Below are 72,089 nucleotides of genomic sequence, written 5' to 3' on the forward strand. Positions count from 1 at the left end.
GTTTGACCAATTGACCATTTCCTTCAAAGATCACATATTTTTTAAGTAAGATAAAATAACTTCAATTCATCCATTTGTTTCGTACTTTCACATTCAGATGCTTTACATACAAGTCGAGCATATGATTATCAGGTGTTGTTTTGTCGACCAAGTTTTGATCAATCACAAATAGGTGTCCATTAAAGATCAATGTCTCTGCATTTATGTTCAATTTAATCAATTATTACTAGTTCAATATTGATACAAACTAAAAACTCATTTATGTGGTGGAAAATATAGAGTAGAATACTAATGACATTATAAAACCAATAATTGAATCACATTGGACTGATCAATGCCTTAATTGAGGGATATTTACTGGTGCATGAGTCCAGCCTTTGAACACATCCATGCCATTGGCCAATTTAAAATATTTTGTATGTTATCGTACACAATGTACAACAATTTCAGCCTAATTGGTTCATTGTATTATTTTCATTACAGTGAAAAAATATTTCATGAACTAATTGGTTCATTGTATTATTTCTACATTTTTGCTGCAATTTTACATGATTTAGAAACTAAATATCGTATAAAGAAGCTACATTATATCATATTTATTTTGGCATTAAGTCATTTATGATCCCTACCTCTATATGTATCCACATGATGACTGCAATGTTGTACCTCTTCTTCTTCTTCTTCTCCAATTCTATTTAAAACTTTATAGATCCCCTCATCATCAAGGCACTCTAGTGAGATAAGCAAATTGAGTTGAACAGAAGACGGGGGTAGGAGGTGGAGGTATGCCTGGCACGGGCACCTAGAATGGATGTCCCTCACTTTTATACTTATTTAAGACGCGGTTAAGTATATCCACCAAATTCTTTTAATCTTATGTGTGTGACCCCTTAAGCCCATGTATCATTATATTTAATAACTTTTCGTGGGCCGATATCAGTTATTGAGTAACCTCATTTATTAACTATATTGATTATAAAATAATTAATCAGTAATATATTTAACCCAATAAATAAGTTAAAGTTATCAGCCTGTGGAGTGCCAAGTTAAATCATGAAATCTAGAAGATAGATAATAGTGATAGAACTATTTTATGAAACATTTCCCTTTTTTGGTTACACCCTACTTTGTGTCGGGTCCCCAATATATAATAGTGATACATCTTTATCACCTTATAACCATACATGCTCAAACTGTCGTTGTGTCTCAGGTTAACAAATCACTTGTATGACTGTGGAATGAATCAAAATGATTGAAATTGAGGTATAATACCATTTAAGGATTCATACTACACAATTGATTTAACTCTTTCTCTAAAGCACACCCATGTCTAATTTTATTCATAATTATATTTCCATAAATACTCTTACAGTTTATTCCTCTATCTCTCTCTGTGAGACTTTATGAATCTCTCTCGGATTCTCTTTTTCTATCCTGGTTTATTTTAGTCTCTCTCTTTCTCATTCTGTCTATCACTTTTTGCCGCTGTCTCTCGTAACATTTACATTATTGCAGAACACTTCCATTCTACTTTTTTATAAATATTCTCCAAGTGTTTGATAACTTGAGACATGCTCGCCTGATATTAATAGTCACAATATAATAATTTTGTCGTATTTGATAGAATTATTGACCTGTAAGTACATAAATAAATTTTCACTCTTGTGTAGCAAAAAATACAGTTTATATTTATAGTTTCCTTTTATGTGAGCAAGAAACTTATTAATATGTCCTTGCTGAGGAACCAGAACAACTCAAAGTTGCCAATGTCTTTTCACAACTAGTCTAAAGTACATATCCTTCCACATCAATTATCGTGAGGAGAGAGACAGTACCTTCCACTAGCTTAAGTATTTTTGTGGGTATGGGGCATTAAGCCCACTATGTAGAAATTTCAACCCATTGGTCATACATGTTATGGATAACCATCAATCCAAGCACTAAGATTGGCCAGTAGAAAGTAATCACGTGCTCACATTGATGCCTTGATGTTGGATTTCGTCTGTTTTTCATAATAGTAGAAAGTAAGCATCACGGGTAACACGGCCCGAGCATTGGCAACACCAAGGGCTCATAATCCCAGATGACATGCAATGTGGGTGATGACGACCATAAGAGATTTGGACTCCAGAATGTGGCGATGTGACATCTAGGGGAGCATTATTAACAACTTATCACCTTATCATGCCCCATCTAATAAATTATTGATGGCACAGCCTGGTCTAATCATAATGCTTTAAACTTTTATGGGCACGATGATCCAAAGTGACTCTAATAAAAGACATAACCATATTGTTCGATCTAGTCATATGTGTTGATTTCCATAGTCGTTAACTGAAATAGTTGAGTTGTAGAGTCCTGATTAATCTGAAACTAAGACTGGTTTTGCAAAAAAATAACTAAAATGTAATTGCAATGATATTTTAAAAATGAAATTATAATGACCGATTTAAGACTTCCTCAAGAGATATATGTTGAGTTGTTCAAGCGTCCAATCTCTATACATATTTGTGTGATCCCATATCCCGACATGTCTAATCTCCTCCGCCATTTTGATGATGCCCATTGTCAATCTGTCATCATCGTTACACCATTACAATTGCATCAGGAATTGAGGGGAGCGCCTAAAGAATGGAGAAGAGGGATGGACGCCTAAAGAATTATTTCCTTGGCGATTTTAATCCAGGCCTTCTCTTATTTATACTGTGATGGGAGACCATCCGCAACCGGAAGCGTCAAGTCAACCCGCGCCAGCATGTCAGCAACCACGTCGCGAAGCTCGAGCCGACGAGAAGAACCCAGAGTTCAAGTACACGGCGTGACGAGAAGGTGTCCCCATTTCTATTTTCCTTGCGTTTTCTGAACTTTTTCGTTGTGTTTTTGTTTGGGGAGGGCCTCTGTGTTTTGGCCCTTCCGTCGTACTCCGAACTGCCCTGTACGGCCCGATTAGGGGGTTTTACCTAATTACGGGCCTCCCCTAGGGTCCCCTCTCTCCCACTATAAAAGGAGAAGAGAAGCCCTAGAATGAGGAGAATTTTCTGAAGTTGATTGAGTGTTTTAGTTGCTAGAATGGAGTCCCCTTGAAGGAGAAGAGAAGAGGACGCCCGCCGCCATCGCTTGCAGGTCACCATCGTTGCCCTCGTCTGCCATCACCGTCGCCCGTTCAGACCCCTCCTACCGTATCCTGCTGTGTTCGTTGCCACGACACCGTCGCTGTCCACGTCCGCCCACCACCGTCGCCCGTTCAGACCGCCCGTTGCCGCTCACCGTCGCCAATAACTGTTGCCGGTCGTCTGACACCGGCCGCCCGCTGCTGACCGACGCCTGAACCGGGTTCCCCGGCCAACCAATCGCCAGTCATCTGCCCGGCCAGCCGGTTCATCCTGACGCCCGAGCGAGGCCTCCGCCAGGCTGCCAGCCCCGCCCGCTCGACCTCCGCCCGCGGGCTGCCGGAGCGCCGGCCCCTCGTGCACTCCCACCTGCCCTGTGCTCCCTCTTCAGCACCGTCGGACGCCTCGGCCGCCGCCGCCCGATAGCGCTGCTGCCCAGTGCGCCCGCCCACCTCCGGCCGCTGGTCGCACCCGCTCGATGCCCACTTCGGCGCCGCCGCGCGCCTCGGTTGCTGATGTCGCTACCAGCGCGCCCGCCCTTCGTGCACGCTCGGGGGCCCTCCTGCCGCCGACGGTCCTGCTCGGGGGGCGCCTCGCCAATCACTTTCCCGGACGCCCACTGCCGGATCCTCCGTCCCAGCCCTCCCGACGATCGTCCCAGCTCGTCCCCAGTCTCTCCGTGCCGGCCTGCTCCGTCCAACAAGACGACTTCGACCACCGCGACTACCGGACTCTCATCCGCAGGTCACGCTGCTAACCCATCTCGCGCGTCATTAGTTCTTGCAATAATTTACTCGCGAGCTCTACCTTCGGACCTTGCCCTCATCTTTTCCGTATACCGGGTTCCCGGATAGAAGCTCCTCTTGTTTTCCCTGCCCACCTCCTCGTTTCTGGGATAGGTAGTTGGATCGAGGATGCCCTCCACCACGGCGTCCATCGATCGATCTATCGGGTTATTGGGAGTCGGATCGTACGTGACGCGTACGGGAATCCTTCCAAGGCGCCGCTCTATTTGACTATCGCTGTACTTCTCGTTGTTTTCTGCATAAACGTGCAACCACATTCCTCGTCAAACTGTGTGTTGTTCTTCTCCGCCCTGTGTTGCAACGCGCGCCGTCGATCCCGGCCGTACGTGTTGCATCATACTGAATGGTAAATTTTCATAAAATCCCATAACTTTAAGTATAACACTATCAATGTCTAAAATACAAATTGTGCACGAGCCTCTAGGCCAGTGGATTAGTCTATTCAATGCCCCTAATTTTCCAATAACCTTTTCCAGTAAACATAATTAATTATCTGTATTTTCATACATATTAATTATTGTGGTTCAATTTATCTAATTTGTATGTTAAACTGTCCACCAGTGGGGTGCCAATATTATACTTTAGAATATGCAAAGGAGTATAAGAGAAAGATACTCAAATAAAAATAAAGAAAGCGAGAATAATGAGAGAATGTTAAAATGAGAGATTGAGATGTAAGTGAACAGTGAGATAGTGGAATAAGGACAAAGTGAGAGAGTCGACGAGTGGCAGAGGAACAGGAGAGTTCCTAAATCACCACCTTATTTTTTTCTTACCTCTCTCTCTTCCTCCCCCCCCCCCTCCCCCCAACAAAAGACTTATAGCACAGGAAAGATAGTGAGAGGGAAGAATGGGATACTAAGAGTTATAGAGGGAAGAAGAGGTATATTTTCCTCAATTTATCAAACATAATAATAATAATAAAGAATTTTCATTATTCAGTGGTTTTGGCGAGTATCAAGAGCAGATTGAACGTTCAGCTGACCCTAAAATGTTGATCGTCAGTCTGGTTTGATCTGATGTAACTGAACCACTGTTAGATCATGGCCTTCTCTACTTCCAAGTGTGGTTGTAATGCTGAGGAGATGACTTGATAGAGAAAGCCCTATGAGGGCCAATTTGACTCCACTTATAGTGAGTACAATTAGTACTGATCAACAATTCGTAGACAATCCGCACATTGGAAAAAAAAGTCATGATGGTCCCTTAAAATAAAATAGAAATGGTGATAAAATCACATATCATGGAATTGAGTCCAATATCTATTTGGCTAATTGAGTAAGTTGTCGTGAAGTGCAATAGTATCCAACCTCTAAAAACATCCATGTAGTCTCACCGCAGTATATACTATTGATCTTCGACTTTTTATCCACCATAATTGATTCAAGAAGGATCACATGTCATTCTTGTCACACCAAGAAAGTAGGGCATCAACTTAGAGAAGGGAGAAGAATGAGGGGCAGCCGCGGAAGTTTTTCATCTCTAATTTTATTTGGAGATTTATCTTATTTATAATTAATATAAATTTTCATGAAACCCCTATACTCCAAGTATATCTCACGACATTTGCTAAATATTTTGCGTGTCTCCCTTCAGACTCATATGCTAAAATAGTTAAGAACTCCAATGCCTGATTAACCCATATTTTCTAACACGATTAATTAATTACATCAACACGTATAATATTTAATCATATCTCAATTTAATCAATCGATAGGCTGCGTTACCAGAATCTTGGATGTCAGGCTACACATTGTGCTCTAAAAAGTACGAATGAGTTTATCTGTCTTACGAGTGGCCCTCCTAAGACGACTAAAGGTATGATCAACTATTAAAACCTACTTGATCGTCCAATTTAGTATCAAGTAATTGGGAATTATTAGAGTATTACTTTGTTGATATTTATACTTCCTTGGCCAGGACTTCAGTGTATCATCTTCCTTTAGCTATCTCCAATTATCTAGAGGGCAGGCAATCCCAAGATCACTGCATGAATTTTCTGTGTTTTCTTCATCCAAGAAAAGACTGCTTGATATCTGCTAGTTAGGAACTCGTAGATCATAGTTAGAACCCAACCATCTGTTCACAATATGTCATTGATGTCTCAGGACTAAGGGCAACTCGCACAAGTGTGACATGGATAGATATATTGACAAACATACATGATTTTGTTGATGATTTCATATGTAAAAATTGAATGAACTATTTCCATTAAGAGGAACCACTATTCATCCTTTATGTATTCACACTAATGGCTATGTGGGTGACTAAATAATGATGTTCTTTTTGAATATGTTGATATCCTTCTCAAATACCATACGAACATGAATATTTAAAATGCAATATTAAATTTAAGTAATCTCCATTTTATGACCTCACCATAATTTTTATAAGCATCACCCAAATATTTATCAATAAATATTAAACATGATACAACACATGAAATTATATTTCATGACATAAGTATCCCACCTAGAGGACAACATTCATTTTTAGAGAACAAGCTTATCACTTTATTGCGATTCTAGAAATATATAGAGCTAGTGGATTTGCCTAAGGATCTGCAATATAGTTAGTTGGTGAAACTTTTTCTGTCGTAACATATGCTTCAACATAAATCTATCTAACCAGGTGCAAGTGGAGACGAAGAATAAGCCGAAGAAGACGATGAAGGAGGAGAAAAAATAGGACAAATGAGATGGAGAAGAAGCTGAATAATGAGGAGATGGAGATGAAGACCACGAAGAAGTCGAATGAGGGAACACGAAGGAGGAAGGAAACAAACATGAAAGAGACGAAAATGAAGGCGGAAATAGAGGAGGAGACAAAGATGGAGGAGGGGGAGACGAAGATGAAGGAGGGGGATACAAAGGGGAGGAGGAGGAGACGAAGGTGAAGGAGGAGATGTAGAAGGAGGGGATGGAGAAGAAGAAGAGGGAAGAGGAGGAGAAAGAGAGGAAGAAGCTAGATAAGAAATAAGATACACATAAGGAAGAGGAGACGAGGAGGAAAAGAATGAAGACACCTCTTTTGCCACTCCCACGTGTTGCATGTTGCTTGCCACTCACATCTGCCTCACATCAACACTTGCATGCCACACAGCTCCACTCTCATGCAGATTTTCCGCCAATACGAGTTGACATACCACATACTGAATTCGTATCATCATGCATATGAATTAAATAACTTAACAACGCTTAATAGTATTATCACAAATAATAAAATAAATTATTCAATATTTAATATGAAAAATCAAGCATTACCAAAAAATCCAATATACAATACCAATATTTTCGTCCAACCTCGTAATCAAGACAAAAAATTATATCATATATTAGTACTGCATCGACAATATCATACATTATCGTTCAATATCCCATACTAATATATTTAGACATCAGTTACATGTTTACATATTAATATATTAGTAACAATATGATAAATTACTTGCATTAGAAAATACAATAACCAAAACTGATATTTCAATTGGATGTCATATATTAGAAAATCCAATAACCAAACCTGATATTGTAATCCAACCCCATAATCAAGATGGGTACCTGATAACACCCTAAATTTGGTCTTTATTTCATGCTATTAGCACAATTTTATGCATTTAAAGAGCTTAAAATGGGGTTGTTATCATATATTTACATAAATTTAATGTTTCCAAGTGATTTCTGATTTTTCCCTAACTTTCTGTTAATTTTATGAATTTCTGAGATTTATTTGAGCTTGAAATAATTATTTTTAAATGAAAATGGCAGGTTTAAATTTTAATTTCGAGCTTAATTATTATGGGGATGAAATAATGAATTTTCTAGAATTTTACGGAATTTTCTAGGATTTTTTAGGATTTTTCTGAGATTTATTTGAAGAAGAAATACATTTTTTAAGAAAAAAGATATATTTATAAGAAAAAAAGAGTATTAACATTATTTTCGAACTTTGAGGGCCTTTTTGTAAAGTTTTGTTGCAATGATACCCTCAAAACAGCTCTCAGTCGTGGTTGCAGGTGTAAAGATATGATTCAAAATGTTATGGGATTTTATTGCAATTATTTAATATATTTTTAATATTTTTAGTAGAAACCAAAGGAGAGAGAGTGCGTCAGGGGCATATACACAATTACTTTTGGGCTGCTTCCAGCAGCAATTCCAAGATTTTTAAGGACTTTTCTGCAAAAAGGAGAATTCAAACTGTGCTAGCCAATGAGAGAGCGACACATCATGGCGTGTTAAAAAACAAAATGAATAAACAGATCAATTTAAATCCAATGGATTAAATTGGTTTAAAATTGATTTACTAATAACTTTTGATCCTGAAGTCCGATTGAGATGATTTTTTATGGATCTGTTCGTCTTGATCCTCTCTTTCTATCTGTATGGTTGATCATTGAGATCCAGCCTACACTGATAGATAAATATTAATTACTAAACGGGGGTAAAATGGTGATTTTTACCATGTAACCTAAGTATAAAAGCTAAATTTTGAGAGGGGGAGCTCATTCTTGATGGTGCTCTATCACTGCTGCAAGACAGAGAGGAGCTCCAGCTTGGATCAACCTATTTGGTACTTTTTCCTTCATTGTATTTGAATTTTTTGGTGTATTTTGGATGTTGTTAGTTTAATCTCGTAATCGCTCTTCTTAATTTCGGTCTGAACTTCTAAATCGCTTGGCTTGAGCGGCATGTACAAGCCGTGACTAGGATTGAGAGGAGAAATTGAGAGATTTACCTGGCTATTCAAGTGCATTTCAAGAAAACTATAAAAAAACATAAAAGGGTTAACTTTCTAGGAGATTGAATTTCCCATTCCATTATTCAATAGAGTAGTTGTTCCTGAATTATCAAATCTACAGAATCAACCAAAACACATCTAAATATTCTTCTTAATCTCTCTAATTGACTTCTTTGATCCTTTCAATTGGATCAATTAATTCAATTTAGAGCCCCTTATTTCTTCTACTTCTCTCATCTATTCTACCCCCCCTTTCCAAATTTCTCATCTAATTAGGGTGATTTAATCTGTGTTGAAGATTAAACTAACCCCAATTAGGTTCAAATTATTCAAGGAAAATATCAATTGGATTCCTTACTAGATTCCCTTGGACGATACTCGTACTTATCACTACACATCTTAAGTAGAGTTTTTATAAATTTTATTGTATAAGCTAAAATTGACAACGACAAGGGTTTAAAATTGCATAAATTTACCCCTATTTTTGGCTTATCAGTACCGTATTAACAATATCAGACAATATCAGACATTGGTAAATTCAGATTTCGCAGTTCCCATATCCGTTATCCAGTACTAGATACATCGCGACATCGCCATATAGTTTAGGAATAATCAGCAGATATCAACAGGGAAAACTGAATATTACTATTTACTCTACCAACAAAATTTGAAGATTATTTATTAGCCACGATATCGGGGCTAAAAACTAGATTCCCAACATCTTAGCTTAAAAAATCTATATTTACACCCACAGAGTAAGTATCTTATGGTGCACTCAACTTTGATCAATCCCCTTCTCGATGATAATTAATATAACAAACATGAGGCTGATTTGCCATGATTTGGACCCAACTATTTGGGCCGCTGAGCCAGTAACACCAGAAAGCTAAATAACCGCCTTGTTTCAATCTTATAGTTCCGGATCGTCCGGGAGTGGATGGACGGGACGGGACGAAGATCATCCAGGGATTCGTCCGTTGAAAAAAAAATTATACACATCTCGACTTTGCCAGTTTCGTCCAGTCCAGAGAAAAACCGTCCCGTCAATCGTCCCAGACAAAAAAAAATCACTTTTAAAATTTTAATGTACTTAGCCAAGTTTTTAGGGAAATATGGAGGAGACAGGAGGCAGAGGGACATAAGTATAATTACTTTTGGGCGGCTTCAGTTTGCGCACGCAAAAAAAAGCAGGGACTTTGATGGAAGAACGTCAAGGAATTGATTAAGAGATGCCATGTGGCAAGATCTCAACTGTGGGAAGCAAATCCGACAGATTTTCGTCTATCCCTTACGGTCCATCGGCAGAAACCTCCGGACGGGATGGTTTTTTTGTCATACGACAGGAAAACTATCCCGTCCGTGCGTCCAGGGACAAATTTCCGTCCTGGCTTTCATCCGATCTCGTGGGCGGAATGGTTTTTCGTCCGACGATAGGAAAACCGTCCCACCCGTTTGTCCCGGGATGAATTTCCGTCCTGGTTTTCGTCCTAGGAAAACCATCCCGTCTGTTCGTCCCGCGACGAATTTCCGTCCCCGGTTTTCCTCCAATCTATCGGACGCGAGTGATAGGGATTGCCCAACGTCATCCGTCACGTCACGCGTCACCGTGAGGGACTTGTGACGGATGACGTGACGGTGACGGTGACGAATCAGATGAGCCGTGACGGTGACGTATTGCCCGTGACGGTGACGCAGATGGGGACGGGACGGTTTTTTTCGTCCGGGACGAATTTCCGTCCTGTGACGTCCCGGTTATTTCGTACCGTCCCGTCCCTTCACTATAATTTTATTCACTCTATCAAGCTCTTTGCCTTAAACCCTCGTCGCCGCCATGGCCGCCGAAGAGCTCAACGCGACGCCATAGCCGAGCTGCGAAGGTCCGTCGGAGCTGCCATTGCCGCCATGGCCGCAGCTTCAAGAGGTCTTATGACCCGTCTCCGATCCATAGTCGCGCCGCTGCCGAGCTCTTCGATCCAGAGAAGTTTCTACGGCGCCGAAGCCCTCCTTCAGCCCGAGAACGCTCGAGAAGAGGGCGGAACGGTGCTACGAACTAGGGTTATGCCCGCCACTTCGAAGAGGACCGGCGCCATCGCCATCAAGTGCGGGATGACCGCGCTGTGGAACAAGTGGGGCGAGAGGGTGCCGATCACTGTGCTCTGGTTGGACGATAACATCGTTTCTCAGGTCAAGACTTTGGAGAATGAAGGGATCACCGCTCTGCAGGTGATCTTGAGCTCTCTCCGGTGCCTTTCGTGATTAGGGTGTTCTTAGAGTTAAATCTGATTTAGTTTTAAATTGGTTTTTTTGGTTTAATTTATTGGCTTATGCGCGGATGATGTTCTGTAGAATTAGTTTTGGGGTATTTTATTTTAGTTTCTGGTGTTTCTGAAACAGCATTATAGATTTGTTGATTGCAATTTTTATAATCAGTTTTGAGTAAGTCTAATCTAGTTTCTGGCTGTGGAAGTTGCGTTGTAGATTTCACTGCATATGCGTGGTTTCGTATTTCATGATATCAGGTCGAGATTAATTCAGTTTGGTTTCTGGAAGTTATGCAATTACGCTGTTTACTGCGTTATAAATTGCGTCACAGATGCGCGGATCGTATTTTTTGATATCAGTTTGAGTTTAGTTTGGCTTAGCTTCTGCAAGTTATGAAATCACACTGTAAATTTCATTGTAAATTGCGTGGATCGTACCGTATAAGTTTGGTTGAACTTTGTTTTAGTTTAGTCTCGGGAATTTTAAAATTACATTGTAAATTTTACCATAAATTGATTTCGGCTGCATGGATCTTACTTTATGGGCATTTTGATGTGATGTTTATAGTTTCTAGATACCCATCTGTCATTGAAAAATGGAATATTATCAGCGATCTTCATTTAATAATACTATTTGGCGTAGTCTTTTGTATTTCATGTTGATGTAGCGCGTAGCAGTCTGAACTTGGTGCGGTAATCTGAATAAAAAACTCTTACTGAGGTAATTTTTGATGGACTATTGCATTGTGGACTAATGATTCGTGGTCTATGAGCTTTTCATGAGATGTCACGAGTTCTTAGGCGCCGATTAAACATTGAAATACAGAAGATAGTATGTGATCTTCATCTCGTGATTCCATCGGGCCTAGTAACTCATAGATCGTATGAATCCATGTAATTCAAACTTGTTACAGTATTCTGAAATGAATAAATATTTTGAGATGATTTTGAGCGATTTTTTATCGTCATGGGACTAGTCAGATCGGAGCTGGGCAGAAGAAGCCGAAGCATTTGACAAAACCAGAGATGGGTCACTTCAGAGCACAGGGTGTTCCTCTGAAGAGAAAGCTGAAGGAATTTCCTGTCACAGAGGATGCTCTTCTCCCTGTAGGAACCCCCATCACAGTTCGGCATTTTGTTCCTGGCCAATACGTTGACGTCATTGGAATTACGAAAGGAAAGGGTTTTCAGGTATCCTAGTCTCTTGGTTTATTTAATTTTTTCTGACAGTTTAGCTGCTTTAACTGAAATTTTTAGAAATAATGATGAGAGTATTCTAGAAGCTGCGTTTTCTCATGTCAGCTCCTTCTGCAAGGCGTATTGTTGAGTACTCATCAACGTTATCTGGCTTTGTTGACGATGGAGATGACGTTGACGAATGTTGATGGGGTATCTCAGATTGTTGATGCTGTCTGCAAATGTCAGCATCAACTTAGTGATAATCTAGTCATAAATATGTCTTCCGGTGGCTTTATCATTAAATGTCTGCACCGCAAGTTAACAATGACATCTACGTTAAGAAAATTTTAAACTATCGACGGTTGACATTGCTGTAATGTTGACGGTGGTTAACGATGGCAGCAGCAACTATCGACTTTCCGTAAACATCGTCAATGTCACTTGTCAATTTCCTCTGGTTTGACGCTAATCGGTTGCAAACCATTAAACTGAACTGTAAATCACCAGAAACACTGGAATTTAAACCCGCAATTCAAACACCTATTGTAGATTGCTACCACCCTGAACCCTAATCTCAAAACACTCAATTATGGAGCAGAGTGAAAATATCTCTGAGACAACTTTTCACCAGCTCTTAATCTATGATTCGAAACCCTTAATCTGGAAGCTTATATACCTTTTGAAACACACTTAAGATTTATCTCGACGCAGTAATGTTTCCTTTAAAAATATTCGTCGTTCATTGTGTGATAGGGTGGTATGAAAAGATGGGGCTTCTCCGGAATGCCAGCCTCTCATGGAGCATCTCTGTCCCACAGAAGTATTGGGTCTACTGGTCAGAGAGATGCCCCGGGCAGGGTAAGTCAATTTCTTTTTGCTCATTCCTCGTATCTTTCTCATCATTTTAGGCTGTCCTTTATATGCAGTTTTTCTCATGATGTTTTTTAGCTATTTATTTCGGTGATATTTAATAGGAATTAACGAACTCTGCTCTAACTTGTATTCTTAATTTTATCAAAGGAGAACAACAGAGAGGATAGATTGGTGAGGAAAGTAATACAGGGGATAATGTTTCCAAAATGGCCAATAGTGGGCCTACGTGGACCCATATCCCTCTTTTATTATCAGGTTTCTCGGAATTAAGAATCTTCCATCTTTTTATTCCCCCAACATCCTTAACCATAGACCTTGATCCCTAATCCTAATCCAAAATCTAGTTCCTGTAAATCCGAAAAACCTGAACCATCTTTAAACGACAAATTCTAAACCCTAAAGCCTAAAACCCCTTAAATCCTAAAATTTAAATCCTAATCCACTGACCACTAAACTATATTTAATGTGTAAATGACCAGATATTAGATAAGCTATGCGTCCATGCTACCCTGATTTCACATGCTCAAAATTTGAGCAAAAATTGGGAGTTTGGCGGTTTGGTTGTTGACTTCATTACTTTGCCATGAAAATCGTCTTCTCAATATCGATTTGAGAATTTTGAGTCATTAATCGGCGCTGGGGTTTATCTTTCATAAGAAATAAATCACCTGCGATATTCGCGCCTTTCACAGGTTTTCAAGGGGAAGAAGATGCCTGGCAGGATGGGTGGAAAGCAAAGAACGGTGAAGAATGTGTGGGTTTACAGAATAGATCCAGCTAGGAATCTGATGTGGGTCAAAGGCCAGGTGTGTTTTCTCTCTCTCTCACTCAACTTAGTTTTATAAATATCTAATTAGGGTTGGGAGATTGGGATGATTTCGTCCACATGTCATCGTGATCTTTGATGCCCAACTGAGATCGGCAGACAATGATGAACTCATCATCATCATAATTATCTCATCCCCAAATCTCAGCGTTATCATCCAATTATTGGTTTGGACGAGTGATGATGATAAATCATCTTCATCCTCTGAATGAGAATACACTATCTTATTTTAATTTTTTTACTTATTCATTTTTAATTTGTTCTATTTAATTACCTAATATGTATTATATTAGGTTCCTGGGGCAGAAGGCAACTTCGTTTTCATAAAGGATGCGGTATACAAGAAGCCAGACAACACCCTGCTTCCATTTCCAACGTTCTTTTCTCCAGAAGGAGAAGAATCATCTGAATTGGAGCCTTTGGTTGCCGATCTCGGAGATATCGACCCTTTCTTGGCGGCGGATTGATCATATATGACTTAGAAGTATGTCTCTCTCAAACCATACCCATTCTTCTTTATGTTGCATTCAAAAGTATGCCTCAGAAACTTATGTCTGGGAGCTGCTTGTTTATTTGAGAGAGGTGGGAGAAGGGATATGATTGTGCTATTAAAATGAGTCAAGGGTTGGAAACATCTTGGGTGCTTAAATAAAATAAGAAACAATTTTGATGATGCTGCAGGCCTGTACTGCCACTGTATCAACTATGTTTTTCAACTCATTCTCAATCTATCCATGGGCAGTTCTTCCCTTTCTTTTAAGTTTTTCTGAATTTGAGAAAGACCTACACCAGGATCTCTATCATGGATATTGTTACTTGATAGATACTATATGGAGCTTTGGAATGATACTGGTATGGATTACACAGATGATAATAGTAGTATAATTACTTAATATTTACAGATTATGATTCATTACACTTCAGCTTCGCAACTTCTCGGAGTGAAGCTATCGTCATAGGTTGAAATTAGTGACTCATCTGGTGTCATCTGTCTGACTAATCAATAGGATTTATTACTATTAGCAATTTTCAAGAAGATTGACTCATTAAGTGGCTTATTAAAGTTACTACCTCATCCAGTAATATATTATTAGTTCAGTGCAGTTCTGCTGTGATTTCTCATGACAAAGCTGAAGTGCATTATTAATGTTAATGTCAGCTTTTGAGTTTAACTTGTAGCATAATGCATTAAAATTAGTAGATTTCAAAATATTGACTTGTAAAGTGGTACATTATAACACTGAATTTATTAGCTCATTATACTTCAACATTGTGATTTCTCATAATACAGCTCATGAAATATATCAAAGTTATTTAAGTATAGTATAAGAATTAGTAAGGTATAAAACATACTGAATCACCTTTGTTAAGTTGTAAATCACATAATAAAACATACTTAATAAAACATATTCAAAGCTTCTGATGAAATGAGGTGAAGAGCTTAAATGATTGAACTCCTCAAGGCAAAAAATATGAAAAAAGTTTGGATTCTGGGGAGACCAGACGAGTGTACTTATGCATAACATGGATTTTATTTATGGAATTCAAAAATGTTAGATAATAAGGGAAATAGTTAAGTTGTTAGATGCACTCATTATCCATTTAATCTTGGCAGGGCAGGTGGTCTCATTTTTGTAAGAGATGGGAAAAAAGGGAATACCTAAGAATTACAAGAATTACAAGCTGTAAGCAAGATCATGTCAGTATAATGGGATGGGAATAAAGTTAAATAGTAATAAATAGCTTTACAATATCTGACTAACCCTTATTGCTGAGTTCACCCTCTATCCATCATATCTTCAATTCCTTGTGCCATGCTCAAGAGATCAGTTCTCTCTACATCATTATGTCTACATACAAGGTTATGCATCGCAAATATGAAAATCATATTTTTATACATATCAAAGTTGCAATGAATTATCAAATATATAATATAAAAACAAAGATAAAATTACAATCAGGTACAAGATAAATAAATCAGATGAAAAACATCAAAAACATGCCCATGCATTTAGTAGAAATAATCAAGCATAAAATAGAATAAAATCAAAAATAGCTTTGCTATCTCAACAATTATCGCATAAATACCGTATGGACATGTAGCAAAAGAATTATCATGCATTAGCACAATGATCTTGACAGAAAAATCAAAATCAAAATTTTTTGCAAATCAGAATCGCTTTGAACAGCAACTTAGGAAGAAGGGAGATCATTAAATTAAAATATAAAAGCCTAGCACATAATTAAGTAGATCTGAGAATTAGAACAGCAAGGGAGAAGAGGGCGTTAGAAATTTGGGAGAGCCAGGGAAGAGGCAGTGCAAGAGAAGGGCAGCAAGAAATACACTTGTTGATGAACTCTTCTCCTGCTCTGCCTCATCCCTGACTACATTTTCTTCCTTGCCTTTGGAAAAGATACCCATCTTTAATTCATCATCTTTGCAAAAAAAAACCCAAAAAAACCAAAAAAACAAACTAAAGTCATCCTCTTAGCTGGCTGAATTGTTCTTCCACGCTTGGAAGAGCTTTTGCACCTCTCTTAATTTATACTATCTTGAAGGTGTCTTCCAACTGGGAAAAAACCAACATTGCATAAAAGCCCAGAAACTATTTCTTCTTACAATACTTGGTTGGTAATGGCCTTACCTGAACATGGCGGAATCTCCTCGTATGATAGATTATTGTGAAAAGGTGCTTGTTTTGTAAGGAGTTGATAGCCAAGTTGGTGCAAATACGTTTATATTATATGTTGGGTAGAAATGTAGGTAATTATTTTGCTTGTATTTGCGTTGTACTCAGTGCGCAGAACAAGTACAAGTACAATTTGGTCAACATTCTTTAGAACAGTAGAACGAGTACTACAACAAGTACATATTTATCCTCCAGATCACTTTGTAGTAGTTATTATGAAGCGATAGTTAAATGTCAAATTGATGATGTTGGCTCAGGAAAGTGACACGTGTCTTATTCTCATTGGGCAAGGTGCTTTTCCAGATTGATAAATTTGCTTCAAATAGGAGATGTGTGTAAGAGGGGATGAGAAAAAGAGAAACAGTAAAAGGGAACTTGTGGATCGTTGAAAATAAAGGCAAGAGAACTGATGGAGAGAGAGAGATATATAGATAGAATAATATATAGATAGATAGGTAGAGATAGACATATAGAGATAGATAGAGAGAGATATAGACAGATAGAGATAGATAGAAAGAGAGAGATAGACAGACAGACAGATAGATAGATAGATAGATAGATAGAGATAGACAGACAGACAGATAGATAGATAGATAGATCGAGAGATAGATAGAAATAGATAGATAGATATATGCAGATAGACAGATAGATAGATAGATAGATAGAGACATAGCTAGATAGATAGAGAGATAGATAGATAAAGAGAGAGATAAATAGATAGAGATAGAGATATATAGATAGAGATAGATAAATATAGTTAAATTAGATAGAGAGAGATGGATAGAGAGATTTAGATATATCGATAGATAGATAGAGATATAGATAGATAGAGATAGATATATAGAGATAGCTATATAGAGATAGAGATATATAGAGATAGAGATAGAGATATATTGATAGAGAGCTATAGACACAGATAGAGAGAGATAGATATAGATAGATAGAGAGATATAGATAGAGAGAGATATATAGATACAGAGAGAGATAGAGGGAGAGATATATAGATACAGAGAGAGATAGATAGAGATAGATAGATAGAGAGAGATAGATATATGGAGAGTGATAGATAGAGATATATATAAATAGATAGAGAGATATATAGAGAGAATGATAGATAGAGCGAGATAGAGATAGAGAGATATACTCACAAGTAGATAGATAGAGATAGATAGAGATATATAGATATAGAGAGAGATAGATAAATAGAGATAGAGATATATTGATACAGAGAGAGAGAGAGATTGAGAGATAGATAGATAGAGAGAGAGGGAGAGAGATAGAAAGAAATGAATTAAGATTTATAAATAGAAAGCTAAATAAATTTAACTGTGCTTGAATTTTACTCCATGTGAGTATGTTTCAATGTATGCCAGTATTTTTCTACATGGAAATATACTCACGCGAAGCAAAATTCAATGTACTTACATGCACAACCAATTTTATTTAGCTTTCTATCCGTACCCCTTAATTCATTTCTTTCTATCTGTCACACACACACACTCTCTCTCTCTCTTCATCACTATACATGTTTACGTATTTCAGGTCAAAATATATTGATGCAAAAAATCGTCAGCCAAATTGTGGATTTATGATTGTATTCCTAGTTTGACCAAGTCTTGGTGTTTCTTGGTTGCAACATCACCAAGTTATTGACTTAGTATTATGAGTCTAGTATAAAATCTCAATCCCCATTATCCCAACGTAACAAACTATTTTCATAGTTGTCTGAATATCATTTTAGTACAACTCTTTAAATTTCTGGCTCATTAATTGGAACTACATTTTGTGGAAGCATAAAATAGTCATGAATCATGGGTTGGTAACATCTTGACATAGTTACCCATTTGATTAAATAACTTTGCCATCTAAGCATGAAAAATTCAACGTGAAAATTGTCTTTGGCCTCCTATCAATTAGGAATTCATCTACAATTCGACCAGATGACATGGAAATCATTAGTTTACACCAGAAAGATATCTGGGGTGACTAATCAACAATTCAGTACCATGTTAACCATAAATGGGTGAGATAACTATTGAAGATATTTATTAATTAAATACAATGATTCGTGTATTACAGTGCAATACTTTATGCCTTAGTTTGACTGAAACCAATATCATCTCTTCCTTCATTTTCCTTGGATGAAATATGTTGAATATATGAGGAGATAATATTAGATCATCATAATTACGTAGAAAACCTTATCCAGAAACATAAAGGAAAATTAATCACCAGTAGAAGTTTATGGTGGAAAACTAACAACCATTAGAAGTTTATTTTTTAGAAGTAAGAAGTAATTGCATTATGAAAAAAATAAAAAAAGGTGAAATGGCTCTTTGGGTATACCCAAAAGGCTAAATTTTAGCACTTTGGGCTAGATTAATATAATCAAGAACTATATCCAAGAAATTTCCAACGTTAATTAAGATATGCCCCTCAAGAAGTAAAACAATGATATCGAATGACTCTATTAACAATTTAGAACTTCATTTTTTATGTTTGATATTCAAAGTTTAATTGTAAGAGTCTAATATTCATTTGAAAATCAAGAACTTTTATGCATATTCATGTGTAAATTAAAATATATTTAGACCTGAAATATTTATGTGACTCATTTTGTAAATCTCAATTGTCACAGTCTGATATATGGTAGAAATAAAGCTAAAAAATATGTGAGATTTGATAGGATAAAAACTCTGGGCCTTAGAGGTTTGTGTTGTATCCTATGGGGTCTGAGATAGTTAGAAGAGGAAGACTTTCTTTAAAAAATCCAGATCATATTTTACCATTGAGTGGTTTAAAGACTACCGAAATAAGTATAAAATAACCTAAGAAAGTTGATAATAAGATTAAGCTCCTAATTCATCTATCACCTCCTATTCTTAGATGCATATAAAAAATTAGGTTAACGAATTGAAAATACCCCTGTTAGTGGCTTGGTCACCCCCACGGATACCAATAAACCATTGAAGCCATCCAAACATAAAAGGGTGTGCATTGGAAGAAAATATTTAAGGATTTTGTGTTGGTTCTTGGCAAAGGGGATGACACATATTACATGATTGAATTGGTTTCTTAAAATAAAATTTGATATAATTTTTTAAACCCACCTAGTCCTGAACATATATGTGGTCAATGATCTAATTGCACATCCCATATCTCGTTCAATATTGATCGATATAATATAATTGATTATATTTCTCAATGATTACTTAGCTTTATGAATGTGATTCTTATAAATGAAGTCCATGAATACATGCAATGAAAAGTGAATTATGATGACATCATAATACGATGATTACTTATCTTTATGAATTTTCTTGTGTTCTAAATATTATAAATATTTATATTCTAAGGATACTCAAGAGGGACATCAAAATAGTAAGAAAGAATTGCATTGTATAGTCTCACTCATTGGACGAGTATGGTAGATCCCATATCAACAAGTGTAGAGTTAGAAAGGATATATAGTCAGTACCCTTTAGGGAAATAATTCATTAAATTAATCCATATGAATCCCTGAATGATATTATAGTAACATCAATCAAGTTGATTCATATCATGGTAGTGTAAATGGTCGTTACACGTGATACACTAAAGATACCTTGTTAATGGATGGTTTTATTTTGTCTATGACATACAAGTTTCTAATGAAGGGATTCCAAGGTATTTAAGCTCATATCCAAAAATAATAATAAAAAGGTGATAGTGTGGTCACTTGTACATTCTTCTTAAATCATATTGTACACTCTTAGTATAAGAATAGGAAAAATATAATTAATTAATTGGTTCTAAATATAATAAATTTATAAGGTTACCCAATAAATGTTATTGGACCATTTGAGTCATTAACTAGACTAATACATGGGCATAGAGGGCCACTCACATAGATTTTTAGATGTTGGTGGATATAGTCTGTTTGGGGACTTCTACAAATTTTTCCAAAGGAGGACTATTATAAAATTTTCCTCTGGACTGTTATTAATTTTCCCGAAGAGTATAAATAGATGGTGGCACAAGATTTTCAAAGCCCATGTGAGTCATTCTTAAGTTCCCTCCCCTCTCTTCTCTTGCTCTTTCCAAGTGTTACTTTTGATGATACTGAATGGTAAGAAAATCATATTTTAAATTCATAGTTTGAGAGACGACAATAAGATCCAAGATTTCTAAAGAACGACCAATTTAGAAGTTGGATAATGAAATGGCTCTAATAAACTCATCTGACGAAACAAGTAGTCACAGATTCTATTAGTGGAAAGATTATGTGATAACTTACGTTTGCAGTTTTAAGATATGTTTCTTCATTTAGTAAATTGAGTTCTGATTTAGATGGCCAAAGCCATGTTTCCTAGTAAATCAATACGGTAGTCTTATTTCTCCGAGGTTGCCTCTAAATTATCCATTTTAAATTTTAAGCCACCTAAAATATTAATCCACAATGAATGATCCTACACGAGATTCAAGAAGAAAAACCACCAAATCGAATTTGACCTTTAAAGTAGTACCAAAACACACTGATGATCAAATCACTTTTCAAGAAGTCATGTTTGGTACTCTTTGGTTCCATGAATGGTTGTCTAGATGAATCCATACTGTCGTTGACATGTAGAATTTCATCATCTTCTTCTCTATGAGTGTTTTCATGAATCTTGTAATATATTCATGCCATAATGGGCAAGCCGAACGGGAAGGGCACTAAATAAGGAAGAGAAAAAATGAGGGCTACCCAGGGAGATGCTTTCACGAGTATTTCTCACTTAGGGCCTTCTTACCTTATACAATTAATACATATTTTTAGAAAAATGCTTACACTTCAAGTATTACCTTGGATGTCTAATAAACCTTATGCATTTGACCCTTAAGGCACATGTACCAATCAGCTTAATGGCTTCATAAACCCCTAACTCTTTAACACTTCTCATGTTTATTGATTGTGTTAACTATATCCAATAAATAGATTGATTAACTAAAAATTTATTTTACCCAATTCATAGGTTTAGTTGCAAATATGTGAGGTGACAAGTAGTATTATGTATTCCAAAAGGCAAAAGGGGTTTAATAATTCCTTTCACCGAATATATCAGTAATCACTTACCTTGTGCTTATTATTCGTCATCTGCAAAATAGTTGTAGAATAACTTAGGAAATGGTTGACTATGAAACCCTTATCCATCATCATACATAGGATCAATGTATTGAAAATAATCAGAAAACTAATTTTCTGATATTTCAACTTCAATAGCTGAGGAATTCTGATAACTTGCAAATTATCATGTTAAATTGATGAATATTACATATATGTGTTTTACTAGCCATATTTGCATCTTACCATACTTAATGGACATAAATGGCTTGCACTATAGTTTTATGATTGTTTTTGATTTTTATTATTTTTTACATGACATTTAACCTCAGTGCATTGAAGATTTATTTTTGTAGGGCATAAAATACTTGGATAGAGGTTGTGAAGGGTTTTACTAATTTTTCTGGAGTTTTCCATATTTTTTATATCTTTTTTACCATTATATATCCAAGAAATAATTATTAGAATTAAAAGAATATATTTAGAATTTATTTGACATTTAAAAAGTTTTTTTACTTAAAATTACGAAGCATCCATATCATTCGTCCGAAATTCAGTTGAATGATTGGATGTGTCTAATGAGCACTGTATTGGCTCGTTAAGGCATAGCAATGCACAATGCCATAATGAGCAAATCATTATTTTGATAACCTGGTGCGGCGGCGTGGAGAAAAGGTAAAAATTTATCTTTTATACTTTTGGAATATTCTGCATAATAAATACACATGGAATCGATTAGCCGCGTGCATTGATGGTACGTCCCAATCAATTCTGCATGCATTTATTCTAAGAAAATGAAAAAATGTGTTTATTTTCTATAACTTTTTTTATATGAATGTGGATTCGGTGACGTGGCACCATCCTAGCCACTCAAGAGGAATTGAGATCAGCTAATGATTGCGCCCTTAGGAAGCATGCAAAAAAATGGCGACACACGATCCGAGGCGGAGAAGACAAGGCAATGAATCAGAAAAATGACATTTCTACCTGTATGGAGGAGACATTTCTACCTGATATCTTGAGATCCAACCGTCTGTATGTGCCCCAATTTTGAAGGTAGTTTTGTCTTTTAACCCTCTACGATTGATATGTTTGGATCTTTAAATAGAGGTCAGGAAGAAGGGGAAAATCACCATGGAAGCTCTCAAGCAAGAATTTAGCCAGGAAGGACACATGTGCTGCTTCTGAAGTCGACAGATCTTGGTTCAAGCATTAAAGTTGTAAGTTTCTTTTTCACTATTTGAACTTCTTGAACGATTTCAAAACGCCAAGGTATGTGCAAAATGTACATGCCCTTGGAGTTGATTTGAATGGTGATTAGCATTACAATTTGAATCTGATTCAAGATCTGATCTTCTATTTTTAGTTCTACATTGATTTTCATCTCAATTTTCATCATACATCCCTAGATTAGAGTCGAATTTCATATTTAATTCATTTCCCCCCAATTTTTTCTACTTTCTCTCTGTAGGTTAATTTGTCTTCTCTCTCTCTAGATCTAGAAAATTGATTGTTTAAAATTCAATTCAACATTTAAAATACATAATTCCAAAATTTCATTGAAAATTCGTCCATCTTCACGCCCAATTTCAAAACCCCTTTCTTGCTTATAAATTCCCAATTATAATGTAAAAAAATTGTGATGATAAATACGATTGATTTAAATCTTGGTAATTCAAATTAATTTGATATAAGAATCAAAATTATCCTATCTAGAGTGTCTTGACCAAAAATAATAAGATCACTATTAAGCTTTTGCTTAATTGTGATTAATTACAAAAAAAACTAAACACAATAAAGGCTCATTAAATCCAAAAATTAATCCATTCTTGAATTAATCCATTGGAATTAGGATAAAAATTCTTGCAAAGTGCCTCCCTGTGGTTCGATCCCTTTTTCATCCTAAAATCATATATTTTGAAAAAGGGAAGTAAATTTATTGTATAAGCTTAAATCAAAACGACACTTCTAAACTTGCATTTAACAACATCAAATTTAGGATTATCATATTCATCCCATTGTCTTCCGTGTGTTGGAGTCCTCTTATATAAAGGGTAAATGATAATGTTCATAGACCACACAATCACCTAAGTAGAATTGCTGCTATATTTGAGCAGAGATTGTTTGGAATTCCATAATTAATAACTCTTAGGTCATAGTCAGAACACAAACATCTTTATCTAAAGAGCACCCACTATCCATCATTTTATCCACACAAATGCTTACGGGGTCAACCTACTAATTTATAATCACCAAATTAGAAAAAAGCTTGGATGCAAGAATAAGCCCACGAATTTAACTGTGCTATTAAAGTGGGGGGCATCTACACTAGATATAAGTGAAGACAAACTCAAGGAAATACTTTCCAACAGAGTGGAAGTGTCACTAATGGAGTTTTTTTTATGATTTTCCAATGTGTTGGTCCTTAATAGGATGACCAATTACCGTTTGTCAACTAATCATAGCGTAGGTCATTAGTGGAGTGACACATGAATGAAGGATTAAACATATACATGAACTAATGATAGAAAAGTTTAACTAAAGGGTTGATTGAGACCTATGTACCTTGGTACCTCGTGTGATGGCGGCTCAACCTATTGATTATGCTAAATGATGTATGATTTATTAATCTATATGTAGAATATATTTGAGAAATTGGTGATGAATATAATCTTGATATCAAGCTAATCATACTTTCATATTATTCAGATATCATTGAAATGAATATTTTTTCATTATTATTATTGTGTGATGTTTATAATGAAGTCCCCATATATGTGTCCTGACTTTGTGAATTATGATAATATTAAATAACATGAAAAATGCATGTATATTTTCATACCTTTTAGATTTTTTTTGGTATTATTAATTTAAATTTATCATGCTATCATTCGAATTAACTAAATATTTACGCACTAGCTATAAATTCTAATTTTTGCATAGTATGGTTACTTTTGACTAAACTCTTTGACTTATTTGAAGTCAAGCAATTGTAGTACTGATGAGCATTCTATAATTTCACGTGTATAAATTTACAGGAATGAGAAGATGGTAACTCTTAAGAGTTGGAGAATTTTTGTGAGCTTAGTGATTCTACAAAGAGGCTTGAAAGGATCAAGTGGAGTTGTGGACCTTCAAAAGAGATCTGAGGAGGATGGGCCACTACCTGACCTGCCCATTAGGCTCTCAAAATTCTTATAAAGAAAGAAGTTAATGATTACAAGGGAAAGTTCTCAACCAACGGAGAAAAAGAGGCAAAATGGCAAGAAAATAGAATAGAAAATGCCCAAAATGGTATTTTATTAATTCTCTCAATATATAAAGAGACATTTTTTCCCACATTTCCCCTTATTCTGGACGTGCTCTAGCAAGTGGCTGGCCAGTAGGACAATGAATTTTTCAGAATCCAGGTTGTTCAACCTTGATGGAGGACCATCGAGAAGACAGAGGTCAGACTAGCCAGTAGTCACGTTGCAGAGCTCGAGCTAGCGCGAAGGACCTGACCTTCAAGTACACAGCATGACGATCGGCTCCGGCTACTCTTTTCCTGCCTTTTGTCTTTATGAACTGTTATGGACCCTTGTGTTTGGGCTCCATTTTCTTCTTGTTTTTTATGTTTATGTTATGTTTGTTTATTAAGGCCATCAAGGGAATGGTCATCTTTGGACAATTCCCCTAATGGGCCCATTGGGGCAACCATCCCTACTTAAAGGGGGTGGCATACCCCAATGGGACTTGGATTCCTAGTTTTGATATCAGAAAAAAGTGTCTCTTGTTTTACGTGGGAATCCCTCATTCTTTTCTTGGATTTCGTCGCTGAGTGACTCACGATTGCCGTCATCTTTGAAGTTTTGTCATCCAGATGTAGAAGCAAGTTCATTGTTTTTGCATTCCGTCATTGTGGGGCAACACCGGCTCTTCTTTGGCTGCCAACGATATCTCTCTGATCGGACGTGGCCGACCCTTGCCCCGCCATGTGAACATTCTGCACCCAGTGACAGTTCGCACCATGTTCCCGATCTAGTCATCGTTCGGCGTCGACTCTCTCCCGACCAAGATACTATGATCATGGACGCGCCGAGTTGACTTCCATTGTATCTCATAACCACGAGGTCCGTCATTGAATCTTTGACTATCACCAGCCTTAACGTCCTCGTCTGCCGAGAACATAACGTCCAGAGTCTGTAGCCATATTGAACCATTGTAGCCTTCAACAATTACGCCGTCGCCGCCTAGATCTCTACCTGTCGAGCACATCCAGGCCGTCGCTTGCAGGTCTTGATTTCTCTACCTCTATTCTACACCTTAATTATCTTTTCTAGTGCCAATTCTCATCGACCTACAGGAGAGTTCTTTTTATAGGACTAGCCATTTTCATCTGTGAAAGTAAGACCCTTCATTGTTGGTGTCGAATTAGATTCATCATCGGCAAAGATTGGAACAATTTTGGGCAGTGATTGCCTTTCCCTCCTCGTCGGTGTTCGTGCAGATCTATCGGGTCATCGGGAGCCTGCCTAGGCCGTAAAACTCTCGTGTCACCCCTCTATCCATCGAACTAGTCAGCAAAAATTTAACTATCTTTCGTTCTTTTAAACATTGCATCATTCATTCACAGTATCACGTACATCTATTCTCTGTGGTGCAATCTAATCCGACAATTCCGTCGAATTGTTTTACATCAAACCTGCTTAATGTAAGTTTATTGGGGTTTTCTCTTAATCCCATCTCTTGTTTGCATTGAAAAATGCCTGATCTTGGAAAAATATAAGGATACAGACTTGAGAGGAAGCATTGAGGGTTCAGTGAACTTGCATTGAGGTTTTTAGGATCTTAGATTTCTAATTTCTCCATCATTATCCATCCATTTACCCTTAAAATCCATCATTTACCCACTCTAAACACTCATTTTCTACACTTTATTTATTTATAATAGGTTTTTTCTCTATCTAAACCTTCATCCATATCCCTAGTTACTCCCCTTAAAATTTCATAAAAAATCTTCTTCATTTGCATCTTCAAATTCTATCTCAAACTCCTTCTACACTCTCTCTTCATTTTCTCTCTCTATCTCCTCATTTTGACCTTTTCTCTCTCTGGAATTGGTTATTTCTATCTCTAGACCTTCATCCATATCCCATTTCATCCCCTCAAAATTTTATAAAAAATCTCCTTCATTTACACCATCAAATTCCCACTCAAACTCTCACTACACCATCTTCCTTTTCTCTCTTGATCTCATTTTGACATTTTCTCTCTCTAGAAATGTTTATTTCTCTCTCTAAAATATCTATCTCTAGATCCTCAAGCATTCCCACTTTGAATCCCAAAAAATTGCATTTAAATATCACTTTTTATCCTTTCAAAACTCAAATTTTCCCTCTCCTTTCAAAACCCACCGTGCGTCGCTATGCGGTGTTGTGTGACGCTTGTGTGGCAGGAACAGCCCTATGCCCACCAGTCCACGCGCGGGCAGCAGACACGAATGCAGGGCACAGGGTAGCCAAATCGGCTAAGTCCTGACCATATTAGGTCAAGCCCAACAGGGCTTAGCCCATTTGGCTAAGTCTTGACTTAGCCAAATTGGGCTGAATGTTAGTGGGCAGCGACCAAGGCCAGCCCCATACAGGCCATACCAGGGCCGCCGGCTGATCTGGTCCTCCGCGGCCACCACCACCGCCACCGCTCCGCAGCTGCCGTCGCTCCGTCGCTGCCGTCACTCCGCCGCTGCCGTCGCACCGCCGCTGCCGTTGCTCCGCCGCCGCTGCTTTGCCGCTGCCTCTGCTCTGCCACTGCTCTGCCATTGCCGCTACTGCTCCATCGCCACCGTTGCCAATCACCAGAGCAGGTAAATTATATATTTTTCATATTTTTTTTATTTTTACTGATTTTTAAAAATTCTAACATCTAAAAAATTCTAAAAAGTCTCTAATTCTCGTTTTGTAATATTTCTAGTGGTTTTTGGTGTAAATAAAATTCCATAAAATTCTAAAAATATTTATTTTTTGATTTCTTTTGTTAATAATTTTTTTTTGATTTATTTTGTCAATTCAATGATCTCTTTTTGTGTTCTTCTTTGTATTTTGGCTTTAATTTAAATCACAGGAAATTATATATACTACCTGAAAATTTATAAAAATCCCAGAAATTTTATTTTTTACTTTTAAAATCATTTTCTTCATCCCAAGCTTGAGAAAAAATTCTGAAATTGAATTTATGCCTCTCTGGGGATCGACCCCTTACTTTTCCTATGTTAATACTGGTGGAAACTTTTCATAACTATTGCTGTTAAGTCTGAATAAAAAATGACATAAAAACCGTAAATTTGGAGTTATCAATATCATACTATGATGATTGCTAATGTATCAAAACATGTACCCCAAATATTCATATTCGATGGATGTTTGAGATGAACATCAAACTATAAGGAAATGATTATGGTATATGATCATACATATATGATAACTATGGCTGATCTTGTGGCCATTAGTGCAGATACACTAAGGATAGATGGTGGGTGATATTTAAGAAAATAGTTCACTGAATTGATCCATGTGAACCCATGAAGGGTATTCTACCGAAAATCAGTTAGGCTGATTCATTTCATGATTATATGAGTGATTCATCGACTTATGACACCATAGACGTCTTGTGAATGGATGACCATGTTTTGACTAAGAGATATGGGTCTCTTGTTCCAAGACGAAAAAATGTCTTAGCTTAAATATACTACGAAGTGTAACAAGGTGATTAATTTTTCAAGATGGTTTCATCTCAATGCAGTATAAGAGGAGATTGGAATGACAGATAAGGTTTTGACTGTTAAAAAACCTTACGTGAGAGAATTCAATGAGAGAATTCTATAAATATGTGACGCAAAGGTTCCTTGAGAGAATTCAATCTCTACACTATATCTTCTTGAATACGATATTTAGTTGAAACTCCATGAGCTGGAAATTGAACACAATGATTTGGGTTAAATTGATCCTTAAATTAAATAATATATGTCAATACAATTAATTATTAAAGTATGCCAATAAATATTATTGGACCTTTTATAAAGTTATTTACTATGCTGATAGATGGCCTAGAGGGTCACACAAATAATATTTATGAATAATAATGGATACACTCAAGTTATCATGATGTTTATGAAAATTTCTTAAATAAGTGTTAAATAGGGGCACACGTTTTAGGTACCCATGAAACCCAGAACTGCCCCACCACGTTATTATGCTATTCTAATTCCAATAACTCCACAAATTAAGAATTGATGTTAAGGAGATCTATTAGATCTACAAGAAGGGTTGGAGAATAACGGAAGGAAATCTATCATAGCAGAGATCACATGAGTATGTCAAGAGGCCAGAGGAAGTGAAGGGTGGAGCTAGTTCCCCACTTGGTGATGTGATAATACATAATTTTATAGAATAATTTAATGTTTGTTTTAACATCTTCCATCTCATGAAATTTGATTTCAGACACTTAGTTAAAGAGAATAGAAGTCACTTATCCGGTTAGCCAATTAAGATTTATTTGGCCTCAAGAGACATTAGGCAGACTATTATATGTACTTGAAAGGTCAAACACATGAGATTTATTGGACATTGGAATATATAGTTTTAATTTTTGTTATGAAAAATTCATTAATAATAAAATAAAATTTTCCCATAGGGAGAAACATCCAAGAATGCCTCTCTTCGTATCCCTCTCCTTCTCCCGTACTTCTTGAGTGCCCTCCTTGGTGTAAATTTAATGGCAAGAATATCTTTTTGAATGTTTGGAAACACAGTTTGAGAAGGTGAGGAGATCCATAATGACAAGGATTGTCTATAGGTCGGACACAAACGAATTGATATAACTCATTGAAGGAACCAAATTGTAGCAAATTTGACTCCACTTAATTTGGTTTTTTCATCTACTTGTTTTGGTTTTGTTTTAATGGTCATATTTATTTGTATTCATTCAGCTGCATGAATTTCATATCAAAATTTTAATCATCAAAAAACCCAAAATTCCTCTAGATGAGGATATCAGAAGAATCTGTGACTGATAGGGAAGATGATATGTTTCATTAACACTCAACTTGAGATTGTCTATACCATTGAGTTAATCACTTTATGCGTGAGCCATTGTAGGAATCATGAATCGGTCCCTCATGGGTTACGACATATCTGAAAAGATTTGGAACCCTATTGCAGTTCCGAATATGGTTCTTACAACCTCATACTCGGCATTCAGACCCATAAGGAATTTATATAGTATGTCCTTTAATACATATGCCCACTCTTTATAATTCGGATTCCTTACAGGGCGATAATGGTCAATTTCTCTCCATATAGTTTGCAATTCACTCACATATAACGTCACATTCCTCTCGCCTTGGACCAGGTTAGCTGCCCTCTCACCAAGTGATAAATTCTTCAGTCTATGCCCTTGGAGCTTCCCTTTTGTGCATGATCCCATATATCTTTAGTTGTCTTCAGAAGTAGAAAATTCTTGTACTCGTGTCCAGCCATACTTCGCAGGAGCCATGCACGGATTAAGGCATCTTCTCTTTTCCAAACTCTGTATCCTGTATCTATAGGATTTAGGGAAACAAATAGATGTTCTGAGAGATCCAAATCTTCTCGAATAAGCTCAATATATGGACCCCAATGCAATGTGTTGAGGCCATCATATATGAGTTGCTCTGGAACTCCAGGAAATATGATCTGAGTAGAACGGTCATACTCTTGAACCAGTTCTAGGTTTCGTGTGACTCCTTGTGTCATCCCAGAACTAGCTCAATCTTCATGGTCAGCCATAGATAGGCCTGTTCCTTCCTTCTTGTAAAATCTACTCTGTCACGCCTCAAACAAAGGTGGGAGAAGAGAAGAGAACGGTGATCTGGATCACGGTTAGACTACACGAGGCTTCTAGTGTTCCTCCGCATGAAGATGCTTTGATACCATGTCAGCTTTCAGCTGATCTTGGAGAGAAGCAATGGAGAAGCTTCTTCTCCACTTTTCCAAACCCTAGCCGCCAGTGGAAAAATGAGATTTGACCAACAACAATGAGTCATTAGTTTACACCATAACCCAATACTTATACTGGGTTTTACACATATCGGGTCTCGTGGACTTGATATGAGGGATCTGAATTATACGTGTAGATATCTAATAACAGAAATACATGGATTTAAGGACATAAATAAAAGAGAAAGATGGAGTCTGCTGACACCATCTAACACCAAAATATGTTGGACGAATTTTAGAAATGTCTCCAAAATATGTTGGTGCTCCTGTCGGCCTGCCGCCTGATCGCTTTTCTCTTACTGTGCAGGTTATTCTCACCGCACATTAAGCATGCATAGTACTCATCACCAATGTGTTCGAAGTAGTCAATGATGACTGAACGGTTAGAACAAGGATGACTCTGTACGGCACGAGATGTTCCCGCGTACGTGCCTTCAGGACAGTTGGCTCATGCCCCAGAGAAGTCTTGTGGTGGGGCACTACTTCTAGGTGGGTTCACGGTTCTGATAAGCATAATTTGGTTAGAAACAATTGGTTCATACATCAACGCATGTTGATGCACTAAGCTTAAAACTCTAAAGAAGGCATAGCAATTTGCAACTACGTATGCAGATAATATGAGATACAATGAAGATAACACAATAATGAAAATGAACACAGTAAAGAAATTGAACACTAAAAAAAAACAGCAACAGAGCAAATTTTTTGAAAGAAAAGTTATGAAATCATGAGAAGAGAATAGAAGAGCAGAGAGGATGATGAAAGAAGAAGAGAATTGAAAAAAAGAAATAGGGAAAGAAGTTAGAATTAAAAAAACAAGCAACAGAAGTAGATCAAATTTTTGAAAAAACTTGCAATAAGAAAAGTTATGAAATCATGAGAAGAGAATAGAACAGCAAAGAATAGAAGAGCAGAGAGGACGAGGAAAGAAGAAGAGAATTGAAAAAAAATAGGGGAATAAGTTAGAATTAAAAAACAAACAGCAGCAGTAGAGCAAATTTTTGGAAAAGCGTAGAAGGAAATTTAAGAAAACATGAGAAGATAAAAGGAGAAGAAGGGAAGACATTTGAGAAAAGAGAGAGACATGGAGGAGAGAGCAGAAGAGTAGAAGAGGGGAAAAAGATGCACTTAAAGAGAATTGAAGAGCAGAGAGGAAGACGATAATAGAGAAGGGAAAAATTAAGAAGGGAAGATAAGAAGCAAATTTGAGAAGACAATAGAAGATGAAAAATTAAAAAGACGATAGAAGATGAAAAAATTAAGAAGAATTAAAAAGACAAGAGAAGATGAAAAATTAAAAGGATAACAGAAGATGAAAAAATTAAGAAGACAAGAGAAGAAGATGAAAAATTAAAAAGGGAAAAGAAGAAGAAAAAATAAGAAGAAAATAAAAAAAACAAAATTCCCAATTGCATTGAAGAACATTAAAAGAAATCAACACAAAAACATATACAATGGGTGAAAAGGTTCAAACTAAAAATTAATTTAAAATTAAAATACTAGAACACAAACTTGCAAAGGTTAAATGCATTGAGGAAGATTAAAAAAAATTATAGCTATAGATACTTTAATTTGAAATCAAATTCGTAAAATACATGCAATCAGACTGGATATTTGCAACATTTTAATTAACAAGAAGAAGAGAATTGGCCGAAGAAGAAGAAGATGAGAAACAGCGGAAGAAGAAGAAGTGAATTCCAGGGTGAAGGGGAAGAATGAGAAGAAGAACTTACCACTGTCTGCGGTTCGCCGATGCCGCCTTCGCTGCCTTCCGCCGTCTGCTGTCCCCAGTCCGCCGACCGCCACACTGTCCGCCGTCCGCAAAGGCGCCAAACTCTTTCGAATAAAAAATACATGAAATTATGTTTTAGATGTTGGATATCGAAATTAGATATCCAACATCGAAAACTGGTGTTGTCATCCTATACCTGAGTGTCACACGGTCAAATCTCGAGCTAGGTCTCTTGCTTGAATCTGACATGTGCCGGCCTTAGTGCTCGGAGCAAAACACTGAGCAACCTTGATCTCTTGCAGCGGAAGTCTTTGCAATTGCTTAAGATCGCATAGAGGGGCTAGAGGAGATGGTGGGGACGCAGTCCCATCGAGAAATAGGGTCATTGCATTAATATCATAGAAAGGTTACATCATAGTTGGGACAATTACATGAGGGAAGACGAGGGGTGATACAACGAACGAGACGAGGTGCCTCAGGCCAAGGTAGTGTCGCCTCTCCACCTCGAGGCCTGCGCTCCGCGTTCGCGCGCCCGCTCTGTCGCTACACATGTGCCCTCGGGCCGGACGCCGCGCGCGCGCGCTTGGCGATCACACACGCCACCCCTGCCTTGACGATCACACACGCCACCAGCACCTGCGCTGACACCTTCACGCGCAGTCCGCGCGATGCCGCCGCATTCTGCGCCTCAAGCTGGGCGCTGTGCGCCCAACACTACCCACGGGGACGCCGCGCGCCCCCATGCTGCCTCGGCATTCTTAGTGCGCCACTTGCCTTAGTCTCTTGGCGGGATGTCTCCCAACTGTGCTCCACACACGCAATGCGTGTGCTGCCCGCGCGGACATTGCGCGGCAACCCGCACAACTTCACGCGCTGCACGTCTGCGCCCGCGCGCAACGCTTCCTGCTCCCGCGTAGCGCTTGGCGCTCGCGCGTAGCGTTGGCGCCTGTGCGTGGCGCTTGGCACTAGCACACAGCGCTTGGTGCGCACGCGCTCACGCCTGTCAACCTGTGCGCCCAGCACGCGCAGACTTCACCTGATCCATTTCGCCTTAGGCGCGAATGGGCATGCGCACTGTCTGTAGTGTATCACCACATACGGGGGCGATGGCCTGAAAGATCAGGTTTGGGCATCGCTACCCATAGATGACTCAGTCATTAAATATCATGAGTCTCCTTGCAGACACGCCCTCCCAATAAGCATGCAGGCCTCTGGGCAGGGAATGCCGCCTAGTTAGGGGCCTAACACTGAGACGGTGGAGGATGACTACATCTAGATGGATATCGATATAGGATATCATCACTGTAGCAACCGATATCCGATATCCGGATATCAAAAAAAAGGATACAAGAAATTACCTTTCTGGTATCCGATACAGCATCCATCCCAATACCGTCATCCGATACTGGTGTCGGGACGGGCGAGCACTACTAGCAACATCTCTTTCTGTCTCTCTCTCTTTCTTTCTCTTCCTTCATCCCTTGTCTGTCATTGGTCGGTTCTTAATCAGGGACAAGTAAAAGGACGGGACCGATGACGAATGCTGATGATGACGAATGGGGACGATAATGAATGGTGACGATGACAAATGAGGACAATGACGAATGGTGACAATGAGGAATGGTGATGATGACTAACGGTGATGATGATGAATGGTGACGATGAGCAATGGTGACGATGAGGAATGGTGATGATGACTAACGGTGATGATGATGAACGGTGAAGATGACGAATGGTGATGGTGACGAATGGTGACGATGACGAATGGTGATGATGACAAATGGGGATGATGGCGAATGGTGATGATGACAAATGGGGATGATGGCGAATGGTGATGATGACGAATGATGACGATGACGAATGGTGATGATGACGAATGGGGATGATGGCGAATGGTGATGATGACGAATGGTGACGATGACGAATGGTGACGATGATGAACGGTGACGATGACGAATGGGGACGATGACGAATGGGGACAATGACGAATGGTGACAATGACGAATGGTAATAGTGACGAACGGTGGCGATGACAAACGGGGACAATGACGAAGGGTCATGATGATGAACGGTGAGGACGACGAATGGGGACGATGACGAACCAAGACGATGAAGAATGGTGACGATGACGAACGGGGACGATGATGAATGGTGATGATGATGAACCAAGACGATGAAGAATGGTGACGATGACGAACGGGCACAGATGACGATTGTGACAAAATCAAATGCCTTGGACGGATGACTGGACGGACATCAGTCCACCAAGCCCAATCCCAAGGGGGGGGGGAATAGTACTTCATATAATTCACTTTCAAAGACGGGAAGAGAATTTGGGGTTTTCAAAGGGTTTTTGCCGCCTCGACAGCAGTCCAAGCTTCGTGTGGGGGTGCGATGGCGCAGCAGCCGCCGCGATCCCTCCGAGAAGAGTACGGGTTGAAGTCCATCGACGCTGTTCTTCCGCCTCCCACGCCTCCGCCTTCGCCCAGGTTGCCAATTTCTCCTCTTTTGTTCTCCGATGATTGTTCCATTCCAACTTTCGTTCCCAGATCTCTAGGTTTTTCTCCGATGAAATTCGTCGTCTTTTGGTGTTTCCGGAGGTCCTTTTCTTCTTTTTGATCCCTGGAAATCAAATCTCGTTTGAATCCAATCGGATTCGGCAGTCATTGGGCAGAGTTCTTCCGTAATTCTCGATTACGCTGGATATGATGTTCTTCCTACCAACAAGAACTCAAGAATTTTCATATTTCATAGCCCCAAACAAGTCTTCGATGAGGAATTGATCATTGGCATTTTAGTTTGTCCTTCTCAAGATTACTGAGATAAAATCATCATATTTCGTCAAACTCTTTTTTGTGAAAGAAAGATAGGGGACTTCACTCAAAAGACTTTTTTTTTGAGATAAAAATATATGATATTTAACTACACAGAGGGCCTGAAAGGCCGGCTGGGAAATTGGACTTGGGCTTTTACACGTAAAACCCACAGCTGTTTGTACCACAGGAGCTTAAACTTTGTTAAACACTAGGATGAATTTTCTGATGTAATCCATCTTCTTCAGGACAAGGCATCAGCATGAATCTGGGACGAAATCCTCACTGGATCGTCTTTCATCCTCGTCAGATCATGATGATGATGATGACAGAATTATCATTGTTATTACATTATGTCCTCGCCAGGATGACGATGAAGACTAGGATGAAAGGCAATAACGATGATAATTCTGTCATCATCATCGTCATCATTATCATCATCATTCTGACGACAACGAAAGACGACCCCGGTGAGGGTTTCGTTATTGCCTTTCGTCCTCGTCCGGATGACAGATTGAAATGACGAAGACGAGGTGGATATTCATTATCCTCAACCAAGACCCACAATTGTCATTGCCTCCCATCATTGTCCCTTTGTTGATCTCTCAGATAGCGAGATAAGATATCAAAAATGTCATCACCATCGTTATTCGTCCGCAGGAGGATGACAGTGATAAAAGTTTCGCCGTCACTTAAGCTGCGTATGATGATGAATACAATGATGGATTTAGGGATGGGCATGTGGTATGGTGCAGAATTTGCATCAAGTGAGCGGATTTCTGACCATCCTAAACACATGGGCCGGTGTGTGGAGCGGATGTGGGGCAGAAATCCAAACCGCTGATGACCTTAATTTACTGAATTTATTGCCAAAATACTGAATTTCAGCTACTCATCTACTTGAATCATATCTTTAATTTTTATTTTATGTTTATTACATAACTGCTTAAACTGCCCATTCGCTCTGCCCAGACCCTGAGGGGTGGGGGGGGGTGGTAATGCTCTCTGAGTTGGGTGGAGATGGTTTGAAAGTCCAAATCACACTGCACAATGACGATGGAACCGTCCAATGTCTCTGATTGGACCATTCGTAAACGAGTTTCGGAAGATGATGACGAGTTTCGCCATCTTCATCTCTAATCCAAATCACACTGCTCAATGACGATGGAACCGCCAATGTCTGTGATCGGACCATTCCTAAACGAGTTTCGGAGGATGATGATGAGTTTCGCCATCTTCGTCTCTAATCCAAATCACACTGCTCAATGACGATGGAACCGCTCAATGTCTGTGATCAGACCATTCCTAAACGGGTTTCGGAGGATGATGACGAGTTTCGCCATCTTCGTCAGTAATCCAAACTTTGAAATGTAACCCATCTTGGTGAAGACTCTTGAACTGGGATAAATTCTCTAGTGTGCAGATATCCGAGGAAAATCAGATCGAGGCAGAGAGACGAGACCCCGAGCAAGACGGATCGGAGGAACAAGAAGAGTGTGGTTTCTGTCTGTTCATGAAGGGAGGGGGCTGCAAGGAGAGCTTTGTTGCTTGGGAGCTCTGCATGCAAGAAGCCGAGAGCAAAAACGAAGATCTCGTCGAGAAGTGCCATCAGGTGACTGGCCGCCTCATGGAATGCATGCAGGAACATGCCGATTACTACGAGCCCATCTTGAGAGCCGAGAAAGCCATGAAAGAAGAGGTTGCTCATGCTCTAGAGAGAGAGAGCAATGTTGAACCATCGGATGGAGGAACATCGGCTGTGATCAATTCTTCAACGGATTAGTATACTACTGCTTTTTTCTCCACAATCTTCATGCTATAATTGAAGATGAAAGACCAAGCTCTAGAATTGATGGCTAAAGGAAGGTAGAGAGAGAAAATGGTGGCTAACCAGAGGCGTCTACAGACTTTTTCTTGGTATTAGATAAGTACCCGAATAAACCCTGATCCCATCTCTTTAAACTTCTTCGTTTAGAGTTTCAGAGATTTTGCAGACTAGATTATTTAATTTGCTCACTTGGGCTTCAATTTTTTATTTTTTCTCTTTTTCAAGGATTAATTCATATATTTGCTGATAGAAAAATTCTTTTATCATGTTTTGACCTGATTGTTTTTTTTCTAACACTGTTAGCTGTCTGGATTCTTTAGATATTCACCTCAATTCGCGTGATATTATAATCTATTAAGTAAGAGTTATCATAAGTTCTTGTACTGATTAGGAAAAAAAATACAACAAAATATGAAAGCTTTCTCCATTTTTCCATGATTCCAGTGAATCAGAACATGATACTTATTTCTGGAGGGCGATTCATGTTTATCTTTTTTGTAGATTAGCTCGTAATGTTCCTGCTAGGAACTATCATATTTATCATGGCGATTCAGGAGCTCATAACTTACTCAGTTTGACTGTTTCTTTAAAACATTGCTTAGTTGTACGGCGTATAAAAATATTTATTTGAAATCTCAAGATACTATAATTGACTAAGAGTCATCATATTCAATCGTTAAATTAGAATCATCAATTAGAGTCATGATTAGATGTTCGTCCCAGTTCGAATCATAATTAATTTAAGTTTTGGGTTTCCCTCAAATTCTTATGTGGATATTTTTTCAATGGTTTGAACAAAAAAAATTCCAATCCAAATTCGAATTCTCATGTTGATATTTTTAGGGTTCCATGTCCTTTGGATTGATCAAATTGAGATTGGATTGAAGGACTCAATCGATCAAATGACCTTTATTGGGATGGTCGAGTCGTTGATTCAGTTATAATTACTAATGAATCATTCTTAAGTGTACATACCAACGAAATCCAAAAAAGGCGAACAGAAAAATGGACTTTTAACATGAACATGTTCAAAGTTTTGTTAAGGACGGGATATTTTTTCCTCCCTGGATGAAAAAACTGACCCAAAGACTGGTGTTAGATGGCAGATGGAAGAAAAAGTTTTACCGAGTTTTTTCTAGAATTTTCTGTCCTAAAATTTCAAAGAAAATCGTCTTTTCTTGAGAGCTTGGCTACTGACTAGACAAAACTAGACCAACAAAGTTACCGAGATGCGAGGGATGGGATGATTTTTAAAGAAAAAATTAAACCTGGTGTTTTTTGATTTTTAATTTGCGTTTCTGACCCAATGAAATAATATTTGAGAAGAGATATTTTCGCCTATAATTATTTAATTAGAACGCTCATCAAACCAATTCTAATGCCAGATAAACCATAAAAATTTACTCAACGGTAGTATTACTTCACATAATTATTTATTAAAACCGTAACGCTTTCTGATTTCTAAAAAATCCGACTATCCGACGTGTCTCATCCACATCCGCAAGGAACCGCCACGTGGCGGTCCATCCGCCACTCGCCAACTCCAACCGTCTGGTTGAAATTGCTCGCCCTTAAATGACCAAAAAGCCCAGACAAACCCAGAATAAATCTCCGAAACCGTCAAGGGCATAATCGTCATTTAGGCGTGTTCTTCCTCTTCTTCAATCTTTAGCTGGTTTTCGAACGATCGATCGACGAAGACGGGGGCAATGCAGATTTACTCTTCTCCGCAGCAGCTCGGTCGTCTCTTCACGCCTTGTTCTAGCCCTAGCGGCGTCAGATCTTTGTCAAGATGTGTTCTTCGCGGAGGAATCGCTGTTCATGGCCAGATTCTTCACCCTCGATCGGCCAGGGACGTGTCGATTGCGTTTTCCAGCGGTTCGACGCTCGCTCAGGAGGAGATTGGACGTAAAAATGCTTCGGATCCAGAGGAGGAGGCTGAGGAGAATTTGCTTCTTGTTCGTCGGCCTGCGAAGGATCTTGTTCGGGAGAAGGCCGACGAAGAGGAGGAAGAGGAGTCGGTTGCTTCGTCGTCGGCGTCCGGCATTGAGACGGGGCTTAATGAGTTTGCTAAGAAGATGCCGATTTTTGAGCCGCTGGAGCGCGTTGTGGGGGGACCGGAGGAGAGGCCGTTGCCTGTGAATCTCGAGCTCTGGCTGTACCGGGCGAAAGTCTTGACTAGGAATTTTCAGTTTGATGATGCGGAGAGAGTACTGGGGAAGGTACTTGATTTAGTATTTGGCGTCAAATTTCCTTTTTCTTCTGTTAGTTTATCTTATAGAGATTTCTTTTGCAAGTTTCTACCATAACTTTTTTTTTCTAACGCGGGAAATCAGCTCCGTTGAAGTTTATCCATTAATGTGATTAGGATGCATGGCCGTGCATGAGTGTCTGATTGAAACATGATTAACAGTTATCATTAACTGATATTATGGTGGCTGATATTCATGGAGTTTACATTCTTTATTGAATAGATAGCCTGACACAAGAAGTCGGAAAGTAGCGTTAATCTTGGCTGAAAAACAAGACGTCGCATGTTTTTCTAATCTTATTATTTGAGAAATCCCGTATTCTCGATCGGTACAACTATGACAAAAGAAGAATTTCATAAAATTTGTCATTCTATGGTACGATATTGAATCATATTCCTTCATACTGATCTTATTTTTTTTTACGCTGTGAGTGAGGAAGTTGACTTAGAAAAGCATAATGATGAATTTCATGCAAACGTTGTGGTTAGGGAACTGAATGGTAGTTTCAGTTGACTATGCCATTATTGTTTCTTTAATGAAAGGAAATATGATACTGGATAAAGGGCTTTTCTTCTCTGGAGACCACGAGAACAATATTCGAAACTAGTTTGTTTATGGATCCTCACGAAAAGTGTTTTTATTGCCATCTAATACACTGTCTTTTCTTGGAAATTAGACTGTAGTGTATTCTTATCTTTAGTTCTAATCTGGAAAAAATATTTTACGTTTCTAATCCAGAAGAAAAAATCGATCAGAAATCTAGTAAATTTCTGTGTATTCCAAGAAGGTTATTGAATGAATTTTGATACAAAACAGTATGGTTCGTATTGTGAACGGGAAGGAAGAAGGGAGGGCCGGCAGGACAGACGTTTCTGAGACGACAAGACAGAGGAGGCTGGCAGAGTGGATGTCGCCAAGGGACAGAATCTGATGGGTTGGATGTTGTCTGGAGACTACGGCGATGGCGGAGTCATTATTAAAGAATTTTACACCAAAATCTTAGTCCATTCCTTGGCCTCGGAGGAGGGCTGTATTTTTCAAAAGGGGCGTCGGGGAAGGGGACAGAAGACAAAAATTGCCCGTAGTGGGCTTAAGATGCGATTGGGATTGCGTCATATTTTCACTAAGATTTGGACATGAATGATACGTGTTAAAATTCATTCAACCTTTATTTTAAGAATATTTCTGGATGAATGATGTTGAAAAAACAACCTTGTTTTCCAGAAATGTGACGATATATATGTTGATTATCATCAGATTGAAGCCCGGAAGTTCATGAACTTCATCTTCTAAAATATGCCAGCTACTGATAGACTATAAATGGCCAGAAACGGGACTCTAATAAATTTTCATTCTACTTCATAGAGCACCTATTAGTGTGTCATTAATTTTAAACCTTGGACGCTTGCTTTATTTGATTCTGATAGTAGTTTTTGACAATCTCTTGTGTCGGAGGCATAATATAATGTGCCGCTTGGTTATTCTGAAGGAGAAGTTGTTCTTGATTGTTCAATTTTACTCACTACTTGTTCTTGATTGTTCTTGATTATTAGGCTCAAAACAACTAATTTTTAATTGCATTGAAGATATGCTTTTGAAAAACAACCTCATGGAATCTGAGCCCCTTTTTTCTCCTTTTTCTAGTGTTCATTTTTTTGGCCGGAAGATGGACGGGCATATGTGGCTCTCGGCAAGCTTTTCAGCAAACAGTCAAAACTTCTTGAAGCAAGAGCAGTCTATGAAAAAGGTAGCCAAGCAACCCAAGGAGAGAATCCTTATATTTGGCAGGTTGGCCTTCCCTAGTCCTGTTTTTTTCCTGTCATCCTTATACGCCAGTTTTAATACCATGGTTGTCAATTCCATGATTGGGTAGTCATGAATATATCAATAAAATATAGTCCAAATTCTTTGTAATTTTAGGCCTGGGATGGAAACTATTAGTTTATGTACACTTGTGTGCTATTTACATTTCTTTTCTTTTGCTTATTTTGTGCAAGTGGGCCAGATGTTATAAGTGACTGACGTGTAATTCTGTGGTTCACACACTTTATAAGTGAGTGAAAATGACAGTGAGGAGTCATTATCGTCTTCTCATCATCTTCATCAGTGAACAGTAGTTATTCGGATCATCCATGCAGTGTTGTTTGCAGATACATGGTGGTCAGGCGTGATGTTTATCATTTTTTTCTGATGCTTAGAAGAGAGACATGATATTTCTCATGCGCCTCCATTCTTCTTCCTGAGCTAGCAGCAATGATCACTATGAGATTTCAATTCTTCATGCAGTGTTGGGCTGTACTTGAGAAGAAACTGGGGAACGTGAGAAGGGCCAGAGAACTCTTTGATGCTGCCACGGTTGCTGATAAGAAGCATGTCGCTGCATGGCATGGATGGGCGGTCTTGGAGATAGATGAAGGCAACATCAAGAAAGCCAGGAGCCTTCTTGGAAAGGGGCTTAGATACTGTGGCGCCAATGAGTACATATACCAGACATTAGCCTTGCTTGAGGCTAAGTCCAATCGTTACGACCAGGCTCGATACTTCTTTCGGCAGGCAACGCTTTGTAATTCAAGAAGTTGTGCTAGTTGGCTTGTGAGTGTTGAATATCTTTGTTCCTTGTGCAGAAAGAACAATGGTGGCTTTATTCTTTTAGGCTCACTCTCATTGAGCTTTGTGAATGGTAATGCAGGCGTGGGCGCAACTGGAGATGCAGGTCGAGAACAATCGTACTGCAAGAAAGCTATTTGAGGTTTTAGGACTTAAATTTCATTTTTTCTTTAAAGAATATTATTGCAATATCACGGGAAATCTTTATGCCTACATGCTGGGACTAACAACAAGGGAAATATATTTTAGTTTCTATTTAGATTAGCCAGCCATTTAAATTAAGGTATATTGTTTAGCCTTGAAATATCTGAATACTTCTACGTATATCTTATTTCCTTGAGAATCGGGATAACTCAAAACGTGTTTTACCGCATCAAACTATAGGGATTCCTCCTCTTCTTATTCTCTCTGATCCTTCTTCTTCTTTTCATCGAGCAATTATTATAGTACATAAATATGCTGTTTCAACCTTTCTGGAGGATTATCTAAGCTTTTAACCAGAATATTCTATTTTTTATGCCTTGCAGCAAGAACTGCCTCTCAAAACCCTAGTAATGTGATTTTTTGACATAATTGCCACTGTCGTATTTTATTGAATCTCAGCGCAGTTTTTTTCTGATTCTTAGGGTTATGAAGATTCCGTTCTGATTTACCCTGATGATCGGTGGGGGAAATTGAGTTAATGATGACATTTATCTTATAACGGACATGGGTGGACCTTCAGCGTCTCGTTCATTAATATCTCAATTAAATGCAATCAATTTATTTGGATACAGTTAAAAGATATAACTGTATTTTGATTCTTATTACGTGATTTGGGTTTGTTTAGTCGTTAATGATTACTGTGTTTGATATGTGAACACTGGATGATTCATATCCTCTCTCTCTCTCCATCTGTATTCCTAAGAAATGCAATTTTATGAGTAATTCGATTGACATTTGAGACAAAACCATGTTCCATTGAGCAGAAAGCAGTTCAAGCAAGCCCGAAGAATAGATTTGCTTGGCAAGTCTGGGGTTTATTCGAGTATAAGTATGGGGACATTGAGAAGGGAAGGAAACTGCTAAAGATAGGCCATGCTCTTAATCCAAGGGATCCTGTTATCCTTCAATCCCTTGCCTTGTTAGAGTACAAGCACTCGTCGGCAAATCTGGCAAGGGTGTTGTTCAGAAGAGCATCCGAGATTGATCCGAAGCATCAACCCGTTTGGATCGTAAGTAAAAAATGTCGGTGTTTATAAGTGATCTTGGTAATATTTTTTTATTTTTCGTTTCGTCTGATAAGTAAAACAAACTCTTTAAGCTGCAGTATCGTTTTACTTCATTTTTCCACAATTTCAACAAGATTATAAGTGTCTAGTAAATGAAAATTCATCTTGTCAACTTTTGACGGCTCTTTCACTTCTGCAGATCGGAGACAAAACAATAGAATTTTTTAATATTTTGTACGATATCATTATTCCATATCAGGAAAAACATCATGCCAAACCACTAGTTATGATATATCCTTTAAATTTACAAATAATTCCCACCGTAACTGTCTACAATCAACAGATCTCCAGAATTAGCTCTTTCTCTCTACATCTTTCTAGGTTTTAGGTCTATAGTTGGATCACTTCCAGACACTAATGTAGAGAAATTCAGGCTTGGGGATGGATGGAATGGAAGGAGGGTAATACTTCTACGGCCAGGGAGTTATACCAGAGGGCATTGTCCATAAACGACACCACTGAGAGCGCAGCACGTTGCCTTCAGGTCTGCTGACATCTTTTATGTCCTTGTTTTGTCGGGTAATGGTTCACAAGTTCCATAAAGTAAGAAATTTGTGGATTTCCAGTAAATAATTTGATTTTCATGTGGAATAATATATTTTTTATGCTCCCAGTGAGTAGCGTTGTCGATTTTCATTGTCACAATATTTTTTACGCCATTTGTCCAAACCCAGTGGCATTGATGAAGCTGACGAGATTGGGGGATGATAATGATGATTATGATGATGATGAGTTCATCATTGTCTTCCAACCCTCATGTGGCGTCGACAATGACAATGGCGAGTGGCTGATGACAATGACAAATTTTTCATCATCATTGGTCGATACCGAAGATGATGATTTTCCCATCCGTCATTTTTTACAAGCTTCCCATAAATAGCGAAGACGATGGTTCAGGATGATAGATTCGTCATTGTCTGTCAACCTTACCATTCATGTTAACTTATTTTGTTTATATCCGACTATCTTCGGTTGAATAATGGAAATCATGATTCAAGTTCACTATGAAGAGAAGGTTGTAGATTATCCTTGTTTATTTCTCTTTTCTGTGGGGAAGGTGGGGTTGACGAACTTGTGGGTTTTCAGTAAATAATTTGAGTTTTATATGGAATAATATATTTTTTATGCTCCCAGTGAGTAGCATTGTTGATTTTCATTTTCATAATCTTTTTTACGCCATTTGTCCAAACCCAGTGGCATTGATGAAGCTGACGAGATTGGGGGATGATAATGATGATTATGATGATGATGAGTTCATCATTGTCTTCCAACCCCCATGTGACATTGAAAATGACAATGACAAATTTGTTATCATCATTGGTCAATACCGCAGATGATGTTTTCCCCATCCGTCATTTTTTACAAGCTGCCCACTCATGTAAACTTATTTTGTTTATCACCGACTATCTTTGGTTAAATAATGGAAATCATGATTCAAGTTCACTATGAGGAGAAGGTTGTAGATTAGCCTTGTTTATTTCTCTTTTTCTCTGGGGAAGGTGGGGTTGACGAAGTTCGAGAGTTTGATTTGTAGATAGCTGTTGGGATATGCAGGCATGGGGCGTGCTAGAACAAAGACTGGGTAATCTGACAGCTGCAAGAAGGCTCTTCAGATCCTCGTTGAACATAAACTCTCAGAGCTACGTGACGTGGATGACGTGGGCATCGTTGGAGGAAGACCAAGGAAATCCCATCCGCGCCGAGGAAATTCGCAATCTCTACTTACAACAGGTGATATTTTATCTACCTTGATGACATCTTTTTTGAGCATGTTGATTATAGAGCCCAAGATGGGAGGCAGGGAGGGGAGAGGGAGGTAGGCAGAGGGCAGGAGTGAGAGATTGATACGTGGGTAGACATTTAAACAGATAGGTGGAGAGAGAGAGAGATAGAATGATAGAGAGAGACAGAGCGAAGAGAGAGAAAAAGAAGGAGAGAAATTGGGAGATGTGGCATATACTATGGTTGAAAGGCAGGAGAGAGATGGAAACAGGGAGAGATAGTGATGAATGAGGGATAAATTTGGGCGATATAAGGTGGAGAGATTGATAGGTAGTTAGAAATTGACAGATAGGTGGAGAGAGAGGTATATAGAAAGATAGAGAGAGAGAGGAAGAGAGAGAGAGAGAGAGAAAGAGAAGGAGAGAAATTGGGAGATGTGGCATATACTATGGTTGAAAGGCAGGAGAGAGACGGAAACCAGGAGAGATTGTGATGAATAAGGGATAAATTTGGGTGATATAAGGTGTTATGGTTAGAAGGCAAGTTGGGGAGAGAGAAAATAAAAATGGTGAGAGAGAAGTTGGGAGATATGATTTGTTTTATGGTTGGAAGGTAGATTCTGTTAGAGAGAGAGAGAGTTGGAAGCATAGATAGAGAGAGAGTGAGTGAGTGAGAGAGAGAGAGAGAGTAAGAGAGTGAGGGAGAGAGAGAGAGATGGAAGCATAGAGAGAGAGTGAGTGAGAGAGAGAGAGAGTTGGAAGCATATAGATAGAGAGAGAAATAGATAGAGAGAGAGAGAGTGAGAGAGAGAGAGTAAGAGAGGGGGGGAGAAAGAGAGAGAGAGAGTTGGAATTAAAGAGAGAGAGAGAGAGAGATATGGAAGCATTCTATAGTCTACACAACCTTCTATAAAAAATAAAGATTTGGAGTGAGCTCCTCAACAGTTGACCTCTGGTTTATCGTGAACCAACAGCGAACGGAGGTTGTCGATGACGCGTCCTGGGTCATGGGCTTCTCCGACATCATCAACCCTGCCGTCGACAGCATCCGACGGCTTCTCAAGTTTGACGAAGACCCCGCAGCCAGGGTCCAGAGCGCCGCCAGAAACATCAAGTACCTCGAAAAGGCCTCCGTTGACCAACTGGTCAACCAGTCTTCTTCCTCCGGCACCGGAGACGGTGGCGGTGGCATCGCGGTCAATGAAAACGGCGGCAAAGACTTTGACTTGGACGCCTTCATCAAAGACAGGTTCTCCCTCCAAGAGTCTGACCTCGACGCCATAATGGAGAACTCGAGACCCGGCGCGAGTCTCCAGCCGTCCAGAAGGCGAGTCTGGAGACTAGAACGGGGTAAGTCTGCTTCACCGCCTCGCTGATAAGTCTCACTCTAGCGTTGACTTGATTGACAAAGTCAACATTAGCAACTTGGTGGGATCTGTATATAATTTATCCCTGTCTTCTCCATGGACAACAGGGGATTCATTTATATACTTCTTACCTTGTATTTAAAGTGTTGAAGTCTCTTTACCTTTGCCTGCGTGTAGGGTAGGGGTTGGCCATCGGATTGGATCATGTAAGATCTTAAAATTTGATTAGTTGAATGGCCTCGATCATCATCATGTCAACCAGGTGATCTAGCAGATCGATCTTGATTAATATTCGGCAGACTCGATCAACCGAGGAGGGTTGCTTGTCAATTGATCGGACGATTAGACTGATCAGGTTAACATATTCAATGATGTCTGGGCTGGAGCTGCCAGGTGATAAGCCTGATGAATTCCATTGTTGGCAAAACTTTCTGAAATGGAAATTGATATAATTTTTTTGGAATATAGTTTGGTTGCAGAAATGTTATCTATCAAGCATGATCAATAGATACAGAGAAAGAGTGCGAAGTGTTTTTTTTAGATTGTTCGTTTATAAGTAATTTTTCTTTTTGTAATATCAATCGAGGTTGACATATCTTGAGGAAGATCACTAAGATCAATCCCGATTGATTGATCAAGTTTGATCTGTTCGATCAAACTCAATTATCATATTTGGCCAATGCGATATAGCAAAATCAATTAGAATTATCCGTCATAATGATAAATTGTATCAAAATTGAAGATAATCTCATTGATTGCCATTGATTGATCAAGTTTGATCAGTTAGGTCAAGAAAAATCTGTCGATTAGTCTGATTGGTGAGACCAGTTGTGAGTAATCCATATCCCTATCAATAAAAATAATCTATCGATTAGATCCTGATCGAAGATTGATCATTCAATAGATTTGTTATGTTCAACACCCCGTCAATCACTGATCCCTAATGTAGGGTTTGGTGTAGCTCAACTTGTTGTCCGAGTAAGCCCACTTGTTACTTTTACTTTATTCATTGAACCCATTGATACATCAACTTTAAATGTAGACCTTAAAATTTTCCTCTTAAGCACTCCATTGCACCTTACAACTTGACCTTGCCTAATTATGCTATATTTAATGAAGACTGTGAGGCTATTTAAAATATTATAAACTGAACATATTCATGAAGCTATTAAAAATATATAAAATATTCAACTATAATTTCATTGAACAATTTAATTTATATAAAAACTTAAGTCAAACTTATTATAATTTAATTAATGGCGGTTAATGCACTGAACCCTACCAGCATTCTATAATGAGAAAATGTCTGGTTTGTAATGGGCTAGATCTAGTAGAATATCTCACATTCTTGGATACGTTAGGTTGTGGATTCTGAATTTGGGAGATATTATGCTTATGGTTACCTGTTTTGCGCTTCAAAATTTGGGATATTTCATGCTTATGGTGAAAAGGTTAAAATTGTTTAGATGCATTATCTAAATGCACGAGTTTGCATCTCTAATGAAATGTTTGTGCAGATTATTAACTAGAAAATTTGTCCAAAAATTTGTTTGGCCCTAGTTCCTCTTATCTGAATTTATCGTGTCCCATTTTGTGTTTTAAGACAAAATGTAATGGAGCTAGTCTACTACAGTGGAAAATGCAATATTCTATGGCTAAATAGTGTAACGCTAGCCCATGTGATGTGGTCAAAACATCTAAAAATGATGGCTCAAAATGGTATTAGCCATTATATCCCTTATATGTGACAGACTATCTTTGGATGCGACATCTATCTATCAGATATAATTTTGATGTGACCGATTATCTGCACACGTGACGGGTATCTGTTAGATTTTTTACGTGATATATTGTCCCTTGATCTGATCGTTATCTATCAGATCAATCTAACTCACCTTTTGTTAAAGTTGTAGGTTTGCTAAATAATCTTTGTTCTTTATGGTGTATCTACATGCCGGAACTACATGGTGTTCCATGAGAACTACATGTCGGAAGAGTTAACCTTTTTTCATTCTCTTGTTTTTTTATTTTAACCTTGTTTTTCTGCGTTAAATATAAATCCTTTTTTAACATATCACTTTATTTGAGTTTTGTTGTCTATGTAACCTGTACAAAGATATGTTGTGTCCCCTTTCAAGAGACGCTTAACTATATCATTTCCTTTCTAATTGGCTTGTCATTTTTCTAGGATTTTTTAGGACCTAGCCATGCCTACAACTGATCCAATTGTGCCTTCGTCACAAATGTTGGAAGATTCTATCAATGGAAGGTTTTCAAGTGACATGGATCAAGCATGAGCTCTCAAGTACACATGATCCCCATGATGGAAATACCATTTAGTCCATTGAACATTCTACATGTTGTTTAATATTTATTGATATAATATACATATTCATTATAATGCACACACGATGCTTATAACTGAAGTCCGTGAATACATTAAATATGCAATTGAATTATGGTGGTATCATAATAAATAATAATTAGAATTTAAACATATATGTTTTGAATATTCCTATGCAATGGATACTCAAGATGGACATCAAATATCCAAAAATAATATGATGACTACGGTGACTCTAAGGATAGAGTTTGGGTGCTCTTGGGGGAAAGAGTGCACCAGATTGTTCTATGTGAATCCCTAAATGGTGTTATACCTTGTTTTAATCTGGTTAACGTTGGATTCTACAGGCTTTGATATGGTTGAAGAAATCAATCGATAGAACTATTGAAGGAAGTACCTGTGCACGGATCACTGTTGGGTTTGATGCCTTGGTTCGACCATGGAAAACACATTCCATGGATGAAGAAGCGTGTCGATCGATTCACAATCGATCTTTAAAACAAAACATTGAAAGTAACTTTTGGTGAACTTGTTCCACCCTTTACTTTGCTGCATCGAGATAGTTCTGAAGCGGTTCACGCGTCTGGCCTCCAGAAGTATCCACACAATCACTTGACGCTTGGATCACCACATCTTCTTCTTCAACTCTTCTTGAAAATCTTGAAGATCTCCTCGCCATGAAGACACTCTTCCTTGGATGAGTTGAGAAGAGAGTGGAGAAAGAGAGGAACTCCCAAATCAGGCTTGCGTGGGTGCTTAAAATGAGACCCCTTTCCATCTTTACATTTTACTTAAGGTTTTTCTCAAAAACCCTACAAAGTAAAATATATCCACCAATGCCCTTATGACCTTGTGTGTGTGACCCTCTAGGCCCTTGTATTGTTCTAGTTAATAACTTTAATGGTCCAATAACATTTATTGTCCAACCTTATTAATTAACTATATCAACATATAGATTAATTAAATAAGGATTGATTTAACCCAATTGGTAGGTTAAGTTTCCAGCCCGTGGGTTGCGAAGCTACACCTCGTGCTCTAGAAGATGATGAGTAGTCTTGAACTCTTTCATAAAACCTTTATTGTAATCAATTACCATATAAGTATAATTCATCATCCGCACGAGACTCTCGAACGACTTAGGGTATGGTTTATCGTCAAACCCTAATCCGTCATTCGATCAGTACTGATGCGTGACGGGGATAATTGGAGAACGCCTTCTCCTTCATCCTCACTACCCTGGCCATGGATTTTTTATGCATCGTCTTCCTTGAGTCAATCTCCTCTTATACCAAGGGCGGATGATCCCATCTTGACCACTCAATCATTTTCGTAAGCTTATTACTAAATGTGATCTAAAAATTATTTGAATCCCATGATTAGAGGCTCGTAAGTCATAGTCAAAATGTAGCCGTCCACTCACAAGATGTCCTTGGTGTCTCAAATCAGTGGATCACTTATACAACCGTGACTTGAATCAACTTGATTGACGTTTAGATATAATACCATTCAGGAATTTGTACGGATCAATTCAGTGAACTCTTTCTCCAAAGAGCACCCACTATATGTTCTTAGTATAGCCACACTAATAGCTACAAGATCAACTATACTTATCTTATAAGTAGGATCAATAAGTGCTATTCTATCCTAATAATTAGATGTCTGTCTTGACTATCCGTCGAACAGGAATATTTGGAATACATGTTCAAAGACTAGTGATCAATGTATTATGATCTCATCATAATTCACTACGCCATTGCATGTATTCATGGATTTCATTATAAACATCACACTGAATAATAATGAACGCAAATATTTTATTCAATGAACTTAAATAAACAAGGTAGTGTGATTGGCTTGACGGCCACATAATATCCATCAATCACATTTGTGATTTCTTGGATCCCGGAGTGAGTCGAGTCGAGCTACTCAAGTGTGCAACTTCTCGACATATCCATGTGATCCTCGGCACGTGGATCTCCTCCTTCTCGTTGACGAGCCTCATTCAATCTCCGTTGTCGTCGTTACGCCATCCTGATTGCATCGGAGTGGAGAGGGGGTGTGGGCGAGTGTTGAAGAAGGGGAAGGCCCCTGAACAATTCTGGCCTGGGTGAATTTTGTTCAGAGCCTTCACCTATTTATACTAAGTGGGTATTTTCATAAAAACTCCCAAAACTTAAGTATATCTTTCGACATCGAAAAGAACATTTGCGTGTGACCCTATAGGCCCATGTATCGGCCTAGTTAATGACTCCAGCGGCCCTATAACCTTTATTAACCTTTAAAATTAATTAACTATATCATCATATAGATTAATTAACGTCGGATCAATTTAACCTAATCAATAAATTGAGTCTCCAACATGTGGGGTGCCAAGCTACACCTCATGCTCTAGAAGATACAAAGGAGTGTATCGACTCACTCATGGAACATGCTCATCATCGGTTATCGTATAGGTATAATCTCTCATCCACCTGACACTCTTAGGATGACTCATGGTATGGTCTACTGTCAAACCCTAATCGGTCATCCGAGTTAGTACTGATGTGTTTTGAAATCATCCAAGAACTCTTCTCTCGATATTTCAATGCCTTTGCCAATGACTTCATCGCGTCGTCTTCATTGAGCTATCACCTCTTATACGTAGGGTGGAGAATCCCATCTTGACCACTCAATCATCTTCATGAACTTCTTGATGCACCTGAACTAATGCTATTTAGAATCCCATGATTAGGGAAGCGTAGGTCATAGGAAAAGTACAACTGTCTGTCCACAAGACGTCTTTGGTGTCTCAGGTCTAAGGATCACTCACAAAACAGTGACGTGAATCAACCTGATTAATAATTTAGAATAATACAATTCAGGAATCATTACTAATCAATTCAGTGAACTTGTTCCACTAAAGAATATCCATTATCTATCATTAGTATCATCATATGAGTGACGCCAGATAGTGTTGTTCTATCTGGATACTTTGATGTATTTCTCAAGTATCCTTTGAATTAGAATATTTAGAACACATGCTTAAAAACTAGTGACCCTGATATTACGATCTCATCATAACTCACTAAGTATGATCATGTGTTAATGCTCTTCATTATAAACATCACACATGCACATCACACATGCATTATAAACATCACACATTGGCCTTACAAACAAATATATTTCCATCAATATTCCACTTGGACAAAAGCCAATCACTCTTAGTGAATAAACCCTTTATTTTTAAGTGATGCTCAAAATGATGGTTCTATCAATTGATCTGTTAAATTGTCAGTTAATGGAATACCTAAATTATATAATATTCTATTAAAGATGATCTTCCTAATCAAGTGAAATATCTTGGTGAGTTGTCTAACTTCAAATGAGACCTAGAATTTTTTTCACTAGTAGAATAATGTCATTGGTGTCGCACAATAATGGAATAGGGTTTATGATCAAAGACATGACTCCAAGGTTAGTGATGAACATTTCAATCTCTTTCTCCCTCAAAAACTTCAACTATAGTGATGTAGTCCTTTCTCGTTGTTAAGTTTTAAGTTGACCTACTTGCAAACTTTCCAATAGGTTATACTTCCATACTGTACAAGCATAATTTTAAATGTAGACTTTATATCATTGAAAACTCACTTTTTTGTAACCCTTGAGTTTCTATCTATCTTCTCCATGAACTAAAATATTTCTTTTTGTCTTATAAAGACATCAAGAACATATCTCTTATTTTTTTAGTGCTCATTACTATTCGATCTTCGGCTACATTGGGCCCCTAAAAGTATCTACATGATCAAGGTGCTCGTAGATCTCCACTTCCTCTTCTACAAGTCTAATTGAAGCTCTTGTAGATCTTCTCACCATGAAAATAACCTTCTTGGTTGAAGGAAAAACTGAAAATAAAGGGGGGCGACACAACTCAGGCTGGCCTGGGTGCGTAAAATTGATACCTCTCCCTTGTCTATAATTTACTTGATTTGTTTCACAAAAATCCCTTATGTAAAAGTATATCCACCAATTCCCTTTAGTAAAAGCGTGTGACCCTCTAGGCCTTTGTATCATTCTAAATAATTATTTAGTGGCCATATAACATTTATTGACCCACCTTATTTATTAAATATATTGACATAGAGATTAATTAAACAAGGATTTATTGAACATAATTGGCTGATTAAGTTTCTAGCTAGTGGTGTGCCAAGCTACACCTCATGCTCTACAAGATACAAAGTAGTGTTCCAACTCTCTCACGGAACCTTTATTGTCATTGGTTACTACATACGTCAAATGTTTCACCTTGTGGGGGACCTTTTTACACATTTTTCTTGATTCTTGGGAGAGCTTCTTCAAGGCATTCAATTATCTGACCTACAGAAGTATCCATGCAAATATTTGATCTCCGCTCCTTCTTCACCACTTCTTCTCGAAGACCTTGTGGATCTTCTCACCATCAAGGAGTGCTTGTGGAGTGAGTGAAGAAAGCAAATAAAGAACAAAAGGGTGGGGCAGATTTGGCTGGTGTAGGCATTTTAAATGGGTCCCCTATTATTTATCCTTATTAATAAAGTATATATTCTAACATTATTTTAGTCCTATATGTGCTACCCTCTAAGCCCATGGATCATTGTAGTTAATAAATGTAAAGGTATGATAACATTTATTGACATCCGTATCAATTAACTATATCAATATATAGACTAATTAATTATCAACCAATTTAGCCCAATCGATAGATTAAGTTTCTAGCCCATGGGGTGCAAGGTATACCTCATGCTTTAGACGATACATAGTGCTGTTCAAACTCTCTCATAAAAAATTTACCATAATCGGTTATCATATATGTATAATGATTCCTCTATGTAGGACTCCAAAATGACTTAGGGTATGGTTAATCGTCAAACCCTAATCAGACATTCACTCAGTTGTGATGTGTAACATGTCGTGGTATTTATATACATCATCTTCCTTGAGTAAATCTCCTCTTATATTAAGAGTGGATGATCCCCTGTTGACCACTTCCATGTGCTTCTTAATCTATCTGAGTTAGGACATGCTTGAATCCCATGGTTCAAGACTTGTAAGTTGTAGACAAAAAATAATCATCCATCCGCGTGATGTTCTTGTTGTCTCAAGCCAACATATCACTTTTACAATCATCACACAAATCACCTGATTAACGTTTAATAAAATTAAATTTAAGAATTCATACAAATTAATTCAGGGAAATTTCACTCCAAAGAGCATCCATTGCCTGCCCTTAGTGTTTCCACACTAACGACCACATATCCATCCATATTAATCATATAAGTAAGAATTGATAGTGATATTCTACCTGGATAATTTGATGTCTATCTTGACTATCCATCGAATGTGAATATTTCAGAATACATGTTTAAATACTAGTGATCACAATTCAGTAGGTCATTGTACATATTTATAGACTTAATTATAAGCATCATACTGGAATAATAATGAATAAATATTTCTTTCAATGAACTTCAATAAAACATGGTAGTGGGATTGGCTTGACAACCACATAATATATGTTGTGCCATTGAATCTTCAAACTATGATGTGAAACTGAATGTAGTGAAACAGTTGATGAGCTTCATAAACCAAGCACAAGGACTTTTATTCAGCCCATAGAGAACAAAACAAAGTACACAAACTTAAGAAGACTCCCCTGGAGTAATGTACTTGGGAGGTTTATCCACAAAAACCTACTCAGCTAAGTCACCATAGAGAAATGCATTGAAGACATCCAATTGATGAAAGGACCAATCGTGATGGAAGACTAGTGATAGAAGCTGATGTAGCCCAAAAGCCCATTTCTTGAGGTCCGTTAGCAACTGGGTGCCCAAGAAGAAGATCCTTCTAGAAACTGAAAAGATATGCATAAAAATATCTAGAGACCCACAAAATCCTCTAAAGGATTCTTCTTTGCCACAATCTGAAGAATACCTCTGATACATCTTAGTAGAGGTGCATGCCTTCTGTTTTTTCTTATCAGAATCTTCTTAAGCCACCCAATATCTTCAAACATATTCTAAAAGACTCATAATGTACATAGTATCTCTGCTCAGGCCTGTCATGATGTTCATTTTATGTTTTTCTCAATGTTTTGAGTTGTCGTTTCATGGGTATTGTTAATATTGATGACCCTGAACATTTTGTGGCCTATATAAGGTCCCTTTTATACCCTTGAGATACTATGTACATTATTATTGAAATATTTTTTTTTATTGAAAGTATTGTTTCCACCCTCTAAGTGTTCTCTTTGTTAGAGAGTGTGTTGATACTTCTGGACTCAAGCCCAAACCCCTTGTGGTCTCAAGGGTTGGAGAATCTATTTTTGTGATTTCCGGACATCTACTTCAAGTAGAGCAATACTTGTGGATTCAACCCATGGTCCTACACTATTTGTGTACTAGCACATTGATGGAGTTTTGCCAAACCACATGGGACAAGGTCTCGTTGTAATCGACACCACTGGCTTGAATAAAACCATGAGCTACAATATAAACCTTATGATGAGCAATATAATCATCAAGGTCTTACTTCAAGGAGTAGACCCATTTTTACATTACAATGTTGGCAGCATAGGATGGGGGACAAAAGTCCACGTGACCTGGTCTATAGGGCATTAATCTCAAAGCCCATGGCGGATTCTGAGGAAAGCGCCTAAAAGACCTCAACATATGTCTGTGGAATTGACTCGAAGACAGAGAGGGAAAAGATACAAAAGGTTTGATAAAGGTGATCATAGAATACCAAATGAAAAATGGGATGCTAGGTGGATGAGCACATACCTTTGTTCGCCACAAGGGAAGATAGAGGTCATCTAGAGGTGGGCTAGAGAAAGAAGATAGTGGTGAGGCAAGGGCCAGCGTGGAGGTGGACGGTAGATCTGCTTCTAGAGCAGAGCTAGTGGATAAAGGCATGAGAGGGGCGGTTGCCTATGCTGGACGGAGAGACTTGGAGAGAGAGGCAAAAGACTAGACTGATTGACAAGGAGAGGAAAGCTAGGAGTGAACAGGGACATGGTTGGGAAGGCAAGGAGGCAGAAAAATAGGGGACAATCTCATGAAGGGTAATGTTGGTTGAGGTCACATAGTGACATTCATAGTGTCAGATCGTCCAGGATGGGGATGATGGCCAGGACACGATGAAGGTTGTCCCATCCTATGTCTCAATTTTTGGAGCTTCATCCTAACCGTCCTGTCCAGGGGTTCATCCAATATTAATACAATTCATTTGTGTCTTGTCTCACCCCAAGTCATCCCATCTGAGTAATACTCATCCTGTCCCTCATCCGGGATGAAAGTATAAGTCATGAAAAAGGGCTTTTTGAGTTTATCATGAATCTTATTCTCCAGTTCTCCCCCTCAGTGCGAGCCGACGAGCCGACGTTTTGAATCGACGATGCCATAATCTCCTTTTACCGCGTGTGATGAATCGTCAATGCCTCTACAACGTGGAAATTGGCGATAGTCTTCACCGACAACTGGCTCAGCCCAGACGTGAGTCACTATCTCGTATACAGTTGATTTCTGAATAAGTAACATATATTTGCCTGTGATAAAATTTATGCATCTGAATGCTAAGATAAAAGGTTATAATGTTGTCCTTATTGACCACTTTCATGTTTGTGTTTTTTTTTAGAATTGATGTGTTGTATGAATGATTAGTTAGACATATTTTTTGGTCCATATTTTCATACCGAGAGGGGTTGAATGTTTGACTTATGTAATTCACTTTGAATGTTTCCAGGTTTTCTCTATCTTCTCAATATATGATGCATTTTATCGAATTTAAAATCCTATGGGATATGAAATCAAGCATATCACAAATGCATTCTTTCATCTAAGAAAACACCATGCTCATTATTATCCATGATCTCGTTTGCATAATTATTTAATTTTTTTTCAGAGATGATTGATATTTATTTTTATGGACAGTGTTTTCCATGAAAATATTGAGCTCATACGTACCTAAAATCTTATGATTCTCATAATAATATTTCATCTCTTTTGTAGAACTTTTGACCCATCTGTAAAAACGATGATTTATATTTTAGATGTAGGTTAGTGTTCATTATCCTGAAATTGATTCTATATGGAAAATCATAGAGGTGCGAATTCATTTTCCCCCTCTCAATCGTAACGCATATCGCACCCCCCTCCTCTTTTGACCCTTTTCTCAATCCTCTCTCTTTCTCTTCAGGCTTCACCCATCTCTCACTCCCTCTCTCTCCACCCCTACCATAGTGCATTTCGCTCTCTCTTAACACGTCTTAATACATCTCTCACTTCCCCCCTCTTTTGACCCCTCTCTCAATCCGTCTCTTTCTCTTCAGGCTTCACCCATCTCTCACTCCCTTTCTCTCCACCCCTCCCACTAGTGCATCTCTCTCTCTCTCTCTCTTTTGACCCCTCTCCCAATCTCTCTCTTTATCTTTAGGCTTCACCTATCTCTCACTCCCTCTCTCCACCCCTTTCACTAGAGAATCTCCCTCATGTAATGTAATGAAACTATATAAAGGGCTTTAACTGCAGAATCTTATTTGGTATATCTTTTGGTGTAGATTAATTTCTATTTGTTTGGCATTTCTGATTCATAAACGTTATTTATTCTGAATTTTCCAATGCATGTTCCTTTCGTGTTGACAAAAAATAGAGTAATGAAGTCTACTTCTGGTACCATCCTGAATGCGGCTGCTAGGGCTATGCCTGAAGTATCTGCTGAATACATCAGGATAGAGGTTAATGAGAACATCTCGTCTCAAAGCGAAAGATGCAATCGGTCCAAAATTTAAATCAATTTATTGAAATTGGCCCGGACGAGTACCACTTTATGATTTTTCAAGTGCAAAAACCCACACAAAATAAAGATAAGATCGCAAACATGTTTTGGAGACATCTAGAGAAAGCCCATTCTAAATTGTATGATCACATCAAGGGAGTTCCAATGGAGCAGATAACTCCTCTCCAATATGACTTACAATCCAACAATTTTTATTTATGCGGCCTCACTTTGGAGCAAACCAAGGAGGAATTTTTTAGTTTTATCTACGACAATGATCTGCCTTGGAGACTTGTCAAGAAGAAGTTGTTTTGAAGACTATGGTTCTATGGGACACAAGTGGTGGGGGAGGTCTTTGGTCCAATGCTGTGAAAGTGATAGCAGAAAGGATGTATAGAGAAATGCAAGGAAAATTGGAGGACATGTTTGCTGATGTCCACAATGTCTCACTTACTATAGATGCTTGGACATCCCAAAATAACATCGCCTTATTATGTTCCACTGCCCATTGGGTTAGCACCAACTAGAAGCTCAGTGAGCTATTTCTTGATCTCTTACGCATCAAAGGATCACATAACGGTCAAACTTGGCGAGGATCATCGTGGAATTTTATATACGAATATGGCATTGATTCAAAAGCCTTGTGCCATTGCTACATACAATGCATCTAACAACAAAATGATGGCAGCTGCCATTGTGGATTCATTGAAGAAGGTGAATCCTCAATTCACTATGGAACGCCACATACCATGCGTCGCCCACATCCTCAACCTCGTATTCAAGGCCAGGTGGAAGATTATTCATAATCCAAAAGCACTAGAGAGTAGTGCGCTACTCATACAAGATTTTTGCAAAAAATGCATTGCTAGACATCGATCAACAAGTAAAATCACCCATGGACGATAGTACATCGTCCAAACTTGCACCTTTGGGAGCAATTGTTGCTCACATGAGAGCCATAGTTAATGCCATTCAGGGCTCCAGGAAATGAATGGAAAAATAGGTTAACCTTTACAAAATGTTTGAACTTCAAAATTCAAACAAAATAAAGGTTGACTGCCCAATGCGTTGGAACTCCACGTTTCAAATGTTAGAGCGTGCTCTTTCCAAGAGAGAAGTGCTCGACAATAAGGATCTACAGATCATACCAACATCAACTAAGGACTACGGCATTTGTCAAAATGGTTGGGAGAAGCTTGATGAATAGGTAGGCATCCTTAGCCCATTGTGTGACGGTTTTGAATGTGGTCGTTCAACTAAGAAATTACAGATCATAGAAGTAACTTCACTAGTCACTGAGCTTACAACTCACCTTGAAGACGCTATGCAGAATTCAAGGGAAGCATTGCAATTATAGCAAATGGGTGTATTACGGACCGCATGCGGTGCTATGCATACTAAGCTGCTGCAATAGACAATCTTACTTTGGCGCAATCAAACCTTTGCTATTGTGGCAACATTGAATCCATTTTCAAAATTAGAGGTAGTGGATATGTCATGCTGCCATAATGTGCTCTCCTATCTTGGCATTCTTTTGGACAATACGTCAGATCTAGTAACAACAGACTATGAGTCAAAGCAGAGACAAGTGTTAGAAGGTCGACGAACACCACACTACATCACCTCTAGATGGCAGTTTATGTGACTGAGCCATCGTTAGTGACCAGGCTCAACGCCTAAACAAGAGTTAGATAAGTATCTTAACATCCCATGTAGCAAGGAGGAAGATACTCCCTTGAGCTGGTGCAAGGAGGTCAGCACATGATACTTTCCAAAGTTGTTAAAAATTGCTCTCTAGTATCTTGTCGTAAGCCCAACAAGCGCACTAGTGGAACGACTTTTCTCTGTCGGTCGAGGCATCACCACATATCAAAGATCACACCTTAAAGCAAAAGAGCGTTGAGATGCAGATGATGTTACAAGCATGAATCTGTCATATAGACCAGTGCTCCACAGACTTCGATGATGATGACGATGATGATGATGACAGTTTATGTGTCGATAAGTTATGTTCAATCACTTTCATTCTTTTGCGTAATTATCTTTCCTACTAATAATCTTGTCTACTCCATCTAACAGAATAACGGACGGGAAAACCCGAAAGGCACCCTATGGGACATAAGACTCATCTTCCGATGCATCAAAAGCGATGTCAATCTGCTCTTCAAACTATTAATTCTATTTCCACAACAAGAAATGACAATTTATCATGTTTTCTTATTTCTTAATGAATTGATGTAGAAATACTTTTAGAACTTGAGAACTACGTTGCTTAATTTCTGTCTTAACATATATCTCAGTGGATTTATCTCTTATCTCACTCTCTCTCTTTTCTTCACCCATCTCTCACTCTCTTATCTCCTCAGACTCCGATGATGGCAAATTCTGAATTTCAATTAGGTAGAAGATTTGTGATATTAGAAGTGCTTGAACTTCTGATTAAAACATCATTCATGTAAGTGAATATGAAAATAATGTATCACTGAAGTTTAAAGCACCAACATGTATTTTATTTTGACCCTTTGAATCTTATAGATAGTAGAGAAGAAAGCAATTTTATAAATCAAGCTGGCGGAGATTTTTTATGCCGTATAGTGATTCTATAAGATGAGAAACACAATTTGAAATATCTTTATCCATAAATGAACATGGTCCTTAGATTAAAACTGTTTCATGTAAATACCTATCAAGAAAAGTATGGGATACATCTAGATGATGTATCTTCCAATTTCTGCAGGAACTTAGGACAACACCAAGTGAATGGTAGTATGTTTGATGATTGGACTGAAGATCTTACTGATAGAGAGCTTTTTAATTTGTTAGAACCTTTTGGCCACTAACATTGCTTTCTATTTATCATCTTTTCGAGTGGTTTTATATTTTATTCTTGGAATCTAATTGCATCTTATAACATGAAAATTGGGTTTTTGAGGAACTAAAATCCATGCGTTGTCGAGCATCAGAAACTCATACTCTGTCAACATGGCTACATCTAGTATTTATCTTTGGATGCAGTAGTACGAGAGATGGGTTCTATAGTTCCTGCTCGGATCATCACAACTCAGCGTGGAATAGGATGCCTGATTGAGCAGAGAAAGAGTCACCTAGAATTGGATTTATTTGTCTAATAGAACTGTGTGTTTGACTTGGTAAGAGATCTACACTCTTCTATCCGTAGATATCCACAAAATTTCAGTTTTCAGGAGTGCAATCTAGAGTAGGAATAATATCATGATGTTGTTTAAACAAATTTTTACCATAATGTGTTAAAGTTCTATATACATATTTTAACTTAAGGGTTAATGGTAGTGTAAAAGAATGAGGTGATTGATCAAGTATCTTTAGATTAGATTGAAAAGCTGATTTTGTGACTGTTTTACGAACTAAAGATGATTGAGAAGCATTATCTACAGGAAATAGTTGAATCATCTAGAGGAATATGGATGTCATAAGCTTTCTGAGTATCATCGGATTCCATCCCAAATGATTCTTTGGATGAGATCATGGGATTCCCATGGCGGCCAGCATTACCTACAGAAGGGAATAGAGAAAATAGTCCCCATAGAGGGCAACAACAAGAGAAAAAATATATTCCCCAGTGTATAGGAAAAGGCATCTATAACTGACATGCATAGAGTCATAATCGAAAAAACAGACTTCATGGGTGCCTAAACATTTGAAGAGACGAATATCTTTCACGAGACTGATATTTTCAGTGAGTTTATTTCATATAGTTTGCATTTGGGGTGCCCCTTTAAGCGTTGCGTGGCTTCAAGTTTTTGTTTGGTCTGTCATCCCCTATTACCATTAGCAAGTAAAACTTCAGAAAAAACAAAATTTTGACTGATTTTATAACAAAATAAATGGAATACATCGTGTCATAACAGAATACTACAAAAAAGATCCACATGATATCTATATACCACATGCATACTTTTCCTGTATAAAATAATGATCATTCTGGCATCCATGGGATTTATTATTGAACGGGTATATATGCGATCTATGGTACTCTAAGATAATTAAATCTGGAACCTTCTTGGCATCTACAGATAATTTTACCAAAAAATCCTACCCCAACTAGAAGATAGTTATGAACGCTTAAAGGGAGACAAGTCACTGCTTGTCTCTAATCAATACTTCCTTACATTTAGCATATTAAATTTATTTTTACACTCATTGCCATGGGTGCACTTTAGCATAATCTATTCCTCGACTGGCAAACGATGCGTATAATAATATAGAAAAAGTGTACATTAATCAAACACCAGTTTTGTCAATATTCCAAATGCTCCTAAAAATATTAGCCAACTTCCACTTTTAGCAACAGTTGTTAATCTGTTTCATGGATGAACATTACACATTTCCAGTAAACTGCTTTTTGGATTGCTTGTTTGACCAAAGGGAAAATAACTGTGATGTTAAAGATGTTGTGTGGAGCTTAAACAGCAACAAGTCTGGCGCCCATGGTTATTGTCGTCGTCTTTGGCGTTAACAAATAAAAAGACAATTGTTCTTGGGACTATGGCCGTTGAACTAAGCCAAAGTTTAGTATATAAATAATAAATAGGCCTACTAGTTTTATCTGCCAGATACAGTCATTCAAACACATTTTGCACCACCATCTAGTCACTCCATTTATATAAATATATCTTGATTTCTAGAAAAAAATGGAGCAAAACGGTAGACCATCTCCACAAGTGTCTTACTGAATCCAGTTTCACATGTGAGGAAGTGAGAAAGCACTAGGGGATAGATATGAGTGTCAAACGTCCAGGGGGAGGCAGCGGTAATGGCATTATATTGAGTGGTAAGGACACATGTCCTGATGGACAATGCATGATTAGATAAGAATGTACAAAGAACATCATGAAAAAGTTCAAGAGCATTGTCCCTGTAGAGTATCCAACTCTTGTCTCTTGTAGGTATATGTAATTGTAATGTGATTCATGCAAGTTCAATACATGAAAGAGACATATGTTTTTATCCTTTTTGTGGTGCCACTAGCTGTCTGACCTGGAATGATAGTCTAAATCTAATCATCACATTGTTTTGTGTAGCTTCTCGCTCACCTTGACCTTTTGCTCCAACGTTGGGCCTGTGAAATGTGAAATAACCTCCATAAGGTCCATCTGGAGGGCTTAAACCTGGACGTGAGTGTTCCCAACTACATGCCTATTCCACCATTTCACATGGAGGTAAGATTTAGTTGATAACTGAAGTTCTCCTTGGGAGAGGTAGAAATATCTCTGTGCCAATGGCTTCACACAAAGTTATGGAAATCATCATGTTGAAGCCACAATATGAAACCTGAAATGATTTCTAGGGATCCTAGAGCTCGATTGAAGAGTGATTAGGATTCAGGAGTGGTCTAACTGAGGCAGGATTTTAGTGAGTGCAGAGGATTACACTGTGGAAATTATATTCGTAAAATAATGACTCAGTGAACATTCATTGTTAGATATGTCTTCTCTTTGATTTCTTTCTTGTGAGAGAGTTCTTATGCAAACTCAAGGGCTAATTTAGCAGGTTTTGTGTACTCAAAATTATTATTCTAGTAGAGTGAAACTTTATGGACTTAAGGCCAAGGTTTGAAAATAACCCCCATTATTGAGTTGGCATCAGAATGTGCCTTTGACATTACTAACCACTCACCATTGTGTCAGAAAGGCAAAGGTTTGCAAAGATCCTTGTTTTATGCTATTGTTGATCCCAATCACCTCTGCCATTACTGGTCATCCAGTCACTCACCTAATCAGGAGAAAGAGAGAGAGGAAGATAGAGAGAGAGAGAGGGAGAGAGAGAGGGAGAGAGAGAGGGAGAGAGGGAGAGAGAGAGGGAGAGAGAGGGAGAGAGAGAGAGGGAGAGAGAGAGAGAGAGGGAGAGAGAGGGAGAGAGGGAGAGAGAGAGAGAGAGGGAGAGAGAGAGAGGGGGAGAGAGAGAGAGAGAGAGAGAGAGAGAGAGAGAGAGAGAGAGAAACCTTTGCGTACGAATATTATGTATTTTACAAGTATATGGAAGCTCAATGAATGTATTTAATGTTTTCAAAGGTCTCCCTTCCAGTGTTTAAACCCTCGGCCTAAAACCCGAGAAGGCATTCTCCCTCTCACCTCGCCCTCAGTTCATCTCGTTTATCCCTGCTACGATGTGGCCTGCAACTACCCACTCCTTCTTCCTCAATCCTTGGCTCCTTCGAACTTGATCTCCCTCTTCCGGCAGCCCCACCTGGCAGCCCCGAACCCCCTTCTTCGCAGGCAATATCTTCTTCCATGATCTTTCATTTTTTCATCAGACATACTCTCTGATTATCATAAATAGCTCACTTGAATCATACCCAGATTAATATTGCATGAAAAACTAATGGTATTGTAGACCCTTCGTAGAACCCTGTTAATAGCGTCGTCATACGTTGAACTATATCCATCGGTTTGCTTAAATATCGGTATTTGCGACCTCTGGCTAGGGAAACATCGGATAAATTGGTTGCCTTTCAATTCTTCCGTTCGTGTATTTTTTTTCCCCATTTTGATGCCTATATTTTCCTGATTTCAATTCTCGATTTTTCTGTGCCCACTTTTCTGCTAAGAAGATTATCTGGCCTTGACGTCTTTGTTAGGGCTGCATTCAAGCTAGTTTTCTGGGTTTCTTTTGCGCTAAGTTGAGCAAATTGAATTATTTTTTCAAAGATTAAAGATTCAGCTTGATGTTAGTAAAAAAAATGAAGGAATCTGACCTTAAAGCTCCTTTTCTATCGTTGAGTGTCCCATTGTTGACAAGAACATGATCCAAGTATCATAAACAGAAAAAGTGATTTATCTTTCCTCCGAAACATTAAATCTCACCCTCTTTGTCTGATATGCAGGCTTCCACGTCACTTCTATCATGCAAAAATTTGCCATTTCCTCTCTCGTCAGCCCCCAGCTTTTGGGCCAACACTGTCCTTGAATTACTCAACAGAGAATGTGAGATATTTAACTGGCTCTGGGCACTCTCAGAATGCTCAACAGGATGAAGAACTCTCATCAGGATTTTCCAGAATTCACACTGATCTTGATTTGAGAAAGCAGAAGCTGACGGCGAGCACCTTCGGGTCAGCCATAGGGATGTGGCATGGCCGGCGAGCCCAACTCTGGCTCGAGAAGCTCGGCGTGGTCGAACCCTTCTCAGGAAACTCTGCAACCCAGTGGAAGAATCTCAAATCTGAGCATGCTCTTCAGCAGTACTTGCTTATCACTGGTTACCATGTCCAGTTTCTTGACTTTAAGATCTACAAGGAAGGAAACGACGGCGAAGACTGGCTCGCCGCCTCTCCACAGGGCGTTGTCGTCGGTAGCTCGCCTTCTTCCTCTGAAGGGGTTGTGGAGATTAAATGCCCATTCTTTAAAGGAAATCTGTCAGGTTCTTTTCCTTGGATCCAAGTTCCGGTCTTTTACATGCCTCAAGCTCAGGGTTTGATGGAGATCAGTGATAGAGAATGGTTAGACTTGTTTTGTTGGACCCCCAATGGGAGCAGCCTGATTAGGGTTCCGAGGGATCGGGAGTACTGGGCCCTGATGAAGACAGCCCTGGTTGACTTTTGGTGGAAGCATGTTCTTCCAGCCAGGGAAATTCTAGGCGTTGATTTTACGGAGGAGTCTGTAACAGAGTTGAGGATGCTCAGGCCCGGCCCGCGGCACGAGCTTTTCAACAGTATCGCCTGTGCCAGTCGACACTTGGGCCGCCGGTGTGCCCTCTTGAGCTTGCAGGTGAATCAGGGGTGTCGGTCTCCATGGGATTCTTGAGGATCTGAATCTTGGGTTTAAATTATGAGGTGCCCACACTTTTTGAGATCAGAAAGGTTCATCTTTATGAAATTGAACAGCATATGTCTAATGCCGAGGATCGGGTTCGGCAATTACAGATATCATTGACAAATGATGTTGACGTTGATGTGGGTTGACAGTTGATTGCATCATCTTTTTGGAATGAGGTTATTTTTTAGGAGATGCTGCCCGATGAAGTCGTACAAATCATGGTGAGTCTTGCCTTTTCTTGGTTTATAAGTGGTCAGAGTTTGTGTGGGCTTTTGGCTCTCACTTGTATTCATGGATCATATATATACCATATCAGGAGTATCACTGATCTTGGGTGATCCTCCTCTCTTTCTTCAAAAAAAACTGATGGCATCATCCACGCTAATGTTTTTCAACATTGTCGTCACTGTCAACAGACCATACTTTTTCAGTGAATATCATCATCAACTAGTTCACTTGATGTTGACGACGACAATAACATCAATATGGTTGACATTTTTGAACTAATTGATTGTAAATGTTGGTGGACTGCATCAATTGTCTGTGATATCACGTCAAAGGCAACCCCGTTAACCAAAATTTACCTCCGTCAGTGAGTTTCTATGACCTTAATGATGGTGTTGACGCTGACTAGTGTGGAAACTCTATGCATAAATCTGACCTTGCAGAGGACCAGAGGCCGCAATCTCCGTTTGATGAGCAGTAGCTTGGGTGTTGGGGTCGCAATCTCTGTTAGAAAACCTGCACTCCTGGGATCATGATTTTTTTACCTTTATAAAATTGAGCAATCTGTTCATCTGTAATGGACCCATGCCATCGTCAATGTGAAAATTTTCCCAATTTTCGACTATCATCGATCTCAGTTTTCTGTGCAATCTAAAATGATGGAGAAGGCAAAATTACAGAATGAATCTCAATCATACCCATTCTCTGATTGTGTCAACACAGCAGAATGTTTCAATTTGGTGGATTTGATATGACTTTGTGCGGTTATTTTATAAAGCAATCTAAATTTAGATGCATTTTTATAGAACTGCAGTGAAAAATGGAGAGATTTCCAACCTGACAGAGGCAGGGAGCACCTGTAATTACAAAAGTTCTTGTTTGGAAACAGAGATACTGAAGAAATGATGGATATACGCAGTGTGGGTTCCACTGTTCATATCAAACCAACTTTATCTTATTAAGCATATTTCCTAATACTTGTAAATGTTTCCTAATACTTTTATTCTTCAATGGTATCAACTTTTTAAGCTGATATTTCAAAATATTTCTAAATACTGGGTTAGCCTTAAATATGGTGTGAATTATTTTGCAGATGTTTCTCAATATGATAAACTTAAATTTGGTGGCGCATAACTATTCAATGATATCTGGTACCAAGCTGTTATTTGTGAAAATGTAGAAACTTAAAACTAGAGAAGGAGACAGTCCGGTCTCTGTCTGGTTTTTGTAAAAACCTAAATCTAGACCTGAAGTTCCATCTGTCTTGGTCTAGGTCTAGTCTCGGACCAGTCTGGTTGACTAGAAAAGTGAGAGAGTGAGAGAGTTATAGGGTGAGAGAATGAGAGAGTGAGAGAGGGAGAAACTGAAAACCTTAGAGTTTAGAGGGGTAGAGAATGAAAGAGTGGGAGATGGGGAGAGGGAGATAATGAGATAGTGAAAGAATGTGATAATGGGAGAGGGAGAGAGAATGAATGAGAGAGTTAGAGGGGAAGATAATGAAAGAGTGAGAGACAGAGATAGGGAGATAATGAGCGAGCGAAAGAGTGAGAAAATTAGAGGACAGAATGATAGAGTGAGAGAGTTAGAGGAAAGGAGAGAGTGAGAGAGGGAGACACTGAAGAGTGAGAGGAGAGAGGGCGAGAATGAGAGCAAAAGGAGAGAGGGAGAGAATGAGAGTGAGAGGGGGAGAGAGGGAGAGAATGAGAGTGAGTGAAGGAGAGAGGGAGAGAATGAGAGTGGGTGAAGGAGAGAGGGAGTGAATGAGAGTGATAGAAGGAGAGAGGGAGAGAATGAGAGTTACAGAAGAGAGGGAGGAGAGAGGGAGAGAGTGTGAGAATGAGAGGAGAGAGTGAGATAAGGAGAGATTGATAGAGGGAGAGAGAGAGAGAGAAACTTAGAGGGGGAGAGAATGAGAGATTGATAGGGGGAGAGAGAGTGAGAAACTTAGTGGGGAGAGAATAGAGGGAGGGAATGAGAGTGAGTAATGAGAGAGTGAGAGGAGAGTGAGGGGGGAGACTGAAAGAGTTTGAGAGTGAGCTAGGAAGAGAATGATTGTGAGGAAGGGACAGTGTGAGGGTGAGACTTGGAGAGTGAATGAAGGGGAGAGTACAAGAGGGAGAGAGTGACAAGGTGAGAGAAAGAGAGAGAGAGAGAGGGAGAGTTAGAGGGTGAGACTAGGAGAGTGTGATTTGGAGAGAGTATGAGAGGGACAGAGGGAGCAGGAGCCGGCGAGAGGGAGAGAGTTAATTTAATATATTATTATATATTTTATTTATGGGAACGGTCTTTGGTCTGATTCCACGTGAGAACCAGAATTGGGCAGAATCTTTGGTCAGCCCTAAAAGGCTGACTGACTGTCCGGTTCTCTACAGTATGACAGAACTTTGGTCAGACTGTGGCCTTCCCTACTTAAAACACTGTGGGTTGATCTTATAAAAAATATATATCATTAAGCCAAATGTTATGAAAAAATAATAACTTAAATATAATGGGATATAATTATTCATCGTTGACAATTTATATAATATAAGATTGACAAATTTTTAAGTTTTAAAAACTGGCAAAAGGCACTCCCATTATGTAGGGATAAAATTTTCCCTGGTGCTGTCTCATCTCGGGTTGTGGAGAGCCATGAACCAAGAAAAGACAGAGGACATCCGCAAACCTAGAGTAAATCACCAACCACAAAGGCTTTCATTCTGTTTCCACTCTGAGGTCAGGATAGATGAATGATGGCAGTAACCTATTTTGGAGGAAAAGCTTCAAACACTAGACTGCTGTCCTTGGATGATATGACACGCCCCATTTGGGACAACGCAGCTAAGTATCTGGAAAGATTAGTAAATTTTAAGTTTTTAAAACTTGCAAAAGGCACCCGCGTTAGGTATGGATTTCACTGGGGCTGCGTCATCCAAGGGCGTGGACGGAAGATGCCCAACGGAATAAGACGGGTGGAATGGCATTTCTGTCACTCATCCGTCACCAGAGCCTGCAGTTTCATTCTGTTTCGGTCGGAGGGGTGGGATCCAAACAAATGGCTGAGCAGATGGAGGACAGTTGTAAGCCTAGAGTAAATCACCAGTTCCCCAAGGACAGAACCTGGAAACAAAGCCCAGGAGGCTTTTGTTCTGTTTCCACTCCGAGGTCAGGACAGATGCCGCATGATGATAAACAGTTTTGGATGAAGAGCTTCAAACACTAGAAATATAGTGCATGGATGCGGATGGGACGGTTATTTCATCTGTGGACGAAAAAATTGTCCTGTCTAGGAGTTCAGACGATTAACGGGATGATTGTTTCATCCACGGACGAAATAATGTGTCAAGTATCCGCCTAAGAGGCACTACTGGAATTTGACAAGTGTAGTGCCACGGGTCAAATTCTGAGTGGCCTAATCCACTACTTTGTCCCCGAGGAGGGACGGGACGAGAATGTCTTGGATGGGACAGTTTTGGACAGGACGAGACGTGGATGAAAATATTTGGGACATGAGGAACTCTGGATGTGACGAGAATGTCTTGGACAGGATGGTTTAGGACGGGACAAAATGTGGATGAAAATATTTGGGACGGGAGGAACTCTGGATGTGATGAGAATGTCGTGGACGGGATGGTTTCGGATGGGACGAGACGTGGATGAAAATATTTGGAACGGGAGGAACTCTGGATGTCACGAGAATGTTTTTGACGGGATAGTTTCGGATGGGACGAGACGTGGATGAAAATATTTGGGACGGGAGGAACTCTGGATGTGACGAGAATGTCTTTGATGGGATAGTTTCGGATGGGACGAGACGTGGATGAAAATATTTGGGACGGGAGGAACTCTAGATGTGACGAGAATGTCGTGGACGGGATGGTTTCGGACAGAACGAGATGTGGATGAAAATATTTGGGATGGGAGAATATATGGATGTGACGAGAATGTCGTGGACAGGATGGTTTTGGACGGGACGAGACGTGGATGAAAATATTTGGGACGGGAGGAACTCTAGATGTGATGAGAATGTCTTGGACGGGATGGTTTCGGACGGGACGAGACGTGGATGGAAAGATTTGGGACGGGAGGAACTCTGGATGTGACGAGAATGTCTTGGATGGGATGGTTTCGGACGGGACGAGATATGGATTTAAATAGTTGGGATGGGAGAAGCTCTGGATGTGACGAGAATGTCTTGGACGGGATGGTTTCGTATGGGACGAGACGTGGATGAAAATATTTGGGACGGGAGGAACTCTGGATGTGAGGAGAATGTCTTGTATGGGATGGTTTCGAACGGGACGAGACGTAGATGAAAATATTTGGGACGGGAGGAACTCTGGATGTGACGAGAATGTCTTGGACGGGATGGTTTAGATTGGACGAGATGTGGATTAAAATAGTTGGGATGGGAGGAGTTCTGGATGTGACAAGAATGTCGTGGACGGGATGGTTTTGGACAGGACGAGACGTGGATGAAAATATTTGAGACGGGAGGAACTCTGGATGCGACGAGAATGTCTTGGACGGGATGGTTTAGGACGGGACGAGATGTGGATGAAAATATTTGAGACGGGTTTTCAGAGACAACGAGATGTGGGTGAAAATATTTGGGATGGGAGGAACTCTGGATGTGACGAGAATGTCTTGGACGAGATGGTTTCAGAGGGGACAAAATGTGGATGAAAATATTTGGGACGGGAGGAACTATCGATGTGACGAGAATGTCTTCGACGGGACGAAACATGGATGAAAATATTTGGGACGGGAGGAACTCTGGATGTGACAAGAATGTCGTGGACGGGTTTCAGACGGAACGAGATGTGGATCAAAATATTTTGGACGGGAGGAACTATGGATGTGACGAGAATGTCTTCGACGGGACGAAACATGGATGAAAATATTTGGGACGGAAGGAACTCTGGATGGGACGATTCTCATGAACTTCTATAAATTGGGACGTAAGATGGGACGAAGTTCATCCCATCCCATCCATTGTCCCTGTCCTGTCGATCGTGCAGTAGGGTTTGCCCATCCAATATCCGTCCAATATCCGATATCGGGAGGAAAACCGGGATGGTGCGGGATACCGGATATCAGTTGATATCCGTCTCTGAAGGGCAGATAGATATCAGTACCGGATACCATAGCTGGATGGACGCGATGGGTATCGGATGCTGGATCTCAGTTATCGATATCAGGAGATTGGTTTTGATATCCAAAGTTCGGTTTCGATATCTGGATATCGGTAACCGATATTTTTTCCAATCTATCGCAAACCCATATGGGTGATTTATAAAATGTTTTAAGGTATAAAATTGCTTCACCCGTCTTTATAATGAATCCTTAATATGACATGCGAGCGCCAACAAATGCCACAGCTTGCAAAAATTAAAGATGCCCCTATGCCTTATAATTGTCAAAATTAGTATGTAATGGAAACGAAAATAAAAGTTCATCCTTGAAGCTCACCTATAATGGTTGAAAATGTTGCAAAATTATAACTAAATTAAGCCCGCGCATTTTGGTGCTTATTTTTATAATTAAATAGAGTGCAAATTTGGACTTAATAATTTACTTATTTGGTTGTGAAAATTTATAATTTTGGAAAATTAAAAAAAATTGTAGGTAAATGATGCAAAATTATAACTAAATTAACCCCACACATTTTGATGCTTTAACATGCTTGATTTAACTAATATTTATATTATAAACTAGAGTGGAAAATAGGACTTAATAATTTACTTATTTGGTTGTGAAAAATTATAATTTTGGAAAATTCAACACACCTACAATTAACCCCACATTTTTTGGTGCTTCAACAAGGTTGATTTAACTAATATTTATATTATTAAGTAGAGTGAAAATTTGGACTTAATAATTTACTTATTTGGTTGTGTAAATTTTATAATTTTAGAAAAGTCAACAAAATTGTAGAAAAATGTTGCAAAATTATAACGAAATTAGCCCCACATTTTTTGGTGCTTCAATATGGTTTATTTAACTAATATTATATTATTAAGTAGAGTGCGGAAGTGGACTTAGTAATTTAATTATTTGGTTGCAACAATTTATAATTTTGGAAAAAATTCAACAAAATTGTTGGTAAATATTGCAAAGTTTTTACTAAATTAACCCCACACTTTTTGGCGTCTTGAACATGGTTTATTTAACTACTATTTATGTTATTGAATAAATTTTATAAAATTTCATATTTGGTTAAGTGCAAATTTTTAACAAAACTCAAAAAATATATAGGAAATTGGTGCGATGTTTTTATCAAAAGAGGCCTTCTGTAATAGGTAACCGTAAAAAATACACCCTTCCCTTGAGAATTTCCCCATGGCTCTATCAGAAGTTTGTGCTTACTTGGTCATCACCTGCATAGAGAGAGATAACAAATAAATAACGATTATTATGTAAAATATGCATAAAATGTAGTCAATGTAGGTGATGTGTACCTCGAGCAGATGCGACTACCCCATCTTGTCCATCCTTGCCATCCGAACCCAACTCCACATAAGTGTACCATCACTTCTTGTCCACACACAACCAACACTTCACAGTGATGAGAGTTTCGATGCTTGTCGGCGACAAACGTGACCTCTTGTATGTGACAATAGCGTTGCCCACCGAGAACATGCGCTCAGCAGGAGCGCTAGTCGCACATAATGACAACGACTCCCTCGTAACGGCTGCAAGTAAGGGGAAGCGTTTCGCCCCTGTGCTGGCCTACCAAGATAGTGGGGTGAACACTCTCTCATTAGGCACGACCTTCGTTAGGT

The 72,089-nt window shown here is 38.7% G+C and overlaps 5 protein-coding genes across 8 annotated transcripts in view; 4 read left to right on the forward strand and 1 right to left on the reverse strand.

Moving 5' to 3' along the window:
- Window positions 1-10,336: 10,336 nt before the first annotated feature.
- RPL3P (ribosomal protein L3 plastid) lies at window positions 10,337-14,468 on the forward strand. The gene is made up of 5 exons (XM_078579675.1): window positions 10,337-10,879; window positions 11,899-12,108; window positions 12,850-12,954; window positions 13,662-13,775; window positions 14,089-14,468. Exons 1-5 carry the CDS (start codon window positions 10,352-10,354, stop codon window positions 14,260-14,262), a joined length of 1,131 nt encoding a protein of 376 aa, XP_078435801.1. The 5' UTR covers window positions 10,337-10,351; the 3' UTR covers window positions 14,263-14,468.
- Window positions 14,469-34,633: 20,165 nt separating this feature from the next.
- LOC144706437 (uncharacterized) lies at window positions 34,634-37,155 on the forward strand. The gene is made up of 2 exons (XM_078579393.1): window positions 34,634-34,803; window positions 36,544-37,155. The coding sequence occupies exons 1-2, from the start codon at window positions 34,709-34,711 to the stop codon at window positions 36,908-36,910; spliced, it is 462 nt and encodes a 153-aa protein (XP_078435519.1). The 5' UTR covers window positions 34,634-34,708; the 3' UTR covers window positions 36,911-37,155.
- A 1,480-nt stretch (window positions 37,156-38,635) lies between these two features.
- Window positions 38,636-46,668, forward strand: HCF107 (high chlorophyll fluorescent 107). 2 transcript variants are annotated; one of them, XM_078579392.1, is made up of 9 exons: window positions 38,636-39,177; window positions 40,852-40,995; window positions 41,494-41,799; window positions 41,897-41,956; window positions 42,783-43,028; window positions 43,459-43,569; window positions 44,640-44,816; window positions 45,781-46,156; window positions 46,351-46,668. In XM_078579392.1, exons 1-9 carry the CDS (start codon window positions 38,665-38,667, stop codon window positions 46,353-46,355), a joined length of 1,938 nt encoding a protein of 645 aa, XP_078435518.1. In that variant the 5' UTR covers window positions 38,636-38,664; the 3' UTR covers window positions 46,356-46,668. The 2 variants fall into 2 exon arrangements, with proteins under 2 accessions (XP_078435518.1, XP_078435517.1); XM_078579391.1 differs by lacking the exon at window positions 46,351-46,668 and having other exon boundaries at window positions 45,781-46,337.
- A 16,623-nt stretch (window positions 46,669-63,291) lies between these two features.
- LOC144707178 (uncharacterized) lies at window positions 63,292-66,350 on the forward strand. 3 transcript variants are annotated; one of them, XR_013582406.1, is made up of 3 exons: window positions 63,292-63,561; window positions 64,170-65,321; window positions 66,132-66,350. XR_013582406.1 is itself a non-coding variant. In XM_078580292.1 (2 exons), the coding sequence occupies exon 2, from the start codon at window positions 64,411-64,413 to the stop codon at window positions 65,086-65,088; it is 678 nt and encodes a 225-aa protein (XP_078436418.1). In that variant the 5' UTR covers window positions 63,292-63,561; window positions 64,170-64,410; the 3' UTR covers window positions 65,089-65,940. The 3 variants fall into 3 exon arrangements, 1 of the variants encoding a protein (XP_078436418.1); XR_013582407.1 differs by lacking the exon at window positions 66,132-66,350 and adding an exon at window positions 65,769-65,940; XM_078580292.1 differs by lacking the exon at window positions 66,132-66,350 and having other exon boundaries at window positions 64,170-65,940.
- Window positions 66,351-71,569: 5,219 nt separating this feature from the next.
- The window catches only part of LOC144706695 (uncharacterized), a 3,609-nt gene continuing 3,089 nt past the window's right edge, over window positions 71,570-72,089 (reverse strand). Inside the window, exons 2-3 of the mRNA XM_078579692.1 lie at window positions 71,766-72,089; window positions 71,570-71,684 (exon numbers count right to left, since the gene is read on the reverse strand). The exon at window positions 71,766-72,089 is cut by the window's right edge and continues 1,072 nt beyond it. The gene's annotated coding sequence lies outside the window, so the exon portion shown is untranslated. The remainder of the gene's footprint in view (window positions 71,685-71,765) is intronic.

The sequence above is a fragment of the Wolffia australiana genome, chromosome 8 (assembly GCF_029677425.1).
Source record: "Wolffia australiana isolate 7733 chromosome 8, ASM2967742v1".
NCBI lineage: Eukaryota > Viridiplantae > Streptophyta > Magnoliopsida > Alismatales > Araceae > Wolffia > Wolffia australiana.

Excerpts from the sequence above, each read along its gene's own strand:
- RPL3P (XM_078579675.1), top strand. The coding sequence starts at position 10,352 with ATGGGGACGGGACGGTTTTTTTCGTCCGGGACGAATTTCCGTCCTGTG. Across the intron at positions 10,880-11,898 it reads AAGGGATCACCGCTCTGCAG|ATCGGAGCTGGGCAGAAGAA; the intron begins GTGATCTTGAGC and ends GGGACTAGTCAG. Across the intron at positions 13,776-14,088 it reads TGATGTGGGTCAAAGGCCAG|GTTCCTGGGGCAGAAGGCAA; the intron begins GTGTGTTTTCTC and ends GTATTATATTAG.
- LOC144706437 (XM_078579393.1), top strand. The coding sequence starts at position 34,709 with ATGGCGCAGCAGCCGCCGCGATCCCTCCGAGAAGAGTACGGGTTGAAG. Across the intron at positions 34,804-36,543 it reads ACGCCTCCGCCTTCGCCCAG|TGTGCAGATATCCGAGGAAA; the intron begins GTTGCCAATTTC and ends TAAATTCTCTAG.
- HCF107 (XM_078579391.1), top strand. The coding sequence starts at position 38,665 with ATGCAGATTTACTCTTCTCCGCAGCAGCTCGGTCGTCTCTTCACGCCT. Across the intron at positions 40,996-41,493 it reads AGAATCCTTATATTTGGCAG|TGTTGGGCTGTACTTGAGAA; the intron begins GTTGGCCTTCCC and ends TTCTTCATGCAG. Across the intron at positions 41,957-42,782 it reads CTGCAAGAAAGCTATTTGAG|AAAGCAGTTCAAGCAAGCCC; the intron begins GTTTTAGGACTT and ends TCCATTGAGCAG.
- LOC144707178 (XM_078580292.1), top strand. The coding sequence starts at position 64,411 with ATGTGGCATGGCCGGCGAGCCCAACTCTGGCTCGAGAAGCTCGGCGTG.